Source organism: Vicia villosa, linkage group LG5 (genome assembly GCF_029867415.1).
Source record: "Vicia villosa cultivar HV-30 ecotype Madison, WI linkage group LG5, Vvil1.0, whole genome shotgun sequence".
Taxonomy (NCBI): Eukaryota; Viridiplantae; Streptophyta; class Magnoliopsida; order Fabales; family Fabaceae; genus Vicia; species Vicia villosa.
Genome location: NC_081184.1, coordinates 150,954,222 through 151,026,310, shown reverse-complemented (window position 1 = coordinate 151,026,310; position 72,089 = coordinate 150,954,222). Strand labels below are relative to the sequence as shown.

The window sequence follows — 72,089 nt, the reverse complement described above, 5'->3', positions numbered from 1 at the left end:
ACGAAAGCAACGACACAATCAGCGCCAAACAACAAACCACTCTAGCTAAAAGCAAAACAACCAAAACACAACAACGACAACGAGATGCAATGCCCATACAATGCACTCATCGACTAACACCAAAACACAAGAAATAACCAAGACACAGACAACAACCCGGTCGCACAACATCCAAATAACCATGCCAAGACATAGCAGTCAAACATGTAACCAAAACATCTGGTGGTCTTATAATTCCTACCACATCCACTGTCCACAAATTGAACTTTAACAATTCATACACACACATACGAACCGCGCCATTTCACGCTTCCGATGCGCACTCTGATTTCCCACAACAAACAGATTTACCAATTCCATAACCAACTTCCAACTCCTTCTAGTATTCACCAGAAACTCATTGTTCTCTCTTAACATACTCAACCTCTTAATCTGTTGTGTCAGCTTGCACACCAGACAAAAGTCTTTGTATTATCCAATCAAAGGCAAAAAGCTAATCCAAACACATCCTTGTTTCACAACACAAGCCCTCATAGATCCTTAAGTGACCAAATCGTCCTCTCAGTCTGACCAATATACAACTTGCAAGTACTTCCATCGGTTAATCCATTCTTATCGAAATAACGTGAGCAGATTTCGTCAATATATCCACAATGACCCCAATCGCCTCACAATTACTCGACGTCCTTGGCAAACCAGAAACAAAATCCATAGAAATGCTATTCCACTTCTACTCAGGAATGGATAACAGTTACATGAAACCAGACGACTCCTGACAAGTCAAACACAAATAAACAAATCCCTTCATATCCTTCTTCATTACCTTGCCACTAAAAATGACCTTCTCAAATCTTGATACATCTTAGTACGTCAGGATGAATACTCAAATCACTATGACGCACTTCATCCAAAGTCCTCTTTTCAAATCCGAACATTAGGAATACAAACTTGATCATGACATCCCATGACATTGCTCTTATCAATCCGAAGATCACCATCTTTACCTTTGACTAATAAATGTCATCTTATCAACCCATTCAAATCCGATTTCTGACCTTTTCTAATCTCATCAAGAATACCATAAGTAAGCTTTCACATAAAAGCTCAATACCTGAAGAAGTCTCTTTACACACCCAACTCAAATCTCACAACTGTTTCAACAATCACAATACTCGAATCATCCACATAGACGTATGCAATGGTTTCTCATATTCAACTCGTTCTGTTCAAACGAATACTTCAAACTCTTGTAGCCACGTACACACACACAAATCTCGATCCGAAAAAATTAGTGCCTTTAAATTTCCCAAACAGAAATAACAACTTCCCACTCTAAATCTTGTGACAGGTAAATCCTTTCAAAAATCTTAACTTGCATAAAAGCATAAACCTCCACTTACCCCTTGAACATTCACTTCACTCAACCAAAAACTCACATAAGGAAACTCAGCAAACAACTTCTTCTTCCCAACACGGACAAAACAATTCTCAAATACTTAGCATGATCATCTTCACACTGATGATACCCATACCTCAAATCAAACTTGCAAAACAAACAAGCTCCAACCAACTTGATCTGTTAAAATATCAATCCTCGAAAGTGGATACTTTTCCTTAATTGTCACTTTTCTCCATTGTCTAAAATTGACACAAAGCCTCATAGAACCTTCCTTCTTAACCAACAAAACACGTGTACTCTACGATGACACACTCGAACGAACAAACCCCTTCTCAAGAAAATCCTTAAGTTGACTCCTCAACTCTTTCAACTCAAAAGATGGCATCCGATACGGAACCCTCGACACAACAATAGTTCTAGGAACTAAATCCATCAAAACAGAACTCCAAGACAGAATTCCTCTTTCCAAAGATGAATCACTTAAACCTTCAAGAAACACTTATACAAATGCACAACTATCCGCAATCCCCACAATTGCTCTTTCTCAAGGACATCCAAAGTCGTTGACAACATAAACCACGTCGTACCACCTTGCGCCGACTCATTCACCTCCAATATTATCAAACTAGCCAGATAAGCCTATCACGTCCAATACGATCCCGTCTACTATCAACAAGAGATTAAGGGTGATCAAGTCCTCAATTTGTCAATAGGTAGCCGACAATCATAATAGAGTATAAACTATCAGTACCAACATTAATAATATTCTTTTCCAACTTTTGCTCATAGCACAGAAGCACTATGATTCCATAATTCACAAATCTCTCAAGATCATCTGAACCAGCCAACCCGACATCTTGTAGCTACGTACCAAAACACTTCTAACAAATCTTAAGAATAAAATTCCCGAGATCCTACTCAACTCTTCATACTCTTAATTCTCACTCGAGTTCCAAAATGTTTCTAACAACGTCAACTCACACAAGGCTACTCAAACAACAACTTCATAGTCCATCAGTAGCGTTAGAGCATCACAACTCTCTAAATTCCATTCCTTAGAATTAACCAACATCTACTCCGTGACACTCCAACTTGATTAACAACCAAAGTCTTAAGTCCAAGTCGCCTTCACTTCAGAAAACAACAAAGTCCAACAACACTAGTACTGCTGCCCTCAATAGCATACTAACATCTTGCAACTGAAACATATCCGAGAAGCATATGTTCTCCCCCACTTAGCTTCAAACCATTCCTGCACACAACTGACTAGAGGCACAACAAGTACTGACAGTGCTCCACACACTTATCACATACTGAGGAATTAAACAACGTTAGACAACACTGGCCGGACAGACCGACCTGCTCTGATACCACTAATGTAACACCCCAATTCTACCCAAAGCATTTAGGCAAGAAAATATCAGAGTATTTAAAATTTCATACAACACAATTAGGATGTTACACTAAGTAACCAAACCAACACCTAGAAAACAAACGGACATCAACGATGCCAAAAGCATACACACCTGCCAATAACATGATACATAACACACGGAAGATATGAACATATATATACATATATCTCTCACTCTCAAAGAGGAGTTTTCCAAAATAAAGTGTTTACAATACACATCAACACATTATCACATATACATGTTCAAAGAGTCATATATAAATAAATAACAACAGACTCCCGACTCCCCGGTGTTACGTATCAGAGCAACCGACAAGACCAACTGGAGAACTACCTCTTCCAAAAGACTCCCAAAGCGGCTAATCTGCAGGATGCCACTCAAGCATCAAATCAGCAGAAGGGTGAGAATATAATTCATAATGAAAGCATGACAATTATAGTAATGCCAGCAAGTATCATCAAGAATCATACAACAAAGTGATCCACTCATTCAACCATAATCAATATATAAGTAATGTGACACATGAATGATAACATAATTATAAAGACAGACAATGATGAATGAGACTCAACTATGCATATGCATGTGGTACCAAATCCGGAGTAAAACTCCCCTTGTCATTATGACAAATACACCTTTGCCGAGCATTATGCTGGGACTTCTTTCCCTCAGGAAAATACACCTTTGTCGAGCATCAAGCTACGACTAAACGTCATCGAGCATTTAGCCCCCACTGATGACCTCTTGCCACTAGGGCAAATACACCTTTTTACCGAGCATTAAGCCCCCACTGGTAATAATTGCCAATACAGGCCACCTGCTAATAGCATTCCGCCATTAACGTAATGAAATGTTATGCTGTGCAAATACATGACTCTATTACACGACAACAACAACATCAATAATATAACACGGTCACATACCCACGTTACACCGTTTATATTCTATCCAAAAGGATACATCACCAATTAATAACATCGTTATCAATTACATCACACCATAATTACCACACAGGCATTAATAAGCACACAGCACACATTCACCGTCAAAACATACTAGCCACATCGGCATAAATGATCGCATAATTGCATCACATCAAATTAATATTGGCCATTGGCCCACAACTCCATCAATACATCATCAACAAGTTGTAATAACAACAATTCAACAATGATAATACATCATTCTCATAACAACATTTACTTGCCATAAGGCCACACATCATGTTAACAACAAACAACCAAACATCGTCATATATCAAGAATGAACATTCATTAATACATAACACATATGAACATGATCTCATGTTATCGGCAACTAATCACATACCTCGTACCAATACGATAACATTCACACAACACATCATCATTATTTATCATGCACTAGTTAACAAAACCATTTATGCAAATCAACCAACCACTACTACATCCTACATCATTAAGAATTACAACCAAGCACTATGATTATTTACCAATCATATCGCGCATATAAACAATTATGTGTTTTCATCAACAACACCTCATAACTAAATAATAACAAACTAACCAAGCCTATACTATCATATAGAACATCCAACTAGCTTCCTAACACTTCGAACGGCGTACGAAACGGAGCTAAGGATCAAAAGTTACAAGGTTTCAAAGTTTGGATAATTGAACATATTACACAACTCATCACTTGATCCTAATAAAAATAATGGGATACTACATCCTATGAATCATTTAATTAGATAATAATATAGGTTATTGCGTTAGCTTTCCAACGCTTCGAACGGCGACAAAATCGGAGTTACGGTTCAAGAGTTATGAAGTTTCAAAGTTTTGGAAAAACAGAAAAAGCTGTCATCCGCTTCAGCTCCGCTCAGCGGACCTTCGCAGAGAATTTTCTGCAACAGAACCTCCGCTCAGCGGACCCACCTCCGCTCAGCGGACCTGCGTAAACCCAGAAAAAACCAGAACGCACCAGAACTGTTCCAGCCCCCTTATACCCACCAAAACCACTCCAAAACATCATTACAACACCAATACAACACATACAAACCATAGAAACAACCTAACATCAAGCTTTTCACGGTTAATTCATCAATCTAACTCAAAACCTAACTTTTACCCAAACTCAATCAAGCCATAGAAATGGAAAAGAAAGCATGATCAATCACCATAACACAACAAGGATATCATTTAATCATCATACAATCATTCTCAAACAAACTTAAATCAAACAAAGATCACACAAGAAAATTGTGGAAATTGGAACAAGGAGAACAAGAACACAAACAAGAACAAGACTATAAGAATCATACATCCAAGATAAATTAGATTCACCCCCTTACCTTGCTATAGCAACGATCGGAACTCGATTCGGTCGAGAATCCACAAATCTACACTTTTTCCTTCTTCTCCTCTTCTTCTTCCTCTCTTCTCTTTCTTTCTTTCCTTTCTTTCTCTTTTTCTTTCTATCTTTGTTTTCTTTATAAAGAAAATATCTTCCTCGCGGAAATGACCAAAATGCCCCTACGCTAAAATATCGTTCAAACGCCCCAAAACGCGGAATATTACCTTAATAATATTTCTAGTACCAAAAATATGAAAACCTTCAATTAAATATTAGTCCGCCATCCCGAACTAATACCGACTGAAACGACTCCAAAAACGGTAAAATTCCAATAAACGTCACAAACGTCCAAATCAAGTATATACTTATTTTCCGGGCGTTACAATTTACATCAACAGAGGAAATTATTATGTGATATTTCATTGTAATCAAAATGCTTGTATCAAACTTATGAAATAGTGGAAGATTGTGATTATTTCTCGATAGTTTTAACACCATTGAATAGTCGAGTTGGCAAAGCGAGGACGGACACTGAACCACTATATATCTCAGTGTATCTTTTTTATCTTCCCTTATCTCGTTTAGTTTTCTACATTAATTACTATAGTTATCGCATTATTGCATCGTTTGTATGTTAATTAGGTTAGATCTTGCTTATAGTGATTTGATGTGTAAGCTTAGGTCTGCGATGCATCAAACCTATAGGATCATCATAAATCCATTTATTTTTTGAATGGATTGTTATGTTATGAGTTTTTTAATTTGCTCTGTTTAAAGCGGATTTGGTGATCTTGTAATTGATTTGCATTATAAAGAAGCATGCCTTTGGTGATATCATGTAATACTCGTATTGAATTAATTCATTGACATGCTTTCAAGCTCCTATTGTGTTGTGTTTTGCTTTCGCGTATCTTATAATATTTGATTTTGTTTATGTGACCTAAAATATTTTTGAAATTATGTTTTAAGGGATATGTTTATTCAACCCCTCCCCCCCTTCTATACCTTTTTGTGTCCATATTCTCACCCAACTCTTAGAGTATCGCAGGAAGGATCCAGCCTAAGGTCTCGCCTAAAGGACTCGACCAAAGTTTGGCTCGAGAGACTTAACTTAAAAGTGTTGCCTGAGGGAAAGAAAAACTCAGAACATAAACGAAATACCCTGAGAATACATAGCCTTTCACCTCACGTGAACTTGCTCTCTATGGCCAAAAACACCACTGTGAGCAAACCCTAAACCACAGAAGATCTCTAAAGTCTCTGAACACCTCTACCAGCATAGGGTACAACACATCTATATTTTTCGACAGGTATAAGGAGTAAAATGGATTTAATTGTCTCTAGCACAGATATCAAGTGAATTCTTACTCTAGAGAAATACTTGGGCTTCCCTTTGTTACATGATCTGCTTCAACACAAAGACTTTGAGTTCCTAGAGGAGAAAACCAGTCAATGGTTAGCATTTTGACTTTGAGTTCCTAGAGCCTAGAGGAGAAAACCAGTCAATGGTTAGCATTTTGGGCTTCCCTTTGTTACATGACCCGCTTCAACACAAAGACTTTGAGTTCCTAGAGGAGAAAACCAGTCAATGGTTAGCATTTTGGCAATATAAATTGTTAAATAAGGTTGTTCATTTGACTCCGGTTAGGTATGTACTGAACTTCATCCTAAATTATTATATGCAAGTAGCTTTGTTTCCTCAGCCAACTTATGATTTTATTCATAGCATGGCTAGAAATTTTTATGAAAAGGTAATTCAAACACTAGTGTGCATCTCATTGGCAGGAATAAAATCAGTAAGCCCAAAAAGTTGAATGGTCTTGGAATCCATAAAGCAAGAGAGGTCAATACTTTTATGTTGGGTAAGCTGGTTTGGGGTCTCCACCGAGAAGTTCCTATGGGTCCAAGTTTTGAAGCATAAGTACATAAGTGAGAAAATATTCCTTAATATGAAAAAGAAATCTGGATCAATTATTTGAAATGCAATTATGAAAGCCCTCTCCGCTATTAAAGATGACTTTGAATTTAGATTGGGGGATGGGAACTTCTCTTTTTGGTTTTCCAATTGGATTGTTTGTGACCTTCTGAAAGCTCTTCCCATTTGTTTGAATTCTCAGGTGCCTTATCGTTTAACTGACTCATCAGACTTAAATTTGTTCAAAATACAACATACAATAACTTTTGGAAGTGGGTGTGGCATATTTCTGCTCCTATGAAGGTGAAATTCTCCCTTTGGACGACTTTACATAAGTTCCTTCCTACGAGATCGATGTTGTGTCATCGTGGTAATGATCTAGACGAATTTGTGCCCTAGATGCAATCAGAATGCTGAGACGACTCTACACTGTCTAAGTGATTGTGAAATTGCTACTCGCTATCTTCCAATGGAATAATTTATATGATTGGATTAAACATAACATCGATGGTGGCTCTATCTTTTTGGTTGCTTGCTAGTAGTTGTGGAACGCTATGAACAAATTGTGCCTTGTGAATGAAGCAGTATCTTCCTATACTTTGAACTCATCACAATGAATTGTGCTAATCTAATAACTAAATGTATTCTCAAGCATAAACTTTCTCATTTAACGTGAACGATCACATGAAATGGACATAAAGGTAGTAATGTGATTTTGAATGTTGATGGCGGTAGTTTCGCTAATCCCGACGTCTCAGATTTTAATGGATTAATTCAAAATGTTGATGATGCTTGGATTCACGACTTTGCGGGTAATATTGGTTATTCCAATATCCTTCATGTTAAACTAATGACATTATATCATGATTTACGAATGTCTTGAGAACTTGACATCAAAGATCTAATATGTTATTCTGACTCCAACTCTGTTATCAAGCTTATATTATAGTCTATTATTGTTTGACACCATTATATCGCGATTCTTCACAACATTAAAGAATTTCTTTCTTAAAAATGACAATTTTAAATATTTTATATTTTTAAAGAGGGGGATATTTATGCTGACTATTTAGCAAAATATGAGACGGATAATGATGTTGAGTCGCTGATTATCAGCTAGTAAAACTTTATTTTGTTAATAATTTCTTAACTTTTTTTTATTTTATACCAAAAAAAAAATTCCTTTTTTATTTTTTTTTCAAACTCTAGCATGAGTTCATTTGCTCCCTAATGAGTGAAAAAAGGAAAGAAAGAAAAAAACCATTCGCGGGAGTTTCTCAATGGACGTCCCCTCCACTTCGTCTTCTTCCCACTGCAACTCCAACGATTCCCTTCCTCTCTACACCAATCCTTACATCAATCGTCTCACAAAACTACGTAAGAACAAGCCTATGATAGCCTCACACGAAACAACGTCGTCTCATACATCACCCAAAATCAAGCGGTTGGCATGCAAACGAAAAGTCGTTAGAGTCCCCATTCGCCGTAAAAGGACCGATTTAGCTTCCATCGGATTCCATCTCGGAATGTCATTTGCCGCTGTTATGGCTGAGGTTCCATTTTTTTCCCTTTCTCTTTTTTCAATTTTCCTTTGTAAATTATATTGCGGTTGAAGAAATTGTTTAATTTGTATATGTGATTATTGTTAAGGTTTTGTATAAGAGGAATGCAGCATTTGACACTGATAGGGTTTCTCCAACTCATATATCATTGTTATGCTACTTCTATTTCTCAATAGTTTTAGTAATTTCATCTGCAACACCGGATACCTCTGAAAAAATGCGTGTTAGAAACAAATACCATCATCATAACCCAAATACTTGTTTAATTTATTGATTTATTTAAATTATTACCGGTGTCGACGTATCAGTGTTGGTGTCGTGTCTGGTGTCCGTGTTTGTGTCAGTACTTCATAGGTACTAACTTGAATAATGAAATATTGAAATCTTACTCTGAATGTACTAATTGAGGATATGCTCATTTTCAATGTAGATTTGCAATGCAGCTATCAAAGAATCTCTTGCCAATGTAAGCAAGACTTGAATTGCTGCTTCGTCCCTTGATTGCAGTTTTACTGCATTTTTTTTTCTATCTAGCAGTTCATGTGAACATGTAGGTTGTAGGAAAATTCAATTGGCGATTCAGTTGTTTTTTTTACTGCCTATCCGGTCTGGTCGCAGGTTTTTGGAGACGGGCTAGATGATTTGGCTAGGAACTTTGGACAATCTTTTGCTTGTACGTTGAGTACTCTCGGATCAATTTATGAGTCATCTATGGGCGACGAAGAAAATAGTTTGAATACTATGAAGATGGAATTTCCAACTTGTAAATTGACTCGTGACAAAGGTGATTGCTCGAATGATTCTGTCGTTGGTGATGATAAAACAGAGGGAGTGTTGACTGGGGAAATCAAAGATCAAACGAATAACTGCAAAGAGGTTGAGGAGAGCTTTCAAATGGATTCAATCCGTCATCATGGCATTACTTTGCACAGGCAATCAAACCAGTTGGCTTGTTTTCCTACAATCTCTTATGGATCTGGAATTAGTAACAACTCTATGGTTAGTGCTGCTGAGAAATCTGTTATGGAAGAAAGTCGATCAAATGACCTTAAGGCGTTGGAACTTGCCCTTACAATGAAAAAACTGAAATTGAAAGAGACGCAGTTGACTCTCAACTCTGATTTGAATCAACTAGAGAGATCAAAGTTGACCATGGGAATGTCAAAGGCATCCTTTAGAGTTGAAAAGTTTAAGAATCAGTTAGAAGATTTGAGACACGGTGAACTGATTAAGACCTGCGTAGACTGTCTTATTGCTGGTCTTCTTGTCATGTCCTCCTCACTTATGTATGGTGCTTACGTTTATTCCTATGAACGAATCACTGAATCTACTGCATCATGCACTCGTTCAAATAAGGCAAGTATATAGTATTTTTCCGCTGATTATGTTGTTATTTTAGTGATTTCTAATGTCATGTTTAACTTTAGATATCTTTGATGATTTGGTTTAGTTATATGACAAGTTATTCTGTTTATTTTTAGTAGTACTAGTACTTATCTTGAGTTTTGATTTCCATTACTCTAACATTGCAAGGTAAGAAACATTTAAATGAAATAAGACTAGATTTTCTTATCTAATTTTTATATCATGAATGTATCACAGTTAACAATACATTTGATAGCCTGCCCCCATTTTGATATTTTGACATTAATTCCAGCTGCATATTGATCCAACACTGCCTTAATTGAAAAATGTTAGTGATGCCTTTTTCTATTTTAGGAATCCAAGTCGTGGTGGACTCCGAAATCAATGTTCACTTTCAATTCAAAGTTACACGTTTTATGGTGTCAAGTTCAAGTTATGAGCCGAATGGCATTTGGCGTCTTAATGATTTTTGCAATTGCATATTTGCTAATCATGAGATCAACAACCGTATCAGAGACAATGCCAGTTACTTTCATTCTTTTACTATTAGGAGTTGCTTGTGGCTACTTTGGCAAAGTTTGTATAGATACTTTGGGAGGGAGTGGTTCTCAGTGGCTCTTATATTGGGAGATTCTGTGCATACTGCACTTCTTATCAATTGTATTCACTCCCACTTTGTTCAAGATCCTTCATGGACCGGTCACTGCATCAGAAAAAACGAAGCAGAATATAATTCTTCCATATTGGTTTCGCCGATTTTGGTTCTACGCAACTTTGCTTGTGTTTCTACCATTATTTTGTGGTCTTACGCCCTTTGCGAGTGTTAGTCAATGGAAAGACCATTTTTTGTTGAAGGTGTCAATATTTGACAAATTGGAATGAAAGGCTGTTGTTTGGTCTTGGAAAACCTTTCTTTGCATATGCTGCTCTTACTTTGAACTACTTTGCATGTGATGAGTTAAGGCATTAATGAAGCAAAAATCATATGAATTGTATTCAGTTCCCATTTAGTTTAGTTTTATAGATGGCCTATTTTGAAAATCAGACAGCATCAAGTGATCTTTAACTGATTAATTGGATAGTGATGATATTTGTAAATTTGAACTGTATAATGTTTCTCAACTCAAATGGCGTGATATATGAATTTGTCAAACAGTTGCTTTGTTTGTGCCAAATCCTAAAAGATGTGTGAAATTTACCGTTGCCATAGACGCTACAATTTGTTATGAATGAAAGCATGGCAAGGACTCCTTATGTTGTCATTGACCCGCCAAAACATAACAGTCAATTTTACTACAAAACACAGTTCATATCGTAGTTCAATTAAATAGTGGTGCACATTTGTTAGAAGTAAACTCAAAGATCCAAAGATCTTCAAATTAGAGTAATCCACCAAATTTCCACTCCAAATGTTTATAGATTATTTGAAATCTTTGTGTGAATACATTTATTGATCAAATAAGTTGCATTAACAACAACTTCGCAATAAAAACTCTACAGTGAATCGGTTTCAAACAAGATGTACTTTATTCACTCTCAAATGATCTTATTTATATATTCAATTAAATCATTTTGTTTCGGTGTGAATCTGTTCCAAACAAGATGCACTTTATCCACTCTCAAATGGTCTTATTTATATATTCAATTAAATCATTTCGTTTCGGTGTTCCACATCCAGTTTTATGCATCTTTATATTTATAACATGTTTTTGAAAGAAAAAAAAAACTCATTAAACTGCTTTGAAACAAATTTTAGAATATTATCAGTTTTTAAAACATTCAATTTAGTTCTCAATAAAATTCCCAAAAAAAAATGCTATTTCTTAAACATCATCTTTATAACATGTTTTTGGAAAAACGCATTAAACTACTCTAAAACAAAACAAACTTTAAAATATTGTCGGTTCTTCAATTCAGTTCTCAATTAATTTCCCACAAAAGTGTATTATTTCTTGAACTTTTTAAAGGTGTCACTTATATATTTCAAAATATAAACTCATACTTTTTTACAAAAATCAACACAGTACAAAAAATATAATACCTCCCTTCTTAGCCCCAAAGATCCAAATCAATGTATTAAAAAAGCTTACAGAATTATGCATACCACTTCTAAATTTTTCATTAAGTTGTTTTCTTAGAATGCAAAGATCACAAAATTCTAACTGATTTAATTTTCTTCTAAACTTTTCATTATGTTGTTTTCTTAGAATGCAAATCTAACTTATTTAATTTTCTTCTAAACTTTTCATTATGTTGTTTTCTTAGAATGCAAAGATCACAAAATTCTAACTTATTTAATTTCTCACTACCTAGTAAACCTTTCTTAGTCCAAACAAACTTGGTTGTTTTCTTAGTCCAAACAAACTTCTTTAGCTAACAAAATTCTAACTTAGTAAACCTTTCTTTAGTCCAAACAAACTTCTTTAGCTAACATTCCTTAATCACAAATGTAAACCTTATTTTCACTAACATACCTTAATTTCAAATGTCATAATTAAATCTTACCTAGTAAACCTTGCCTAGTTCAAACAAACTTGATTCGCAGACATACCTTAATTTCAAAAGTCATAATTAGTAAACCTTAGTTACTTCAAGCAAACATCTTTCACCCTTAATTTCAAATGTCATAATTAAATCTTTACTAGCTAACGATACATTTTTAGTTCAGTGGCCTCCGAGCTCATGTGCAAGGTATTGGAAATATGATTATTTTTGTGAAAATTACATCACGGTGATACTTCTTGTTGTTTTAGTTGATGTTCAGTAGCTTAAGATTTCTATTTCAAAACAATAAAAATGAAACCGTAACTTACAGCAGATAATTCAGTGAGAAAAATGAAAATAAGCTAGAATTTATTTTACCAGAGATCCAAGTCAAAACTGTCATACATTTAATTCGAAGGAAAAAATTAATACTACTCATAAGAGAATACCAAGACAAGCTAAGAGCAATGTGAATTGGAGCTCAAGCTGCTAAGAAATTCTCTACAAAATGGAGCCAGAAACATGTCTCAATTACCCTCACCACCTAGTTCACTTTTCTAGGATTTCTGAGCTTACAATTTACCATTCTATGAACCTTTTGGATAGTTACTTTGGTAAAGAAAATTTTAAGGGGCACCAAGGTGCTGCCTTGTAATCGTCATATAAAATACAGGCAAAACAGGCCAGGAAAAGACCAAGGTGGAACCAATCAGAGAACCTCGTGAGCCTTTCCGTAATACCTGTTTATAAATGGAGACTGCAAAAACAGAATTATATTATCAGTAAAATTTAGGGGCAAGAAAAACTCAAACAGGACACAATCAACATAAATTTTAAGCCCATATCCTACCTTAACACTAGACACATCAGGTGCATCTGGAGATTGAACAGGGTAGAACTTATAAAATCTCATAGCATCAAATGCGGCTTTGGCTTCCTCACTCATTTCTGCAATGGCCTTCTTCCGTGCTTCCCTAGCCTACAAGAGAAAAGGAAGGTTAAACAGAGCAGAAAAAGGCCTAATATGTGCAGTGCCCCCCAACAGCACAAACCACCAAAAGTACCTCTCTATTGGCTCTCTTTGCTTCCCGAACCTTTTCCTTGACAAATTCCTAAAAAGAAAGAAAGGGATAAGGGATCAAACTAACTTGTTACATAAACGACGTGACAATATGAATAATGAACCAACAAAATATCTTCTTTTCTCTACCTTGAAGGCATCCTTTTGGTCTGCTGATAACTCTTCCGCCTCGATAAGCTTATCGGTGAATTCCTGCAGAATATTGAACATCCGAGTGTAAGAGGCATATAGCCATCTTTAATACAAGGGCAAGAAGGTGGAGAAACAATGAAACACATCAATGATAAATAAGAGAACTACTTTAATCATGTCCCAACAATCCCATTTAAACACCACAGTAAAGTTAAAATTTCCTAGAACTCAATGACATAGTAGCATGCAGCCATTTAGAATAAACAACAATGATTATAAAAACAGCCAGTATTATCTTCCTGCAGAATAATACCAATACTAAGAAATAGAACAAAGGGTAATCCATTACCTCAAGTTCGTCTAATTCCCAATCAAACTCACAGAAGACCTGTAACAAGCAATATATACATAAGTTGCATTTAGAACAAAGGGTAATTTAGATATTTACAAAAAACATTTACATAGCCATACTGTAAGGAAAAAAATATCCCAAACAACCCAAAGACTGTCAAACCTATAGGATAAAACTGAAATCATAATTACCGGTTTTGGCTCAACTGGATAGATTATTGGAACCTCGGTGCTCTGTTCAAACTCATCTTCCTTAAATGGCTGATAGAAATCTGTGGAAAAAATAGCACTCATAAGTAACTATCTTAACAAAAACATTAACCAATAACGAACTAGTATGCCTCATACAAAAGAAGCACTAATAATTGATCAAGTAAATATTACTTGGGTTAACAACAGTTCGTCATTCTCACTTTATTTGAACTATTTATTCAAATTTTAGAAACTTTATTCACTAGTGGGTAGAACTAGTGTACATATGCATAAAGTCAGAAAACTTACAAGGCAAGCAGTACTCGTATTTCTTTAATCTATCCAGCTTCAGGTGTTTTAAAGCAGACCTGTACAACGAATTATGACATGGTTAGAATGAAATCATGTTCATGAATTTGCTATATTGAGGACAACAGGTCAAGAGTGTGTGGCTAAACTAATCGAAAGGATAAACTAATTGGCTATCTTTACATGTAAACATTAAAAAAACTAATCAAAGGACCAATTCATCAAGCTGCATGTATGAAAATAAGTGGCTAAATACTTCTTACAATCATTGAAATATTAAGGTGGTAAACTAATTTTTTCCAACATTCAACTTAAGCATTTGTGTAGTTCATCAAGTCGCGTTATATGAAAACAAGTGGCTAAATACTTCTTACAATCGTTGAAATATTAAGATGGTAAACTAATTTTTCCCAACATTCAACTTAAGCTTCCGAGTATCCATTCTTGTTTATTATATAATATAAAGGACCAATGGTTCCAATTCCAGAGGTTACTCTGAAGGAAACAAATTACAATCATATAAATATTATAGATCTTTATAGATTGAGTCAATTTTCATACCATGAGTAGAAACCATGGTAAATGGAAGCTATTACTAAAATTTATGCAAGACAAAGTACAATTACAATTTAACAAGTGTCAAATACTGGAGACTATAAACAGGGAGTCATGCGTGGTTTGAAAAGAGAAAGTGACTTTTAGTAAGAAAGACTTTTCATTAATACATATGAAAATAATTGGTTAAATATAAGTAATGATATGCGGTTACTTTATTAAAACATTATGAAAAGCCAAAACATGTATTGTTATGCATTTATTTCCGTGCTCGCCTTGAGAAGAAATGAAATGCATAAAATTTTAAAATGCAGCTCAAACATAGGATAACAAAACAATCTATTTATTACAAGGATTAAGGGAACAAAATTCCACGCAGTCAAAGAAACCTATCAAGATTCAACAGAAGAGATTGTTCTCTTAGAAAAGATATTCTTCAACAGAATTATCTGAAATCGATAATAATAATAATGAGTCTTCATATTTTAATGTAAAGACTGAGTAATGATATTGAAGGGAAAGGGCAAAGAAGAAAGAATAAAACTATACCTTCTTTGGGTGCAACGTAGTATAAATATTTCAGTCTTCAGTCTTTCCACTTGGCTATCTCTGTTAAGGACAAAAATAAAATAAAAAAGTTGAAAGGTGACCAAGGAGCAATGTTTCATATAATTATACCAAAAGAACCACTGAAAGTAAACAAATAAAAAAGCTGGGATAAGTACCGGTCCTCCAGAGGAATGTACGGAACCCAGTCCATTTTCATTTGCTTCATGGGAATTATCTCTTCAGCCTCTCTCTGAACAGAGTTAATCCCAATTTTATCAGATGGTGGAAAAGGTGATACAACCTGTTAACAGAAAGAAGTCAAAATATATTTAGAATCAAAATCAGAATGAAAAAATATTCAGCGCATCAAAATATCGAATCACTAGTAAAACTTATATTTTCAAATAACAACTAAAACACTAAGGATACGATTCCAGGTATAAACCAAAGAAACCAGATCCCACAAGGAGAGACATCAAATTAAACACTGAAGAAATGTATAACTAGTTACAACAATAAATCAAAGCTTTTCGCGGTTGGGTAGGACCAGCTCGGTTGGTCAAACAATGCTATGGCCAGAAGATAGATATCACTATTGTTATTATTGCATTGTGCATAATTGGCAGTTCAAATTGTCAATGTTTATGTTTAATGAAAAACAAATGTACGCATAAGAAGAAGAACTTACAGCTACAACAACTGGAATGCAGATAACTTTGTTTTCCCCTTTGTGCATGACCAGTTGTGCTGCAACAACAGGATGCATAAGAACAACGTAAGCTAAATGTGACCGAATAAGAGGGTTGGCTACCAAGCAAATTAGCAGCCTAACCAACTATACAAGAAAGTTCACAGACTACTTACGCTCAGTGCAGCCAAAGAGGTAAACCTTCTTCCCAGACAACAAGCCACCTTCTTCAAATGCATTCTAAAGACAAAAAAAATACACACAAACCACAAATGTCATTAGCAATCTCATCAAATAAAGCACCTGACTTCACTCAAACACAGACTATCAGCAGAAATCCAAGCAGACCAAATACTCGACCGAATACTCACCTCTAGATTAGAGAAATTCCACTTGATATCATATAATGAATCCAATTGATCCCACTGTCATTATAACAAACAGAAGGTATTCAGAAAAACTAAAAACAAAAATAAGTATCATCTTATAAAACAATTTAAAAAAATACAAATAAAATCAACAAACCTCAGTTCCAACAGGAAATGTCTCAACCCACAAGTCCTCCTACAAAATCAAATTCAACAAAAAAAAAATCCCAGTTAGGTCTAATTTATTCAAATAACCTAAATTATTATTCAATAATAACTAAAAACTCAATTTTCAAATAAACACAAATTATAACACAATAAAACATTAACAACGTAGATGAAAGTTGAAGAACAAACCAAGTTGCGTTTATCTTCAAAATACTCCGGCTCAGATTGGGGTTTAGTGGTTTTGACGCGTTTAGGTTTAGGAGGTGCTTTGATAATTTGATTTCCGTTTTCTTGCGATGATCCTGTAGCTGTAGGTTCGGAATCAGGTTTGGAATCTTCGGTGTGCTTGGTCTTTCTCTTAGCTCCTTTGGCCATTGTGGTGAATCGAATCGATAAGAGAGAAGAAAATAGTGAGAGGAAGAAGAAGATGAAAAATAGGGTTTTGAAGAGGTGAATGGAAGGCGCTAGATCCGGATTCAAAAACACCGTCTTATATTTATATATTGATATATTGATATAGATTTTATATAAGCGTTAAAATAACGCTTGATGTTTTGAAGATATCGTCGTTAAAACAAAGCTATCTTTTTTTTCGATTCCTGTTTTAAAAAACAATGCGCTGTCTCTGTTATTTTCTTCCCTTATCTTATTTAAAAAAACAAACTTTATTTAATAGAATTTTCATGAATTTAGTGTCGTTTGAATTTTATGGATGTACTTAAATCTTGTGATATTTGAAATCTGTACTTCCTAATCCTAGTGAATAAGTGACTTTACGGTTTTATTGTGTAATGCAGTTTAGGGAGTATTTGTTTTGGCTTAATAATTTTTAAAAAAATTATTAAATAAATGTTTGGGTTTTTTTTATAATTTTTATTAATTTTTTATGATGTAAGGTTCTCGTTTATAAATAAATTTGACTTTTTACATTTATTTAATAAATAATTTATTTAAATTATATATAAGTTAGATATATCATTTATTTAAAAAATTTGCTTAGAGTGAGTAGTGTTTAGATGACATGCACTACATTGAATAGTTTTATCTGTTTTTTTTTATTATTGTTATTAATATTACTCACATTATAATATATTAATTAAAATACATGTAAATAAATTAAATAAAAATAAAAATTAATTTAATGGTTTGAAAAAATCAATTTTGTAATAATTCATTGTAATAGGAATTTATTGGAATAGGTAATTCATATAATAAAAATCAATTTTGTAAAGGTTGTCAGAGACACAAATGATTAGGTTAATAATTTACTGGAATAGGTAATTTATAAATGCAATTTTTTTAGAATAACTAAGTATTTCAATAAAAATCAAAGTAATCAGGTTTTAAACAAAAAAAATCGCTTACAAGAGGAGGCGCCACTGCATGTGGCGCGTGTACATAAAAATACACTAAGGCGCCACTTTGACTAGCGTATGCAATACATATGTGTCACTTTGACTCGCGCATGCATTGTTGCCCTAAGTGGACGTGTCATTTCCTTTGGCGCATGCGTTGTAGTCATTTTTCATAAATAAGTAAATCATTTTTCACCATTTGTCACTTATATTCTTATTTCACTCTTAAAAATTTCTTCAAAAATGTCTTACATTATCAAAAAAAAACCAGCTTTTTTATTCGCCAACAAAGCCTCTAATTAAGATCCATTTGGAATACAGAGACTTTCGAGCATCTTGAGAGGAGCTTGATTTGTTGGTTAGACAGAGACATTCTTAACGGTGAAAAGATTAGAAGAATTGATAGGCTTGTTACGGTGTTTAACCAGAATGGAGAAATTTGTATGTGGACGTCAGTTAAAAACTCACAGTCATTGTCGTATTATGATGCATGGATCAGCTGATATTGTCCTGATGGTTGTAATCTTTTAGATATGTTGTGTTTAGTCGTTTTATTTGTTTTTTTCCTGTTGTTGTTTTATACGCGCTTGTCTTTATTTTGTTGTACATGAATGTTATCTGGAATATGAAATGTCATGGTTACAAAAAATAAATTACACATCAACATGTCATACAATAATTATGTTGCAGAGCTTGCTTCAACCTTTGGACAATTTTTTCGATTGTGACCGGGTTGACGAAATGAACTGCATAATTTTATCATTTTGTTTGTCGTATCCATCTCGGTTCGAATACACATGTTGTTAGGGCGTCCCTTTTTCTTCATTCGCATATTTTCGTTGTGCCAAACAATGTCCCCGTGATAAGTAGGCCAATAATCCTCCCTTTCTACCACTTAGAAGCTATTGTTATACACATTATATAGGTTTATGACTTTGTAAATGGGGGATAAATGTGTGGAAGGGACTCTGTGAGCATATGAACATGCCACTGTGACATGGATTCAAGGCATATAAAAGGCTTGAAACTTTTCGCAATCGCACCAACCTCTATCTAGTTTGACAAAATAGTATCCCCTAGTCCTTCCCTCATTATGGTCCATTGTCTCTTGTACATTGAGCAACCTTTATAACGGTCAAACATTGTGACTGTAACACCCTTCTAAACCCCCGCGGAAATTAAATAAAATAATTCAGAGTAAAACATGAAAACAAGGGTGCCACAATTCAATTTAAACAATTTATCATAAATCAATTGTCATGCTTCACTTAGGAACGAATCATCAATTTAACAAAATCATGTTTCTACACAGCGGAACATTAACCAACAGATAAGCATAACATCATCTATGCAATATCTCACAAAATTACTCCAATAACAACAAAATAGAGTATCATCATAAACTCTAAACTAGCGTTCCCCAGTGTTACAATATCAGAGCATGACACCGACACTATACTTAAACAAACTGGCCTATGAGCTATCCTCACCAAAGTCCAAAGCCGCTACTCGCCAATCTGAAAATGTCAACAGTAAGGGTGAGTCTCATTCAAATTAACAAATGTTATTGAATCATAAATAATAACACATCATAGTTACATCATTCACCCAATGGTTTCATAAACAGACATTCAGACAAGTTTCATCATCACAAAACAATCAACCAACACATCATCAATATTTATAACACTGGAATACATCCAATCATGTTATAAAAGTCATGCATATGAATGCAACTGACACTATGCATGTGGTACCAACATCATCAAATGGGAATAACCCATGACCGATCCAACATCATCAAGATACGGCCCTGCCAGCACCGATTCCACACAATGGGAATCATGCCCTTTATTGATCCAACACATCATCATGGATACAGCATCATCAATGAATATGAATGAATGCAAACATACATGAACATACTTATACCATCATCAAGTCTATGAGTAACATCATCAAATACTCATTTCATCATCATCATCAACATCATCATCATCATCAAAGTATGTTTATATACATTAGCATCATTCAAATACAATCAATCAATCATCATCATCATTAAAGAACATACATGTGTCCACATCAATCATCATCATTAATAAGAAAGAACATACATGTGTCCACATCATTCCAAACAAAGCAATCATCATCATACAATTCTCAACAAATCATACATCATAATGTTTTTCAAACGACATCTTATATTGTCACATTTCATCATATATGTCAATAATACATCATCCATCCAACAGACAATATATTCACATCATCACGAAACTATCTCATAAGCTTCACCATACCAACAAACAAATCATCACATAATAATGTCTTAAACATAGCTTGTGTCGTTACATCTCATCATATATGTCCACAACACAACATTCATCAAAACAAGCAAAGTCGTAAAATAATCTCAAGCTACTAATCATTTCATCATCCTAACATAAAGAATACCTCATAAGCTTCATCCTGCTCGAAACGGCACACAAAACGGACCAACGGTTCAAAAGTTATGAGTTTTCTAAAATGATTCATTTTTTTCAAAAACCTTCAGCCGTAACGGGTTACAGAAAAAGCGTAATGCGTTACGAAAATAATTTTCAAAAACAGTTTCAGCCGTAACGGGTTACGAAAAAGCGTAACGGGTTACGAAAATAATTTTCAAAAACAGTTTCAGCCGTAACCGGTTACGAACTCGTAATCAGCCCAAAAACCCCATTTTTCACAGCCGTAACCGGTTACAAGCCCGACCGTGACCGGTTATATCACCTGTAACAGCAAAAAAGCACTTTTGACAGCAACTTATTTCCATCCAACACAACCCAAATCGAATCGTTTCGACCATACACAAAAACATAATCAATTCACAATTATTCCATGTCATTTCATGCCTCAACAACACATTCGAACACAATCAAACATCACAAGCAAGCATTTACACATACTTTATCAATTTGAACCACAACAACACAAACATCATGGATTCTAGCCAAATGATCAATCATCATCCAAATTGACTCAAATCCCTAACTCTATCATATGACTCAATCGATACGAAATAATATATCTATATCAGTCCTACTATCCATAACCCGATAGTAGATGTTAATCGGAAGAGTCCCCCCTTACCTTAGCCAAGAATCTGGACTTTTCCCCTTCTTCTCCATCAAACCCGTAAGCTTCTTTTCTTCATTTTCAGCAAGAATTCCCAATCTTCAAACTCGCTTATCTCCCTCATCGAGAACCTCCCTGACACGAATTAATATATCAAATCAAAGGAAATTTCGTGTAGAATCCGTATCTTCGAGAATTACCTGATTTGGAGTTACGAGCAGGAAGTTATGACCCATTTTGTGAAGGCTGCCAAAGGGTTGCGAAAATAGCTTTTGCCCATGAGTTCTTCTTCTCTCCCTCTTAGGTTTACCTCCTCTATTTCTCAATTTCCTCTTATTTTCTTGTTTTATGAAAACTTAACATAATTTAGTAATGGGCTTCTTCACACTAACACCCCCACATTACTAACTCCACCAATGGCCCAACACTACATTTTATTATTTCTTCCCACATAATTCCAATAAAATGTTAATTCAAATTAATTAATTTAAAACTTAATTAAATTAATTAAATAAGAAATTTTGGGATGTTACAGTGACCACATGTGTGTTAGCTTCGGCAGTTTCCTCTTCAATAAATTTCATACAATTTTCATTAAACAACTGCCCCGATTGTAACACTAACTCCATATTGAACCTCTGGTCTCAAACAGTGAACCTAACCTAAAATAGGATGCTCGCACCAACGCGATTATAAGTTTGTTTTTTATACCTTTGAAGACAGTTCATTGATTCCATAAGATTTTTTGTCATGTTGCCCCAACGTTGACCATTGTCAAGTGCCCTGGTCCACTTCTCAATTAGAATATCATAAATCCACCTTAATGTATCTGCATTTGTCAACTTGATCTCTTCGCAGTAGGGCTCAAATGATGGATATATTAACGGATAACCTGCGTTCACAACTTTTTTCCTAAGCATTTTGTCTTTAATCTCCCGCATGAAGTTTTATGCAATATATCTAATATGGTAGACATGCGTAAAATGAAGATCTTGTCAACCGTTATCAGGGTTATTGTATGCACTATTAATATATGGATGTCAGTCTAAAATCAAACATAGGATGGATTGCTGAGCAACGTGTAATCAAAGATGCTTGAAAAATAAACTCCAACCACTGGTAGGACAAGACTATTTGGATTATCTGGATGAGCTGATAAACCAGCCAAAAAGTTCCATCGATAGTTCTTAGGTTTTCCTTGTCTTCATTATGTAATAGCCTTAAGATCATCCTTATACTAACTTCTTTTAATGAACGAAAGTCTTTATGTTACTATGCTTTTCTCAGTTTAACACATCCATTAAATTAGTAGAGTATGGTTTAATTATCAATCATTTAAAAAAGATTTAAATAAAATACAGTTTTAATAGGGTTAAATAGTAAATAGAGCAGAAGAAGTAGCAGAGAAAATAAAACTTATTGTTTGGAGGAGAGGCATGTACTATATTTATAATGCATATTTGAATGATACCCCCGTATTTCTTCTATAAATATAGACATTCTATGTGAACATTCTCATCAAACCCCTCTTCAAAGAAAATAATAGAAAAAGCAAAGTTGTTCAAGGCACAAACAAAAAAGACACTTTCAGAAGGAGACAATAAATTTGATTAAGAAGCAAGCAAGATAAGAGAAGCAAAATGAGAAGGAAACTTCAAAAGCACTGGCCTTCTTAGCTATAGGAGCATCCACGTCATCTGAAGTTTTTCCTGTGAAAAGGATTTTAGAGAGGTTGATGAAGAAGCTTAAGAAGAAGAATAAGGACTCATAAGGAGAACGGGACAAATACTAGGCGGCTTATGTAAATTCATTAAGCAGGACAGGGGATAGAATCTAAGAAGGGTATTCTTTTGAACCATTTGTAACAGTCTTTATAATCCCCTCCTTTTTAATTAAGAAAATAAGAATTTTCTTTGTCTTAACTAATATTGCCAAAACCTTAATTTATCATATACATGAATTGTGATAATACTTATCAATTGTCCAACCATAAGTAACAAAAACGATAAAGTAAAGAAGATGAAATTTATTGATAGAAAACAAAATAGTAACAAGGATAAAAAAACATTACAAACAACAAAAAGTTAAACATAAGAACATACCATCTTGATTTTAGCCTTCAATTTTTCACTCCAAGCTTTAGAAGAGTCATCCTCTGAAGTTAATATTATTCCTTGTTTCTGAAAAGTTTAGAAAGAACTCGTCTAAAAGGAATGAAGAAAGACTTTCCCTCGTGGAAAGACATGCGAGTCTTCTTCAAGTAGTTAAACATGAGTTAAGGAAGACAAATTTGAATGTCAGAAGTGGGAAGAAGCAGAAGAGCCTTTTCATCAATATCTAAAGATACTAGATTCTCATTCCTTAGCAAGAAGTTGGTGTTCATAAGTTGATGTCATACAGTTGCTTTGGAACAAAGAATAGAGACATCATAAGTGTTGTATAGATCAACAAATATGCGGTTAAAAGGAAAATAATATTCTCGCAACAATATATCTAGAGGAACCCCATTATCTTTATAGTTTATAGCATTAGCAATAGTGGTTGTGGTGATGATGATAAGAACACCAGATACAATAGAGTGAATGACAGACTCCAAATTTAGTTGTTGGATAGAAGCATTTATCCAAAACTCTTTTACAAGATTTGGGTAAGTGAATTCAAAAAGCATACTGAAATAGCCATCTCATCCTTGTTGAGGGACTACTATACAAAAAATCATAGCCAAAGGCTAAAAGTTCTTCAAAAACAACCAGCCTTTCAGTGATGACAACTAACTGGTTTCTAATATCAAAAGCAGATCCATAAGTCATCTCAGGTGATGAACAAATGAAGAGTTTTAGAAAATAGAGAGAAGAAAATGGATTCTTAAAGACTTAGCTAAAAGTAATGCAAGACAATTGTCTTTGTTTATGGTTCACTCAAGGTCAGTCTTTACGAAGTCCAAACAGTTGAGAAGTAAAAAAGACATAAATATTTTAAAACACTTTTAAAACATTGAAAAAGACAAGACAGAAAAACGACTGAAGATGACAAAGAGAGTATAACAGGGAATATTAAAAAGGAAAACATCATTACCCAGATTTTTTAACCTTATAGAAGCTAAGCAATAAAAATAATTTATCAGAAAGATTGAGTTACAAGTATCCTCACATAGTTTTACACTTGAATGCAGTTAGTATTAAATAATTCACTTTAAGTCTTGGTGTTTGAAGTGATTCACAAGTTATTTTTCATCAGAGTAAGATTATCAGACTCTGACTAAAACTATTCCTTTCAACAACAGACAACAATATTTGGTCCAGAAACAATTTTAAAAAATTGTTCTGCGAATCTTGATTGGATTATTTACACATACAACATAAGTGATAACAACCTGGATTCCACCCAACTAATAATCATCTTGTTGATATGTCTCCACAAAGATATTGATGCGATATTTACTGACTACCATGAGCATCTAGTACCAGAGGATGTACATAGCGTGTCATCCCCTCGTCCAGGGAGATAGTGGCGGAGCCAGAAATTTTTGGGAGCCTGGGCAAAAAATTTACACCTTATTTTTACTAATTTTACATAATGTTTCTACTAATTTTATCCTTAATTTTGTCTAAAAATTTTGTCCTTGATTTTGTCCAAAAATTTCACACCATGTTTTTACTAATTTTGTCTAAAAATTACTAATTTTGTCCCTGTTGTTGTCTAAAAATCAACTATTAGGTGGAGAGTATATAACGAAAGGAGAGGTTGAGCCCAGACGCGTGTCCGGACTCGCTGGGCTGTAGCTCCGCCCATGCATGGAGCACGCTATACAGATACATGCAATGGTTTTATAGAGTGTCCATCCTTTTTTGACACCGAGTCCAAAAGGAGACCCCTTTAGGTCAACTCATTACGAGTTACTATAAGAGAAACATGCAAAGGTAGACCATGTTGTGGATATTGTCTATAAGTCACTATATTGTTGCGCTAGGAAGAGATGTCATAGATATATGAGAGTTTTGGGAAGACACTCCTTAGGAGATCACTTTGGATGTGATATTACCAAAGACACGATTTGCACTATAATATAGGAGGTTGAGAAGGAACATAAGCGTTAAATATACTCAGTAGTTGTATTTTAATTTGTATTTCAATGTAAATATTTTCAATGACTATGTTATGAATCATGTATGGTTTATGCAAATGACTCATGTGTAAAGGACTTATGCAAATAACTTATGTGTGAAATTGAAAATTCACTTCTTTTATTTTGTTAGAAATGACATTTGGTTTATGAAGAACTTGTGATTTATTTTATCCAAAGCTGCCGTGATAAGTTATGCCAACAATAATGTCTTAGGGGTGCATTCAGAGATTGAAATTCGGATTTACCATTTGTTATCAAATATGAGAAAATGTGTTAAACACGTGGTCATATGGGTATATTCGAAGATTGGAATCCAGATGCTTCCATTGCTATAAAATATAATTTATTGTCGTATTTTAGAGGTTCAGATTTCAATCTTTAGACGGTGATTTGAATTTTCATATAATTTAAGAATAATGTATGAAGTGAAGTGAATAATACAAAAATAATAATAATAAATCCTTGTAAAGCCAAATTATGCAGAGGACGCAAGTAAACAACCACCAAAATGAATAACTTTTAATGAAACTATTGAGAATGATATGAAAAAATAATTAATGTACTTTCTCCATTTCATTGTCAACTTTCCTTCTTTTCTCCTCCTATGTTTTTTTGGTTAAAGGAATGTCAAATTAAATTACAGAATCAAGACCAAAACATTTGAGAAAAGCTACTCTAGCTAATTTAAAATAATAACAAGGGTGAAGAAAATACAGTGATGAAGCTTCCCCTTCTGAAATCTCTTCTCTCACTGTCATTATCTCTGTGTTTGTGCTTGTTGGTATCTCCCTTTTAATACTACTTTGGTTCTCAACCTAATAGCACCAGAGGTCAAGAGTTTAGAATATATATATATATATATATATATATATATATATATATATATATATATATATATATATATATATATATATATATATATCATAAAACAAATAGTACTATTTTACAATATAAATAAAAAATAATTGTTTGAGTTTGAAAGCTCTTTTTTCAAAACTTTTTTCTAATTTTTATTAATATGTTTGCCAACAAAAGAGCATGGACCAGCTATTACTATTTAAAGTAGGAGAACATATAATTATGGTGAGAATAAATTCTTAAAGCGGTGATTTGTTTATATAATTTATTTAGCCTTTTCAAAAAACAAAAAAAAAAAAAACCTAAACAAGAGAGGACCACTTCATAGATGCTGTGAATTCATTCTCATCAGATCATATATATCACTTTTAATGATAAAATCTAATTAAATTTTGTAAGTAAATAATGCATATAGTTGTAAATCTAAACCTCAATATCAATAACAAATAAATAAAAGGCATCTAAATTCAAAGAATCAATAGGCCAAGCAATAAATAAAGAAAAAGGAATGTACTCTTGTGATTTGAAGAGGGTAGGTGGTACTAAGAGTGAGAGCATCAGTAGAAGAATGAAGGGTAGAAGGAGAATCAGCAATGGTGTGATCTGAATCAATAATGGTGAAGCAAAAGAGGAAGACAAGAAAAAGAAATAAAACAAAAAGTTGAATCAATATGAGCCATGAACTTCTGAAACTCTCTCCGAAATCCAACATATATGAATAAAAACTCAAACGTGTGTGGAAGAGACAAACAGGACTTGAAATAGTGTATATATTGAGTGGAGGCCACATAGTACCTATAAAACAATATCATCTGACAATGACAGGGATAAAGTCACCCGTGAATAAAAATGACTCATCGGAATGCTGTATGTGATTGGATTAGAGAATTTTATAATAATAAATCTATAATATAAGAAAATTTACTGTTCTGAATTTCACTAAAATACCCTTTGATTATCTTAGTCTAAATTAATATTTTGAAGACAAAAAATGTCTTTTATTTTGTTGGTTTCTTACGACCAAAAGTCTTTTTTCTGATAACCCTATTTACTTTTTACAACCCGTTCTCTCACTACTGATTTTTTTTCTGAACCAAAACTTGCTTTGCAAAACACAAGCAATGTCTCTTCTCTCTCATCCGAACCCTCCTCCTCTCTCTTCACATTCCTCTCTTTTTTTAAGTCGTCTCTTCCTCTTCTTTCTTCATGTTCTTCTTCTGCTATTTTGATTCTTTCTGGTAACATAGTTTACAAATATACTTTATGACGTGCGGTGTGGGGTTTAACGGCGGTAGCATATCTGTGGTGAAGGCAACCTATTTCTGGTGGCGAGGGTGATGGTGGACCAATCATATGAGTTCAAGCATAAACCAGTTTGTGGAACATTTGTTCCAATTTCAAGATAAAAAGTTAATATTTGCTTTTGGGTTGTTGATTTGATTTCAAGCAAAAAAGATGGAGATTTGTTTGTGGTTTGAGGTTTTGTTTCAAGCGGAGTTTATGGCGGCGGATCTGAAGTTTTCGGCGATTTCACAGCGGTGTGCGATTTAGGGTTTTTGTTATGTCATGTTTTGAAATTTCATGTTTTAATTTTAGGGTTTTTTGTTACAAACTTTAGCATCTTCCTTGTGTAACAATTGTGCCATTTCTTAGTGAAAAAGAAATAACAAAAGTTGGTTACATACTGATGTATAAGATTTATATTTATGCAGGTTGGCATTTTTTGCAGAGGTTGGTTATTTACCATGGTTGATGTTCTGAATGTGGTTCATCATATAGTTGGATATGTATAAAACTGGTTTACTTTAATTTCTACTTTGTTTAGATTCAACTTTTGCTCTATTTTATCATGGTTGATGTTCTTAATGAAGCTTCCATAACTTTTATACCTTTGGTTTTATTTCAGGGCACTGATATACAGAGTAGAGTACCAACTTCTTTTAAACAAGAGAGGGTGGTTCATCACAAAGTTGAGCACACTATCTTATATTTGTGTTGTTCTATGTTTTGTTTTTAGTTTTTTGCTGATTTGATTTCAAATAAGTATTTGTTACTTTTATCGTAGAATACTAAATGGCGACTACAGCAGCGCATACAAGGAAGTCTGAGGAAATTGAATAGGCATCCTCTGTCATATCTTAACTTTGTAGAATGATATCAGGATTATTCTTACTAGCTTAGCACATCCAACAGGGCTTTATTCTGATCAGTTGTTTTCCTTGCTATATTGAGAACTGAGAAATAATGATATGCATTTTTATAGGGCTGATAGAAAATTATTGTACTTTTGTGAGATGGTTTTGAATTGGTGTGTTTTGTTTAATATGTAGAGAACATAGGTTTTGGACCTGTCTTTGGCTTCCTTCTCAACTCTGCTACCTTACCTCGGTAAATTTCTCAAGGTAAATTGTTAAGGTGCTCAACCAATGGATCAAACAACTCTACCAGATGGAACACAACAAATATTTGTCATGTCAACCGATATTGCGGATGGTCTGAAGGAAGACCCAGCTTGGACATCATATATTTTGTCGCGTAATACAAATGCCATTGTTGCGGTACGTCATATAGATTATCATTATTTATTTATGAATGTTGTTCTTGATTTTAACAAACCATTTATTCTCTCAATCAACTTAGCACTCTATTTTTCTGCTCTTAACTTTGTATTCATTTACCTTGTATTCTCGAACAATTTCAATGCGTTCAGCTCATTTTGGTTCAAGGAGAAATATGTGCAAGGGGCTACTGGAACGTAATCGACAATTCATCGAAAGAAATTCTTCTTGGACAGTTTAGGAACAAAATTGAAAATGCAGGCCTCAATGAATTGAAGGAGACCCTATAATTTCCACAAGATGCAGGTATCAAAGTGTATGAAGTTTTGTTTCTATTCCCTTGAAAGGTATTTGACAAGTTCTTGAAAGTTATGTTGCATTCTTTATCGTATTAGACGAATCCACTCCTTATTAACATGACTTGTGCTTCACTTCAAACATTGTTTTGTACCTTTTTTTCTATTAGAATTGTCTTGTACCTTAGTTCAAATAATTTGAATTTTGATGAATGTTTCAAATTCTGAATTTCAGGATCTTGTACCTAAAGGGGCTCGCTCTCTTCTGGTGCAGCCAATATTACAAGTTTCTAGGGACAGTGCTACCGATTTAAGTCAGTTGCAAATCAGTAGTTTTCCATGAAAGCACCATCACTAACACAATTCTTAAAACATTCACTATGGACATAGTGCTGCAGCGGTTACATCAGTACATCATGTTGGAATTCACTCACCTGGTAATCATCAAGTGATACTGTAAGTGTTGTTCCCATACTCCCATACTTTTAGTTAAGGGGTGTTATTATTGTTTTAATTCGGGCTACAAAAGCTGCAAAAAACACAAATTCCGTCAAAGTTTAAGTTGTAGGAGGATTCGTGGACACTTGAATCTGGATTAGTTACTACTGCTCTCAAGTTAAAGAGAGAATAGCTGAAGGACAAATTCAATGACGATCTTTAGAAGTTGTATGCATGAAGTATCCAACCTCATGTTAATGTGCTATATGTTGCAGGTGTATGTAATTTTTGAATATCTATTTTTTAACTTCATTCTTCATTTGTTGTCTTACCATACTCATTGAATTCACTTGCAATATAGTTTCTAATGTTGTCAAGTTTCGATGCAATCACAACACTATTCATCTCTAATATCAAGCATGTGGAGGAATGATACCTTCCCGCAATAGTCTTCGTCATAATTTTAAGTCATCACGTGCAAGTTAACTTGTGTTTCATCATCAGAATATTTCTGCATAATGTGGACATTATAATTTTAATATACACTGTACCAATTTCCTACTGATTAGCATCTTACATATGGATACGGGTTGACATTTTGGCTGTCAAATTCTATTCTTTTGAGAACTATTATAAGTAAAACCATCTGAAAAGAATGAAAGCAATAACAACATGAATCTGCCAGAAGAAAATGTTGTTCAAGAGAAGAAAGCTCCACAGGATAAAAATAATGGTGGTGATGATGGTGAGTCTTCTTATCAAGTGGGGCCTGCATGCTGGTAGTTTCACTATATGTAGCAGGCTCATCATGGAGGTGAGAAATTTTTATGCATGTACCTTCTTTGGAGGCTGCAATTTTGAATTGGATTAAAGGTGTGTAGTCTGTGGATTCAGTTTATCTATAAGCTAAGGATAAGAGGTGTTGGTGGAGGGGAATTACATATCAGTAAGCATTTTTAAGCATTTATAAGTTTGTTGATTCAGGTGTAACATTGGCAGCTATGCAGTATAATTTTCTGGTGCAGTGTTTTGTTCTCTGCTTGGTTGTGGTGTAAAATTTGTAACAATCTAGCATTCTTGTGCATTTAATAATATATTCTTTTGCTTTGTTAAAAAAAAAATCAGTTTTCATTTTCATTGATGTGTAAATTTTCAATGACATATAATAAGCACAACTTTTTTTTATTTCTTCAGCATTAGTTGTTTTTTTAACAAAGCAAAAGAATTTTAAAGGTTTTCTTATATCACATATTTATAGTACAAACATAAGAGCAATAGTGCTATAATTTAATATAAGAGCAAAAATGCTATTCATTATAAATAAAAGGGTTAAATATGATGTTGGTCCCTCTCAAAAGTGTAATTTTATAGGAACTAAAAATATTCATTAGGCTATTCATTCCAGTGTAATGACGAGTTTTCAATTTGTATTATTGATTTTAAATTTTAAGGCAAACAATTGAATTTCACCAATAGCTATATTAAAACAATTTGAAATTTAAGTTTTACAAAATAATTTTATATTTCAACCATTCAATTCATCTATATGAATTGGAAAATTTTAAAACACCGTTGAATGTTGACTAAATATTTTAATAAACGGTATTATCTTTATTTACGGGAAAATGTGTTACTGATTCAAATATTTTTATAAATTATATTAAAATACGAGAAAATAATCTATGGTTAATCCAAATTTTTTTATAAATAATATTATTTTTATATACGAGAAAAAATATACTAATTCAAATATTTTTATAAATGATGTCAAAATAAAATATTTTTGTTTTATTAATTTCTTAATTTGTGTACAAATGCGCATAATAAATCAGTACTCGTGTATTGACTCTCTTTTAGTTTCTCTTTCTAATCCTACATTTTAGTCGTTAAACAATTATTAAAAATTATATAATTTTATTTTTAAAAACCGCTTATAATTTACTTTGAATAAAAATATTTCTGTACTTCAAATATTAATTTTGTTCTCATTAATATATTTTTTATAAACAATAATTATTATTTGGAAAAACAATACGCGTGACCGACCAGAACCCGTGCGTATGCACGGGTTTGTTACTAGTTGATAATAATAGTTTATACTAGTACTAGTACTTCTCAATTGGTTAGATTTCACATAACTTTAAATAGTTCTACACTTTTTTCTATCTTGAACCAAAACCTACCTTCAATATTTACACCATATATATTCCATATACATTGTATTTATATGATGAATAATATTTTTATAATAAAATAATAATATTTTTAAATTTTTTTATAACATAAACATAAGATTGTTTTATTAATTAACTTCACAATTAAAATAAAATATGTATTTTACTATTAGAGTGAGTGAGAGTATTAGAGTGAGAGGCATCAAATATAGGATCGCGGGATGGAACTCACAACATCTCAATTATTCATCTTTAAAGGGTGAACTCCAATCACTAGACTACATGATTGAGAAAAGATGGTTATATGAAGTTGTAAGAATCATATATTTTTCTTATATTTTTAATTTTTTTTTGTCAAATAGACAAATAACTAAAATTTAATTTTTAAAAATGAATAAGTGGAGTATTTTAACAGATGTCCCTCCTTTTGAAGTCCATACACAACCACTAAGTGAGTAGCTTAATAAAACTATTTTTGATTTTTAAACAATTAATAAACAATATATTAACACGAGATATGGTGTATGAGCTCACTATAGGATAATAATCCATTTAGGGCCAGTTTGTTTCAGCTTTAAAAAAATGAATTTTTTCTTTGTATTTTTGAAAATAGATTTTCTAAAACCCTTTTTCAAAATATTACAAGTTTTTTTATATTCGTTTTTTCTAAAATGAAACAGTTAATTTGACATCCTATGACATAAACATACATAATTGAAGACCAAAACTTAGTCAAAATCATAATTTTTTCAAAAAGTTGTATTTCAAAAATGATTTTTATGAAAATCTATTTGAAATAGCTTCAAAATTAAGTGATTTTTTAAAATTTTGATATCCAAATTTTTTCTCCATAAATAGATAAAATACCTAAAATCACATTTTAAGAATAACTATTCAAACAGATTTTTCATTTGAAACTTTTATAAAAAGTTTCTTTGTAAAAAAAATTTTCGCAAAATTTGGTAACACTATAAAAATCATTTTTAAAAAAAGCCAAAACAAACGGGCCCTTAAACATAATATAAAGGTAAAGAGGTGATAGAGTTTTAGAGAAAGGGGGGAATTTTTAAGGAAGGAAAGAAATTTTAATAGAGGAAATGCATGAAATTAATTTCTTTTATTCTTTATGTATTTATGATCATATTAACTATAAATCATTTAAATTTAAATTTGATGAATTCTTTTCTCCACCCCCGTGTCCTTTTATTTTGGAGAGGAAATAAAGCTAACCTTGAGTGGTTTTTATTTATTCCCTTAAAAAAATTGAATCAAATAATTAATCTTTAATAATTAAAATTTTAATCTTTCTATAAATTTGATTCACAAAATTAATATAATTATTTATAATTGAAACAGTTTTAATTTCAATTTGCTTCTTATATTAAAAATGGATGAAGCGCCCCTTCTTATATTAAAGATTTAAGTCCAGACTAAGTCCTAGTTTAGCCATAGCATCTTCACAATTGTTGGCATCTCGGTAGATATGGTTAATACAAATCTCCCAATCTTGATTGAGTCTAACTCAACCTAATGGAGGAGGATGCCATCTTCATCGTTGAGTGATCCTCTGAGTTATATAGTTCCTTTTTTTGTCTGCATAGACCATCTTGATATGTGATCACTTTTAAGCCTATATTTTATGCTAAATTGATGGGCATGATAAAGTTATCCACATGAAGCCTTTGGTTCCTACAGTACCACAAAGTATGACATGTGGTAACACATGTAGCTTTCCAATTGTCTTGTCCTCCCAACCCAAGGTATCCTTGCAAATTTAAATCAATCAAGCAAAACTGGTTAGAATTAAAATAGGACTCCAGTCTTCATGAGCCACTTGAGGAATCCACATACTCTTTACAGCTTCACAACCTTGAATGGCATGAAGATTGGTTTCAATGAGTCCTTAGTAGGGGTGAAAAATGGACATACCCACCCCGTTAAGGCTCGCCTCGCAAAAGCCTGCAAAAAACTAGGCAGGGCGGACATAGTTAAGGATGCGGGCATAAAACCTTGGCCCGCCCCATAAAAAAATGAGGGCGCGACGGGGAATGTCCACGAGCTTTGTACCTTTTATGCCTAAAAACGTAAAATTTTATGAATATGCTCGTGTCCGCAAAAAAATGGACGGGAAAGTATGAATTATATCATGCATGATATTCACTTTTTTGATCTTTATTATGTAGATGTTTAACGACGAACATTATTCCCCGTTGAGGACTTTGTAGACCTTCGTAAATATGGGACGTATATCCACAATGTGCTTAAGGGTCTTGCTGCTTGATTTATTGAAATATGCTAATGACTTATTTTCCGTATTGATGTGAATATTACTTTTGACTTAAACATATTTTGGGTTTGATGTAAATATTAATTTTGTCTTTTAATGCACAACGTTACCTGTTTTTTATGTAGTCCTTCATATTCAACTTTATAGTGCATGCCTTTAATGGAGAATATTGCTAACAACGATTTTGTCAAATTCATTTGAGTACACATCCTAACATATTTGCTTATTTCCCTTATCAATGTATTCCTGTCAACCTTGATTGTCGCTCTGATACAATATTTTATAAAAGATAACACTCTTGCATTATAGTATTCTATGGGAAGTTTGAAGATTCTGACCAAAACTGCTACTTGTTCAATGGCATCACTTGATGGCCAGAAATTTGCCATCCATTCTCTAACAGAAAGATATTGATCATATATGAGTCATGATCATTCCATTAGAGATACATATTGATCTTCTTCACCTGTAAACGTTACAAGAAAGTATTCTTGTCCTAAACTCACGATGTTCAAGACTCCTCTTCTTGCCCCAGAACTGTTGAAGCCTATTTTCTAGAGCTTTGTATTCAATCCTTCTACCAAGCATTTTCACAATAACTCATTTCTTCCATGGTTTTGCAATCCTTTTTTCCTTCCTTTTCAAATAGGATAATTTTAGGGCATTCATACTCACCAACCAAGTTCTCCTCTATTCTCTATCCTCAATCTTCATTAATCCCTTCAATGTTTCCATCAAAAACCTCATATCCTTCTGGTTCATCTTCCATACCAAAGGATGTTTCTCCCGTTACCGCATTCCTATAGAGATAATCTCCTTCGTTGCTCCCATCATATGAGCCTGGATCACCATGCACTAAGGACACCATTGTATTATTAGTCACATTTTCTTTTACTCTTTTAATACTCGTGACATTCAGGTCATCTTCCTCCACTTGATTTGCACGATTGACATTCTCCGCTTCCTCGAACCCTAGCACAACAATTCATTCTCTCCAAACATCTAATATTTTTATTTGGATAATAATAAATTTAAGGCATGTCAATAATAATAGAATAGTTATATATATATATATATATATATATATATATATATATATATATATATATATATATATATATATATATATATATATATATATATATATATATATATATATATATATATATATAAGTTGTTAAGTCACATAATAACTTTGACGGTAAAACAAAGAATAATTTTGTAATCTGTTATTCATATATTTATTTATTTATTTCTCTTATATTTATTTCTTTTACAATTAATATTTCACTATATTAAAAATTTTGGATGGTGATTTCTTATATGCTATTATGAGTTAAATTAACATGTATATACATAATATAATATTATTATGAAGTGATATTAAAATTAAAAATATATACAAAATTTAAAAGATTTTAAAGGTAGTGAGTGCACTGAGAGTGTAAATTAACTTTACACATACAATCAATCAAAATCTTTTCACTTGCCATGTCATATTAGTTTTTTTAAATTAAAATTGTGTTTTAATTAGATATATGGTTGTGATTTGTTGATAGTGTACAAATATTTTCCACTGTCGGTGCATATCCCTTTTTCTCATTTAAAAAGAGGTCTTATTGTGTTAAATCATGTATAACCTTTGCTAATACCTTTATTCAATTTTTTCTTCAAATTTTCTATTTGTATTCAAAATTTTAATTGTCTTATTAAATATTTTATTTGAAGTAGTTAATTTATTTTATACATACTACTTGAATCTATTTTTTTTACGGTTAATCCAAAGAGGTTAAAGGTAATGCACTGACAGTGTAAAAAAGTTTTACACTGTCATCCAATAGAAACAAATCGTTTTGCCATGTCATATAAATTTTTTTAAAATTGCAGTCTGACTTATCCTGATTCATGGTCGTGATTGGTTGACAGTGTAAAACTTTTTTACACTGTCAGTGCATCACCTATTTTCTCTAATCCAAAATAACAGAAACATTTACAGATTTATTAATTCTATATTTTTTTAATCAAAATTATTAATTTATTTATTTATCTTTAACAACTTCTTTATATTTAAGAATGAGTTGAATATTAGATATAGAATCAAAGACTAAAGACGAATAAAACATTATATGTCAAATGTGAATTTTTATTACTTTTTAACATACTTATGATATTATGTTGTACCATCTATAATTTCTACCTTTACATTTAAATTAATATCTAATATTTTTTACTTTACACTTTATATATAAATTTATATAATGTTTAATCATTAGTATTTTGAATTCTATTATTTATGTATAAAATCATCTCATTTTTAAAAGATACGTTTTTTTTTTTGGTCTAAACCAATTATGTTAATAAGGGGACCACTATTTTAGTTTTTTTAGTTTTTAAATTTTACTATGTTTAAACCTTTTATTTTCTATTTTTTAACATTATATGAAAATACAAATTATTAAATTATTGATAATTTTATAACAAATACAATCAATATAAAAAATAAGAAAATAAATTATAAATGATCTTTTAAAATTTTAATACTTATCATAATAATTAAATAAATATAGGACATGGATCTTTATTATGCTGCAACGGGTGTGGAATCGAAGAATCGGTCTTCTACTTATTTTTTGAATGTCTGTTTTTTTTTAGGTATTTGGTACTATGTCTCCAATTGGTTTGGCATCTCAACAACATTGTGGAATGGAGGATTAGACCATCTTCTTCAATTCGATGGTATTATAGGAAGCAGAAGAACGTCTGCCGAGATAGTTAGGATGATATGATTCGCTTGCATCTGGTGCATATGGAAGGCAAGGAATAATTAAAATATTCGCTTCCAATAGCATAGACTAAAATTTCACTTCCTGGTATTTATATCCCAGAGCTGTTTTGGGATGTGTCGATTAACTTGACAGTTCGTGCGTGGATCCTCTGTTAGGTGAAGATCTTTCAAGCCTCGAGTTGGGCGTTATTTCTTGTCTAAGATGTTTGAGCTTGAGATCACTTCAATATTACGCCGTTATATTTTCTGAGTTCTCTTAAATCTTTGAGTTATTAATTCCTATCCTTCATCTGGTGAATATTTGCAATTCATTTCGCATCAAGCTTTATGTTTTACCAGAGAAAAGTTTCGCTGCAGGAGCGGTTTAGGATCAGGTTTTTACACTAGGATTTATTCCCAGGTGTATCAAAGTAATGCTGCCTTTTGTGTTGTGTTTGCTCGGCAATTCTGGAGTGGTTTGGTTTGAGTTTTCAAGATTGTTTTGTCGGCTATATCAGAACAACTTTTTACTCAATTTGGAATCTTAGAGAAATGGTCTAGTGCTGTCCAGCTCAAGGTTGCTCAATCAGGCTTTGTATGAGACTTAAACTACACTCATTCGAATAATTGGAACATCAGATTGTGAGTCACTAGTTTTAGTTAATTTCTTTTGGCAAGCTATTTGTTTATCAGAATGTGGTGGTGTTCCTGTTATGCTTGTAGTTAGTGCCTTTCAGGTGTGTAGCTTGTGTTTAGGAGCTCTCTTCATGTTTATGCTTTTGGTAGCTCCTTGTTTCTTGGGGAATAGTTTTTTTTTGTATCTTGGAAAATCTTGTAATCATTTGGTTTGGCATATCTTATGCTCTGACCAACTTTTATTTATATTATTTTGGACTTTCCAAAAAAAAATTAAATAAAACTTACCACGCGCATATGTAAGGGTGGAAATAGGCTGCGCCGAGTTAGACTTTGTCAAGCTTAAGTCTGGTATGTCAAAAATACCGAAGCCTAAGTCTGGCTTGTAGCCTGTCGTAGACTTATTTTTAAGCCTGAGTTTGGCCTTTTCGAAAGCCTGATTATCCTGTTAGACTACATATATAAAAGCATATTTGTTTTAGACATGTCCAAATAAACAATTAAAATAATATTTAAATAGACTAAGTAACTAAAAGACCAAAAAAACAGAAAATTTGTTTGCATTTACTTATTTTAATTTATCTATTAGCATAAGTTCTATGAGACTATTTGTATTAGCATAAGTTCTATGAGACTAGTATTTATTTAAGAAAACTTATCAAAACAATGTTCATGATGTGTTTTCATCTTATTTTCACATGTTCTTCAAGATAACCAAATTTTATTTATGTATTTTAATTCAAAGTACAAAATATAACATAATAATAATAAAAATTATTCATATTTATTTAAATAGGCGGACATAATAAATTTAAGGCTTAAATGCAGTTTTGGCCCCCCTATTTACATTATTTTGAACTTTTGAACCCCCTATTACAAAACTCAGCCTTTTAGTCCCCAGACTTACTAACTTCTGGCAATTTTTGAGTCCCCCACCAAAATTGCTTATGTGACATGTTTTAATGGTGACATGAAACAATGACCTTTGTGCCACATAATATAGATATTTTATGTTCTTATTTTTAATTAAAGTTTATTTTCTGAAAATTCATTATTTCAAAATAATTATTGAAAACGTGATTCCCATTTCAAAATAATTTCATTATCTCTAATCTCTCAAACCCTAGTTCCTCTCTTATCTCTCAAAACCTAATTCCTCTCTTATCTCTCAATACCTAATTTCTCTGTTATCTCTCAAGCCAGCTTCATTCTCAACCTTCGAAGCTGCAAAGGAAAGACAGCTGCTGATAGAGCCATCCCAAAAGGTGGAAACAAGAAGAAATCAAATGGTGGACAAAAGAAGATTGCAAAGGGTGGACAAAAGAAGAAAACAAAGCCAAATGAAGTTGAGATTAGAAACTCATCCCAAGCACCAATGGCTACACAACCATCTCAGCAGTAGTGTTTAAAAGTTCTTTTTGTTTAGGTTTTCATTTTGGTATTAGCTAATGAACAATTATTAAGTTGGTTTTTGGTTAAGTTGTAATGAACAATCTTAAGTTGGTATTTGGTTAATTCTGTTATGCAAATTAAGTTGTAATGAACAACCTTAATGTTCTGTTTATGAAATATGAATTATGAATTATGTAATTCTGTTATGAATTATGTATATACTGATGTGTTTCCAATTCTGCAAATTCTGTTTATATTGATGTGTTTATGTTGAATGTTGTGATGTGTTTATGCAAATGTTGTGTTGTGATGTGTTTATGTTGGATGCATTTATATTGGTCAATATTGATGTGCAACTATATTGAATGGTGTGATGTGTTTCTGCAAATTCGGTTATGCGCAATTGAGAATCAATATTTGGCAAATTTGAATCACATCAAGTCAACCTGTAAATTTACACTATGGTAAATTGTACACAATTCGGCTGCACTAAAAATGACCTATAAATTGACCTATATTTACACAATTCCAATTCTGTCATTACACAAATTTACACAATTCTGTTGTAATGAGGTATAAATTGGCACAAATTCATGCCCTGTAATATAGCATACGAGAAGAACAGATTTTCCAAAACTACTTAACATTGAATTTGCAAAAACATTACAACTTACAAGTCTAGCACCCATAAATTAGCACAATTCTGTCATTACAAAGCATGATAATGCATTACCCATTAACCCCAATTTATAAAACACCTTATGGAAATATCACCCCTGCAAATTACAACAGATACACTAAGACTAGTACAACCACCAACACAACAACAATAGCGATCGAAATCTTCAAGTGCTTGATCTTCATATTCAAAATCTTAATCTTCATCTTCAATTCATCTTCTAGTTTCTTCCCTTCGTCAATTCTGACCTTTGCATTATTCAGTCTCTGACTCAATGTAGAAATCATGTCCTTTGCTCTTGGTCCCATCTCTTCGTCATACCAAACAAAATGGTTGCATCGTTTGTACCCTTGGATCTACATATGATAGGATATGAATTCTCAACGTTTAGAAGAAAAGAAGGAAAAGTTGTTTTTCAATCACAACTGATGAAATTTTTATAAACTAACCTTGTACATCCCACAACCGTAAAAACGGCGTCATGGGTTAGCATCAGTCCATGAAGTCATCAAGGGTGCATCCAAACCACATCTGCATTCGCCATGGGCGAAGGAAGATTTGGTACGACTAATTGCTTCTGAACAACGAGACATGGTCGATTCACAAAGGTAAAAGTTTGACTGAAGATTAGAGGTTGACTGAAGAAGAAGGGGATTAGAGGTTCATTGAAGAAGAAGGAGACAAGGAATGTATCGTATGAAATTAGGGTTCTTAGAGGGAGAACTAAAAAGATGGGGCCAATCTAATTTAACAAATATCAATAATTAATAAAATTGGATAATATAATTAAAAATATTGGGTTGACTGAGTTAATGACGTGGCAACGTGTTGACTATTCCATGTCACCATTAAAACATGCCACATATGCAATTTTGGTGGGGGTTCAAAAATTGACAGAAGTTAGTAAGCCTGAGGACTAAAAGGCTGGGTTTTGTAATAGGGGTTCAAAAGTTCAAAATAATGTAAATAGGGGAGCCAAAACTGTATTGATGCCTAAATTTAAAATACTTTTTTGAAGGCTGAGACTTAACTTTTTAACTAAAAAGACTTATAATGAAAACTTAAATCTTGTCTATTTAAAAATGTATGGTCTAGCATGAGCCTTTCTACTTCTAGGCTATGCTATTTCCACCCTACCTAATGCATGGACGTGTCTAGTTAGAGTAATAATAAGAAAGTCAAAGAGTAATAAGAGAGTCAATAAGATAAGAAAGTCAAAGAGTAATAAGAGAGTCAATAAGAGTGGGAAATTAAACGTAGGGGAAGAAGAAAGGGGACCTCAAAATTTTGTCTGATAGTCGTGTGTGTTACGTGTATCCATCTTCTTCCCCGCATTCACTTACACGTTTTCATTACGACTTATACTCACTTCACTTAACACCTTAACATTCATCTTCCTCTTCCCAACTTCTCTAACTCCCAAACAATCTCATTCTTTCATGGCATCTACCACGCGCATCACTCACTGCCAGCTCCGCCCGCCCACACCATCCTCACGTCCTCTCCCCGAAAAACCCGGTCCGGTTCAATTCTCCATCCCAAAACCCAAACCAACCGAACCAGAAGGCGTCAACACAAACATCCTTCTGCAGCCGCGGCTCTGCACTCTCAGATCGTACGGTTCCGATCCAATCGGCGCCATAATCAAAACTCGCAAAGAAAATACACAAGTTAGCGATGACGTGTCCTCCTTCTTCGCCACACTTTCAGAATATATTGAGAGTTCCAAGAAAAGCCAAGATTTCGAAATTATCTCCGGTCGTCTCGCCATGGTAACAAAACCTAACACAATCTAACACTAACTAACACTAACTAACACTCACAGTTACTATTACTAATAATAATGATTACTAATTTCTATTATTGATGTGGCGGTGCAGATGGTGTTTGCGGCGACGGTTACGGTGGAGCTGGTGACCGGAAACTCGGTGTTCAGGAAAATGGACATTGCAGGAATAACGGAGGCCGGTGGAGTTTGTTTAGGCGCGGTTACTTTCGCGGCTTTGTTTGCTTGGTTTTCAAGTGCGCGTTCCAAAGTGGATCGAATCTTTACCGTCAGCTACAATTCGTTCATTGATTCGCTAATTGATCAAATCGTCGACGGTTTATTCTATGATGAAGAAATCTGATATACGCTGCACAACAATCATATAGTATAAGGAAGATACATCGCATGTATTAGTATAGAGTGTATATGTATATTGTATATTGTATATTGTATATTTATACTAAATTTTGGATAAATAGAAGATGTAATGTTGTTGCTATGATAAGTTGAATGATACACTAATACTAATTTAATATTGAATCACGTTTGTGTTGTGATTTCAATCACCAATTTAATAATATTACAAAGAATGAAATACAAAATGCCTAAACAAAGTTACATGTTTTGCTTGAATGATATGCATTTTTATATATAATGTAAAAGGAAAATAAGTTGTAAACTTTGTTTATACAGGAGACTGTAATTTGTATGTAACAGTTTATAATAGTTTGATGTAGAACTATGTCGCACTTTCGATTGTTTGAATACACTCTAATACACTCGCCTTCTTTGCCATTGACGCCATTAATGCTTCATGGATTCCCTTGTTGTTTTTCAAGAGAGAAGCAGCAAACAAAACCTGCAAAATTTTGAGTTTTTGAGGATTAAAAAGCATAAATATGAGCTTTTGAAATATATCGACAATGCTATTTTGTGTCTAAATCTTAGTGTTAGAAGAACTTACAGCCCATCTGGTGAGATTTTGTTGCTGGTCTTTGCTGAGTTGTGGCTTTGTTCTGTTGATAAACCTCTATAGGGAAACCAAAATTTTAATTATTATTTACCTAATAATATTGAGTAGTTTAATATTAACATATTTTGGAAATAGAGGTTCTCAAACCTGGAGTGTGAAAAGATCAGCAGATTGACCAATGACCTTGTCATATGTTAAACCTTCTGCTGCTAGTCCAGCCATTGATACAACAGCCAATCTGAAACAACAAGAAATAAGTATCAGTTTAATTTCAAATCATATTTATCTTGGTACTTTGTTCTTAACAAATTATTATAAGTTGGGATGGTTTCTTTCTTCATTTTATTATAATCACATATTCCATGTTCATGCCATATCATAGCTTCTTAGTAAATACCTATCTAACTCCTTAGTATCAAGCTGGCCACTATACAGAAGCTTTTCAAGCCTCTCATCAATGAGATTGACATGCTCTTTCCCAATATCCAGCGAATATCCAAAAATCGGTAAGCCAAGAAGATAAGCAACTAGAATGAACAAAAGAACAAAAAGAAGCTGAGTTATAGAGTGCATGATGAAATTGAAAAAACAGTATATCGCATACTTTGTGTATGTATGTATGTATGTATGTATATAAGCCAAAACATGGGAAAAGGGCAGTACTCAAAAAGTGGGCTGCTTCATGTCTAGCAATCCTTTCTTGATAATCAGGAAAAACTGCTGAAAAGCTGCTAATAGCTGCTTGGAGAAGCCTACACTAGCATATTAATTACAGCATTAATGTTATGGCAAACACTGAATCCACACTGAAGAGAGCATTCGCTGCTACTTGGTAAGCCTAATTCTTACCCAGGAGATGTGCTACCTATGCCCAAAACCACTAAGGAAATACTCCCGATCAAGTATGGTACAAAGAAACCCCAATCCTGCATTAATCAACAAACATTAATCAGTGACTGTAAAAGAGAGAGTAGATGGAAAATAGAAAGTTAAAAAAGACACTCTTCTACCATAAAGCATTTCCTCAATAAATGAATTTTTCCGGAATAAATTACAACTCTACAAGCCATATGACCGCAAGTTATAACTTCAAGTTGAAGACGGCATCGCGCGATATGTCTTCAATATCACATCGCATTTGAAATACTTTTGAAAATCATGAAAAAATATGCAATGTGATGTCCCAATGAAGCGGACGCGCCTTGATACAGGCTTTAAAGTCAGCACAAAAAATTTGCAACGGATTATAAACGCCACAAACATAAAATAAGTACAAAAAGCACAATAATCACATATTTTATCATCTGCAATGCCCTTGATTGTAGTGGCCTGTACATTTTGCTCGAGTGCAACCACAATTTGAAACCATGTTATATCTACATTTACGAATAACACTCCGAGACTTCATTTTGCTTCTAAAAACAAGTCATCACACACAAGATCGTCGAACCGACATACATAGCAAAAAAGAAGAGTGAAGGGGATACATACCCCGGGAAGCTGTCCAGCCAGAATACCCAAGAATCCAGTTGTTCCAACCACAGTAAAGAGAAAAGCTGCCTGCACTACAAAGATCTATGTTACAAATTGGACCTGGAACAAACTCAATTCTCAAGAAACTCATATATCATGTATAATTCCATTTGATACTACAAAAGTAAAAAATATAAAACAATTCAGAAAACTTACATCGTTTCTAACACTAGGAATTGCAAGGTTCTCCGCGTTTTTAATCCCTAAAGTTGTCAGCTCTCGAATTGATGTCTGGTGTACAAATTTGGAAGCATTAGACAAAATTTACATGACTATGAAAGACTAATAAGACACGACAACATTGATAATAATTTTAAAAAATTCGACAACATCTGACATGACATATGTAAGACACCTGATACACAAGTGTTAGTGCTACATATATGAATTGCTTATTGCTATGTCTATTGGAATATATCAAGAACTTCAACATAAGTAATGTAGACTAACCGTGCGACGTGAAACATAAGGTTGAGAACTCCATTTCTTGGCCCAACCAACTTCACTGAGTTGATCAAGTGCCTCTTTAACAGCATTGCTATCTTTCTACACACAAATATTTTATTTACATACCTATTAATTCAGTTTCATATGATCATAAATATAAAACAAAAGAATATAATCTGAACATGAATTTAAGGAACTCTTCATATTCCCTATTGTCAAGTATTAACATCATGTATTGTTGATAAATATTACATTATACAGCTTTTAATTGCGATAGAAATTTGGTGGTAAGACCTTTGCAATTGCAGAATCAAGGGTGTTGAGATCAACACCAGGTGCAGCAGAGGAAGCTCTTGTTGTGAATTTAGGGAGGTTGAAGTTGAGGCATCTTTGATGGTGATGATAATGGAAATTATGGTAATAATAATATGGTTTGTGAAGTGAAGATGAGTAAGACATGGTTGACACCCACATTTTTGTTATCTGTTTCGGCTCTAAGTATTAGAACCTTATTGGAGGGTGGAGGTTGCAGTAGATAAGGAATAAGGAAGGATTTGAGAGGCTTTGTGGGACCAATGAAGGAGCTTTTATTTTTCATTGTTACTAGTTTCATTTATCTCTTAAAATAACAATTAAAATTAACAAAATTGTATTGTGCTATTAGCAAATAAAATTTGTTTTAAAATGAGTTTATTTACACTTTTCAATGTAAAAGTGATTATTATTTTTTCAATTGTGTTTTTTAATTATTATTGTGTATATTATTTTCAACGCATTATTAATAAGGTTAATTTAGTAAAAATGTAATGTATTAGAACAATATTATTACATTTTTTAATATGTGTGCAAAAACCTTAAATGATCAAATAACCAATTTATTTAGACCTGCAAATCGGCTTGCAAAAGAATCAAAATTTAAATCGAAAAATTGATTGAAAACTATAAAACTAGAGATTTATACGACTTCTAAGGTCAAACCGAATTTAGCTTTTGATTTATAAAACATGATAAAAGATTCCAAAAATGTTACTCGATTTTTTAATTTCATTTTGGCTTCTCCAATCATTCTAGTACAAAAGCATATAGAAATCAAATAGAAAACTCAAAGTAACAACTATACTTGCTAAATAGTACATATGTATGACACCCCATATGCTGGTAGGGGTGGCCAAATGCTTTTAGAGTTTGCGGTGGTTTAGGGCAAACTCGCGAGGGTGAGAAACTTTGTATTTTTTAGGGTGTCTCGTGGTGAATTCATAATCCACTCCTCATCGTAGGAATGAGATATTTATAGAGGCATATTGACCTGGATTTAGGGTTTCTAGGAAAAAAACCATTCTTCTAGTAATGGTAGTGGATCGTTGAGTCTCTGTTTACTAGGAAGATATGGATTTACCCCTTGACTCTTTTTATAGATTATCTCTGACCAAGACATGTCATTTATCATGTTTCCCTCTATTAAGCGAGTGGGGAGTGTCGCGGGAAAAGTTATCTCCCTCGTAGGTGGTAGGATTCCATTGCCTTAATTGGCAGCATGGTCTCCTTAAGGGGTCATTTGCAAATATATCCTTCAAGCACAAAGGCTTGGTAAAGGACAAAGTGCTTAATTAGCTAAGCGACAGGGTGTCTATCTGATGAGACTCTAAGTCAAGGCCCCTTGACGAGGTTTTAAGTGAAGGTAAAGGAAACACAAGAAGGGGGTTTGAACTGAGTTTCAAGATTTAAGACTTTTGGTAAGACAAACAAACAAGGAGTAAGGAATAAAAATAAAGTCATAATAGTTTTCTTGGTTCGCTGTTAACAAATCTACTTTCAGGTCACCCGTCAAGGTGATTTTGCCTTATCAACAAGGATTTAATCCACTATAACCAAACTTGATTACAACCACGAAGAACTATTGTCAATGTCTTCTTGAGACTTCTGACTATATCCTAGTTTCTCAAGGAACAAAATCAACTTACAAGTTGAAATACAATGATGTGTTTATAAAGATGCTTCTTGATAAGCATATTACACAAAATGAAATACAATCAAATAACACAACAGTGTTAAGAGCAAGATATGAACAACAGTACTTTGCTTTACAACTTTTCAATTAAATAGAGTTTTAGCGTATTCAAAATTTCTTGTTAAAAAGTCTTATTTTTCATTCTTTCAAGTCTTCTTTATATAGGCATGAAAAGATTCGTTGAAGGATGAAGATGGAATTGCACATTTCTTAGTTGTATTCTTGTATAATGGTTACTACGAATGGTAGATAATATTGTGCCATAGTACTATCCTTGAGCCCCCAAATTAGCGTAGTGGAAGACATATTTGATTTGTACCATGTATTACTCACTAACGTAAAAAAACCTTTTTGATATTATCTTATAATCTTAGAGGCTTTAGAAAGTAGGTTGATGAAGCATGTTTAGAAGGATCAAACGCATTATTACAGTCTTCAGATTCTTGTCTTCAAAGTCTTCAGAACTTGTTCTCTAGAACCTTGTCTTCAGAATCTTTAGAACCTGGTCTTCATAACTTGTGCCAAAATGTCAGATCTTAAGAATCTTCAGAAGCCCTTTATCAGAGTCAGAGTCAAAAGTCATTTAATGAGCATTCTATTAGAAGTGTTGTCAAATAGCATTCCAGATATTGACTTTTCTTTGTAAACCATACTTTGTTGTCTCTTCAGAGTCAGAGTGTGTTGATTTCAGAAACTGATGACATCACACGCGATTCTATCAGAGTAAGAACCTATAAGCAAAAGCCACACACTAGATAAGAGCCATTAAGGTACACAATTGTTCTCTAAGAAACAATGTATTATTATCATCAAAACTAAATATTAGATGCCGAACCAAATCTTGTTCTTAGAATCTCCGCCTTTTTTATGATGACAAAACCATGTATTTTGATGAACAAGTTTTACTTGGTTTAACCATATAAAACATATCAGAGGCTCCCCTGTAGTTTTTATACTACCAAAAATTATCCCAGCTTGTTTAGAGGCTCCCACTGAGTTCAAGACTTATAAAATAATTTTTTACAAAATAAAACACTTTAATCAGCATGAAAGAAACACTTCCCTAATTAAGATGTTTATCAACTTCTTAGAGACTGAAAGAAATTGCCTGGTTCGTCATCTTAGAGTATGGCTATACTATCTCATAGTCTGATTGGACATGCTCGGTCCTTATATCATTTCTATCTCTCTTTATCTCAGAGTCTAGCTTCCAATTAGAGAAAATGAGGTATCATAGTCTAGTTGATATCAGGGTCTAGTTGAATTTCCTTTTGTCAAAGGTTTGGTTCATGACTCAAATCAGTCTGGTTATAAAAGTAACTTAAAACACGAGTTTTCTTCAAAAGTGTCTGTCTAGAAATATCCAGTGAACTTTTTCAAAGTTCCTGATCAATCAAACATTGTTAGAGCATAGGCATAATACCTTAGAACACATGTATGGGATAAGCAATTGGAAACTAGATATATCAAAATCATCCATACTTTTCCCCCTTTGTCATCAATAAAAAGGAAAGCAAACGAATAAAAGTGAAACTAAGCAAATTTTTCATTGATCTTCAAAAAGATAGAGATACAAAAATAAAATGATGACGAAAAAGTAAACTAAAAAGGTAAAATTTAAATCTAGGTTGGGGTGGAAGTCTTGACTTAATCTGTTCCAATAGCACAATAATCTTGGAATTGGTAATAACTTGTTCCTTGAACAACTTATCCGGTTTATCCAAGTACGTTCAATGATACTTAAGGATTACCCTGGCATTTTATGGCTCGAAAAAGCCTTGGTGGCAAATGTTTTGGACCCACCCAATGCCCAAGTGACTTATGTCCAATCTATCTCATGCTTACTTTAATCGACCCAACATATAAAATAGTTCGCATGCTATGACATTATGTGTAGAAAGAAATTGAATCATCATATCTTTAAATGCTCTTTATGTAACAAGCTTGGCCACTTAGAGTCGTTATGTTATGATAAACTAAGAAGGTCTAAAAGTAATAACATTATATCTCTTATAGCTACTAACGCACCATGATCCAAAAAGGATTTAGGTACCAAAGGTGAAAACTGGATTTATTTTTTGCAGGAATGCTTTGTAGATTTAATGGAGCCTTAGTGAATATTAAATTATTAAATGAAATTGTGTAAAGCAATTGTATACCTTGAGTATGCAAGAGAAGGTCTTGCGTGATGGAGTTTGATGATCCTGATGCTTGCGATCAAAGTATGTTCGTTGATGTGTATTTGGCAATTGATTCTCTTGCGCCAAACATTAGAACCTTCTCGCTTTTTTTATTTAGTAAAGTATTTGTCTTCTTTGATGATGTTGATGGTAGTTTTGCTTTACTCTCTTTGGCATCGTAAAAACCTATTATACTTGTTAACCACATAGAGCCACACATTACTCGTGGTTCGACGGTTCCCAATGCTCTCAAAAAAAAATTGTACCTTTTTTATAAAGTGGACATGGAGGCTAATAGAACTAATTAGATTAGTTGGTCGTCGACGTAGGCAAGAACTAATTAAAATATTATATTTAATTCTAAAATTAATTTTCTATACAACGATTTTAATTTGTAGAGTGAATTAAATTAATGTATAGGTTTAGTATATATTAGTTTGATGTGAATGATTTATTTTTTGTTTGTATTAGACAAGTCCTTCATTTTAATTATGGAACTTTTTTGAGTTATTTTTAAATTATTTGACAAGAATTTTATTTATGTTTTTAAATATTTGTACATGAAAAATTAAAAATAATTAAAGTAATTAAATATGTTAATAAAATTTAATATACTAGACATAAGTTCAATCTCTAGTAAATGTGTAGTAAGAAATACTAGTAATTTAAAAATATAGTCTTAGAAATGATTTTTATTTGGGTTCACGTGCAGAGTGAAGTGCAGAAGTGAGAGGTAGTATGAATTAATTACAGCTATTGAAAAACATACTCTCAGTGATCAACGTTTCAATAACTTTATTTTGATAAAAAAAAAATAAGTTGATATGGCCGAGTTGGTCTAAGGCGCCAGATTAAGGTTCTGGTCCGAAAGGGCGTGGGTTTGAATCCCACTGTCAACAATTTAATTTTTGTTGTTGATCTAAACACCCTTATTTAATTTTTTTATAATTTTTGTTGTTGATCTAAACACCCTTATTTAATTTTTTTATTTTTTTTCTCTTCAATTTTTTTGAAACATGTGGATTGTTCATCTAAACTCACAACAAGAGCTTCCTCTACTGCACCTTGTGTTGTTGATCTAAACACCCTTATTTAATTTTTTTATTTTTTTTCTCTTCAATTTTTTTGAAACATGTGGATTGTTCATCTAAACTCACAACAAGAGCTTCCTCTACTGCACCTTGTGTTGTTGATCTAAACACCCTTATTTAATTTTTTTATTTTTTTTCTCTTCAATTTTTTTGAAACATGTGGATTGTTCATCTAAACTCACAACAAGAGCTTCCTCTACTGCACCTTGTGTTGTTGATCTAAGTCTAAACACCCTTATTTTTGCAATTGTCAGCCAAATTTCTATCTCAACTAAAACTTATATAATGATATAATAATAGACCTTCTTTTTTTCGTTGAATATACATATATATCAACAATTCATGATGGCAATGGGAAATATGAAGATTTCATTAAATTCAAGTTCAAATTAATCTTTTCCGTTGAATATATTTATGGTCATATTTTTAATAAAACATCAAATGATTTTTTTACGATGTTTTGAATATTATCTATTATCATATGTTGATTAACTAAATATTTACATTTTTTTAGCTGGTGGAGTAGTTCAATTGATTCTGTATTTTTTATAATGTAATAAAAAATTATATTTACAATTTTTTTTTCATATTTTCTATTGGTCTAAAAATATAAATAAGACTACATAAATCTCAACTAATTAGAGAGAAGTCAATATGTCACTCTCTAAGAAGAAATTTATTCTATTTTCTATTGGTAAAATTGTTTTTAAATAACTTTTACTATTAGAATTATTGTACAAAGTGATTCAAATATTATATTTTCTTTTAGAGATTATCATTCTCTAAGAAGAAACTTATAATTTTCTTTTTAGAGTTTATCATTCTCTAAGAAGAAACTTATAATTTTCTTTTAGAGAGAAGTCAATATATCATTCTCTAAGAAAAAACTTATAATTTTTTTTTAGAGAGAAGTCAATATATCATTCTCTAAGAAAAAATTTATGATTTTTTTTTTTTAGTAATAACCATGTCTTAAAATGATTTTTACATTTAGAATTATTGCACAACGTGATTCAGAATTTACACAATAATGCCTATGGGAGTAGCTTCTAGGATATAAGACTACCTCGATTCAAATGGAAAATTTTGAATTTCTTTAGATAAAATTATTTAAAAAATCTAATATTATAAATTACTAGGATTGGGGTGGTCGTCTTTTGGAGTGTCATAATTAAAATTGCATGTCTTTTCTACCTTAACGGTTAAGGTTTTGTTGCTTGTCTTTAAAGATTTTGATTTTAGTTTTGTGTCATTGAGTCCCCTCTTCATTTGCGCATCTCTCGATTAAGTTTTAGATCCATTTTTTGGCATGCATAATTCAAATTGTTTGATTATAGAATAAACAATATGCTTTAAGTCATTTGGTCTAGTTTTTGGATCAAGAACTATATTTGAGATTTGTTCAAGTCATACATTGGTAGAATCTCAAAATCTCTTCAAAATTGAAAAAAGTTAATATTCTAGAAGTGTGATTTAAATCACACATCCCCTGGCTCGAATAAAATGAAATAGAAACTTTTAGGAAATGTTTATGCTATCATGAATCGAATCAAAACATGTACTTGATTCGAATAACAACTTGCACTTAATTCGAATCATGCAAGAATTCTTTTATATGGTTTACCACTGTCTCATTTGATTGGAATTAATGTTTCACGAATCGAATCATGTGGCTTTAATCACACATCTTGTGACTCGAATTACGTGGATGGGTTCCTCATATGTTTTAAATCTTGATTCAAATCACTTTTTCATCTGACTTCGAATCAAACATATATAACATGGTGATATTCTCCGTCATCTAAGGACTCCATGTCATTATCCTCACAGGCTATGTGAGCCTTCTTTCCCTTTTATGAGGTCTCTTAGATTTCTTGTGGTTTTTATTTTCCTTTTTGCCAAAGGTAGTTTGGTATGATATGCCCGTCCTTTCCATATAGGAAGCATGTGGGGATGAATGAAGTTTTTTCCTCACTTTTATCTTGCTCTTCTTTTTGTTGTTTTTCATGCCTTGGGAATTTTTTTGAAGTTTTGTACTAAGACAGACATGTCACCATTGGAATCGAAATCCTCGACTTTAAGATCTATACTTTAGTTTTTCTTTTCTCCTTCCTCGTCAATGGAAATCCTTTTTAAGCTTTGTCTCATGTTCATGTAATTTACCAGAGAGAGGGAGAGATAGAGATAGATAGATAGATAAATAGATAGAAACGGAGTGTTTGTGTGTGTGTGTCCACGGTTTCCAGATTGCAAGATTCATAAATCGCAATGATTTTAGGTTGTGAACTACGGTTTGCGCATCTAAGAACTTTCACAACCAATTCCTCGTTTTAAAGAGTTTTTCCTAGAGTTCTCATATGGCTCGCGATATGGGTAAAAAGTGTTTGCATTTGATTTATGTTCTCTTCAGATTTCATCTTGAAAATTTCATACTCGTGAGTTAATGTGTCTGACCTTCCCGTCCTTTTAGGGAATGTTCGTTGGACTTCATGATAAAGATTTTTGCTGCCCCTCGAGGAAATACAGATAATCTATCCAATGAATAAGTTTTCCAATTCTTATGACCGTGTGTAAATCGGAGTTACAGTTCTCAAGTTATGGCAAAAACAACAAAATGGTGCATCAGGTTCCGCGCTAAGCGCCCTTTGTACAGGCTAAGTGCGGTGTGCGACTTTGAAACTTGTATAAATAGATTTAGACAAGATTTTTAGGTTATGGTTTGGGTATTTTTTTGCTCCCAACTCCATCAACTTCATTCTTTGATGTTAAAGCCTTGAAAACATAATTTGGAGTTGCATCTTGATGATCGGAGGTGGATTTGCTTTAAATAAAACAATTGACATACATGTTGATGATCGGAGGTGAGTTGCATCTTGATGATCGGAGGTGAGTTGCATCTTGATGATCTAGAAACGGGATTGCTAAAAAATAAAACAATTGACATACATTCTCAAGAACGAATAAATAGAGATATAGGACATTGGAGAAATGTTTTATTTAGAATAATTGCAGTTGTTAAAACTCTTGGAAGAATCAACTTAGCCTATCGTGGAACAAATGAAAAGATTTATCAAGAACATAATGGAAAATTTTTAAGTCTTATTGAAATGATTGCTGAATTTGATCCTATAATGCAAGAACACATTCGTCGAATTAAAGATAAAGAAATTCATAATCATTACCTTAGGCATATGATACAAAATGAATTAATAAATTTGATAGAAAATTAAATTAAAACAAAAATTATTCAAAAAATTAAAAATGCAAAGTATTTTTCAATTATACTTGACTGCACCTTTGATATAAGTCATCAAGAGCAAATGACTTTTGTTTTACGATGTGTTGATATTTCTTCTACTCCAATACAAATTTTTGAACATTTTATAGAATTTTTAATAGTAAATGATACAATCGGAAAAGGTCTTTTTGATACAATTATAAATGAGATAAATATTATTGGACTTGATATTAGTAACCTAAGAGGACAAGGTTATGATAATGGGTCTAATATGAAAGGAAAACATCAAAGAGTGCAAAAAAGATTTGTAGGCATTAATTCTAGATCATTTTATACTCCATGTGGTTGTCAGAGTTTAAATTTATTACTTTGTGATATGGCTAATTGTTGTCCTAAAGCTACATTTTTTTTTGGAGTGTTACAACGTATATATACACTATTTTCTTTGTCTCATGTTCATGTAATTTACCAGAGAGAGGGAGAGATAGAGATAGATAGATAGATAAATAGATATAAAGGGAGTGTTTGTGTGTATGTCCACGGTTTCCAGATTGCAAGATTCATAAATCGCAATGATTTTAGGTTGTGAACTACAGTTTGCGCATCTAAGAACTTTCACAACCAATTCCTCGTTTTAAAGAGTTTTTCCTAGAGTTCTCATATGGCTCGCGATATGGGTAAAACGTGTTTGCATTTGATTTATGTTCTCTTCAGATTTCATCTTGAAAATTTCATACTCGTGAGTTAATGTGTCTGACCTTCCCGTCCTTTTAGGGAATGTTCGTTGGACTTCATGATAAAGATTTTTGCTGCCCCTCGAGGAAATACAGATAATCTATCCAATGAATAAGTTTTCCAATTCTTATGACCGTGTGTAAATCGGAGTTACAGTTCTCAAGTTATGGCAAAAACAACAAAATGGTGCATCAGGTTCCACGCTAAGCGCCCTTTGTACAGGCTAAGTGCGGTGTGCGACTTTGAAACTTGTATAAATAGATTTAGACAAGATTTTTAGGTTATGGTTTGGGTATTTTTTGGCTCCCAACTCCATCAACTTCATTCTTTGATGTTAAAGCCTTGAAAACATAATTTGGAGTTGCATCTTGATGATCGGAGGTGGATTTGCTTTAAATAAAACAATTGACATACATGTTGATGATCGGAGGTGAGTTGCATCTTGATGATCGGAGGTGAGTTGCATCTTGATGATCTAGAAACGAGATTGCTAAAAAATAAAACAATTGACATACATTCTCAAGAACAAATAAATAGAGATATAGGACATTGGAGAAATGTTTTATTTAGAATAATTGCAGTTGTTAAAACTCTTGGAAGAATCAACTTAGCCTATCGTGGAACAAATGAAAAGATTTATCAAGAACATAATGGAAAATTTTTAAGTCTTATTGAAATGATTGCTGAATTTGATCCTATAATGCAAGAACACATTCGTCGAATTAAAGATAAAGAAATTCATAATCATTACCTTAGGCATATGATACAAAATGAATTAATAAATTTGATAGAAAATTAAATTAAAACAAAAATTATTCAAAAAATTAAAAATGCAAAGTATTTTTCAATTATACTTGACTGCACCTTTGATATAAGTCATCAAGAGCAAATGACTTTTGTTTTACGATGTGTTGATATTTCTTCTACTCCAATACAAATTTTTGAACATTTTGTAGAATTTTTAATAGTAAATGATACAATTGGAAAAGGTCTTTTTGATACAATTATAAATGAGATAAATATTAATGGACTTGATATTAGTAACCTAAGAGGACAAGGTTATGATAATGGGTCTAATATGAAAGGAAAACATCAAAGAGTGCAAAAAAGATTTGTAGGCATTAATTCTAGATCATTTTATACTCCATGTGGTTGTCAGAGTTTAAATTTATTACTTTGTGATATGGCTAATTGTTGTCCTAAAGCTACATCTTTTTTTGGAGTGTTACAACGTATATATACACTATTTTCTTTGTCTCATGTTCATGTAATTTACCAGAGAGAGGGAGAGATAGAGATAGATAGATAGATAAATAGATATAAAGGGAGTGTTTGTGTGTATGTCCACGGTTTCCAGATTGCAAGATTCATAAATCGCAATGATTTTAGGTTGTGAACTACGGTTTGCGCATCTAAGAACTTTCACAACCAATTCCTCGTTTTATTTTTTAGCAATCTCGTTTCTAGATCATCAAGATGCAACTCACCTCCGATCATCAAGATGCAACTCACCTCCGATCATCAACATGTATGTCAATTGTTTTATTTAAAGCAAATTCACCTCCGATCATCAAGATGCAACTCCAAATTATGTTTTCAAGGCTTTAACATCAAAGAATGAAGTTGATGGAGTTGGGAGCAAAAAAAATACCCAAACCATAACCTAAAAATCTTGTCTAAATCTATTTATACAAGTTTCAAAGTCGCACATTGCACTTAGCCTGTACAAAGGGCGCTTAGCGCGGAACCTGATGCACCATTTTGTTGTTTTTGCCATAACTTGAGAACTGTAACTCCGATTTACACACGGTCATAAGAATTGGAAAACTTATTCATTGGATAGATTATCTGTATTTCCTCGAGGGGCAGCAAAAAACTTTATCATGAAGTCCAACGAACATTCCCTAAAAGGAAGGGAAGGTCAGACACATTAACTCACGAGTATGAAATTTTCAAGATGAAATCTGAAGAGAACATAAATCAAATGCAAACACTTTTTACCCATATCGCGAGCCATATGAGAACTCTAGGAAAAACTCTTTAAAACGAGGAATTGGTTGTGAAAGTTCTTAGATGCGCAAACCGTAGTTCACAACCTAAAATCATTGCGATTTATGAATCTTGCAATCTGGAAACCGTGGACACACACACACAAACACTCCGTCTCTATCTATTTATCTATCTATCTATCTCTATCTCTCCCTCTCTCTGGTAAATTACATGAACATGAGACAAAGCTTAAAAAGGATTTCCATTGACGAGGAAGGAGAAAAGAAAAACTAAAGTATAGATCTTAAAGTCGAGGATTTCGATTCCAATGGTGACATGTCTGTCTTAGTACAAAACTTCAAAAAAATTCCCAAGGCATGAAAAACAACAAAAAGAAGAGCAAGATAAAAGTGAGGAAAAAACTTCATTCATCCCCACATGCTTCCTATATGGAAAGGACGGGCATATCATACCAAACTACCTTTGGCAAAAAGGAAAATAAAAACCACAAGAAATCTAAGAGACCTCATAAAAGGGAAAGAAGGCTCACATAGCCTGTGAGGATAATGACATGGAGTCCTTAGATGACGGAGAATATCACCATGTTATATATGTTTGATTCGAAGTCAGATGAAAAAGTGATTTGAATCAAGATTTAAAACATATGAGGAACCCATCCACGTAATTCGAGTCACAAGATGTGTGATTAAAGCCACATGATTCGATTCGTGAAACATTAATTCCAATCAAATGAGACAGTGGTAAACCATATAAAAGAATTCTTGCATGATTCGAATTAAGTGCAAGTTGTTATTCGAATCAAGTACATGTTTTGATTCGATTCATGATAGCATAAACATTTCCTAAAAGTTTCTATTTCATTTTATTCGAGCCAGGGGATGTGTGATTTAAATCACACTTCTAGAATATTAACTTTTTTCAATTTTGAAGAGATTTTGAGATTCTACCAATGTATGACTTGAACAAATCTCAAATATAGTTCTTGATCCAAAAACTAGACCAAATGACTTAAAGCATATTGTTTATTCTATAATCAAACAATTTGAATTATGCATGCCAAAAAATGGATCTAAAACTTAATCGAGAGATGCGCAAATGAAGAGGGGACTCAATGACACAAAACTAAAATCAAAATCTTTAAAGACAAGCAACAAAACCTTAACCGTTAAGGTAGAAAAGACATGCAATTTTAATTATGACACTCCAAAAGACGACCACCCCAATCCTAGTAATTTATAATATTAGATTTTTTAAATAATTTTATCTAAAGAAATTCAAAATTTTCCATTTGAATCGAGGTAGTCTTATATCCTAGAAGCTACTCCCATAGGCATTATTGTGTAAATTCTGAATCACGTTGTGCAATAATTCTAAATGTAAAAATCATTTTAAGACATGGTTATTACTAAAAAAAAAAAATCATAAATTTTTTCTTAGAGAATGATATATTGACTTCTCTCTAAAAAAAAATTATAAGTTTTTTCTTAGAGAATGATATATTGACTTCTCTCTAAAAGAAAATTATAAGTTTCTTCTTAGAGAATGATAAACTCTAAAAAGAAAATTATAAGTTTCTTCTTAGAGAATGATAATCTCTAAAAGAAAATATAATATTTGAATCACTTTGTACAATAATTCTAATAGTAAAAGTTATTTAAAAACAATTTTACCAATAGAAAATAGAATAAATTTCTTCTTAGAGAGTGACATATTGACTTCTCTCTAATTAGTTGAGATTTATGTAGTCTTATTTATATTTTTAGACCAATAGAAAATATGAAAAAAAAATTGTAAATATAATTTTTTATTACATTATAAAAAATACAGAATCAATTGAACTACTCCACCAGCTAAAAAAATGTAAATATTTAGTTAATCAACATATGATAATAGATAATATTCAAAACATCGTAAAAAAATCATTTGATGTTTTATTAAAAATATGACCATAAATATATTCAACGGAAAAGATTAATTTGAACTTGAATTTAATGAAATCTTCATATTTCCCATTGCCATCATGAATTGTTGATATATATGTATATTCAACGAAAAAAAGAAGGTCTATTATTATATCATTATATAAGTTTTAGTTGAGATAGAAATTTGGCTGACAATTGCAAAAATAAGGGTGTTTAGACTTAGATCAACAACACAAGGTGCAGTAGAGGAAGCTCTTGTTGTGAGTTTAGATGAACAATCCACATGTTTCAAAAAAATTGAAGAGAAAAAAAATAAAAAAATTAAATAAGGGTGTTTAGATCAACAACACAAGGTGCAGTAGAGGAAGCTCTTGTTGTGAGTTTAGATGAACAATCCACATGTTTCAAAAAAATTGAAGAGAAAAAAAATAAAAAAATTAAATAAGGGTGTTTAGATCAACAACACAAGGTGCAGTAGAGGAAGCTCTTGTTGTGAGTTTAGATGAACAATCCACATGTTTCAAAAAAATTGAAGAGAAAAAAAATAAAAAAATTAAATAAGGGTGTTTAGATCAACAACAAAAATTATAAAAAAATTAAATAAGGTCAAAAAAATTGAAGAGAAAAAAAATAAAAAAATTAAATAAGGGTGTTTAGATCAACAACAAAAATTATACAGTGGGATTCGAACCCACGCCCTTTCGGACCAGAACCTTAATCTGGCGCCTTAGACCAACTCGGCCATATCAACTTATTTTTTTTTTATCAAAATAAAGTTATTGAAACGTTGATCACTGAGAGTATGTTTTTCAATAGCTGTAATTAATTCATACTACCTCTCACTTCTGCACTTCACTCTGCACGTGAACCCAAATAAAAATCATTTCTAAGACTATATTTTTAAATTACTAGTATTTCTTACTACACATTTACTAGAGATTGAACTTATGTCTAGTATATTAAATTTTATTAACATATTTAATTACTTTAATTATTTTTAATTTTTCATGTACAAATATTTAAAAACATAAATAAAATTCTTGTCAAATAATTTAAAAATAACTCAAAAAAGTTCCATAATTAAAATGAAGGACTTGTCTAATACAAACAAAAAATAAATCATTCACATCAAACTAATATATACTAAACCTATACATTAATTTAATTCACTCTACAAATTAAAATCGTTGTATAGAAAATTAATTTTAGAATTAAATATAATATTTTAATTAGTTCTTGCCTACGTCGACGACCAACTAATCTAATTAGTTCTATTAGCCTCCATGTCCACTTTATAAAAAAGGTACAATTTTTTTTTGAGAGCATTGGGAACCGTCGAACCACGAGTAATGTGTGGCTCTATGTGGTTAACAAGTATAATAGGTTTTTACGATGCCAAAGAGAGTAAAGCAAAACTACCATCAACATCATCAAAGAAGACAAATACTTTACTAAATAAAAAAAGCGAGAAGGTTCTAATGTTTGGCGCAAGAGAATCAATTGCCAAATACACATCAACGAACATACTTTGATCGCAAGCATCAGGATCATCAAACTCCATCACGCAAGACCTTCTCTTGCATACTCAAGGTATACAATTGCTTTACACAATTTCATTTAATAATTTAGTATTCATTAAGGCTCCATTAAATCTACAAAGCATTCCTGCAAAAAATAAATCTAGTTTTCACCTTTGGTACCTAAATCCTTTTTGGATCATGGTGCGTTAGTAGCTATAAGAGATATAATGTTATTACCTTTAGACCTTCTTAGTTTATCATAACAAAATGGCTCTAAGTGGCCAAACTTGTTACAGAAAGAGCATTTAAAGATGTGATGATTCAATTTCTTTCTAAACATAATGTCAATAACCACGTCTAAAATTGGCTAAGTATCAAAAAGTTCAGCCTTAACACACTTGTTACGTCGACCAAGATGGTTGGAAGAGTCTCATGAACATATCCACAAGATTAGGATCACTCTCTCTACAAAACATCTCCAGAATCTCAAAAAGGCGTGCACCAATTGGTGTTTCGACGTGAAGATATATGGTTTAAAGGTGACTAGTTTGACACACTTATCAGAGGTTGTGGACTTAGGATATTTTTAAGTCCAAAGTTTGCATAGCTTGAAGGGTGACCAAGGCATATCCCTCTACAAAAGCAGTTAAGAGGTTTCTTAAAAAAGTTATCAAAGAAATAATGGATTTGCAGTTGTTAAACATTGGATCATGCTGCGTTAGTAGCTTTAAGCGATTTAGGGTTATTACCTTTAGACCTTCTTGGTTTATCATAACAAAATGGGTCTAAATGGCCAAGCTTATTACACAAAGAGAATTTAAAGATACAAAAGTTCAATTTCTTCCTATTAAAGTCTTTACTAAAAGATTGGACACATAATGTCAATAGATCAAACATATCACCATTAAACGGTGGAGGCATGTTTAGGAAGGTCATCTTGTTAAGTTTGAAGTCATCTTTAAATATGAGTTAGGCTCTGATGCCACTTGTTGGACATGTGAATCCAACCACAATATGGGGTTAAGTGTGTGGGTTTGAAAAATATTGATTGAAAACAAAATCATTGCTAAAATCAGTGATTAAAAGAATTTTAAAACAAACAAGTGAATAGGCAGCAAAAAAAATAAAATAGATGGAAACCCCGCGGAAAGAAAATAAAGTGAAAGAGATGAGAGAGAGAGAGATACCAGAGATTTATACAGGATCAACCTAACTTGCTATACTTCTATGCCCTGTCATTATTCTTGAGAACATCCACTATCTTAAGAGATTTTAAAAGGATGTGACAACGAACCTCCTTTTACAAGGATATGAAGTTTAATGACTAACTTCCAACCAAACAACGGACAAATTTTATCCTCTAAAGTAAACATTGATTTTGCACGGGTTGATCTCGAACCAAGAAGGAGTTTTACATTAGTTATCCTCTGAGTTCAGATATAATTTTATATTACCTCTCCGCCAAACCAAACTGAGGTTTTGCACGAGCTGACCTTCGATCTGAGATCACATTTTACACAGGTTAATCTTAAACCAAAATAGCTTTTCTCACCATACTGAGCTCAGAAACCAAGATGAGGTGGTACATGGGATAATCTCAAACCAACAAGTTTTTTACATCGGACATAGTTCAGGAGCCCGTTATAGAGATTTTGATGGTTGATCTTCACAAACCAAAAAGAGCTTTTGATGCATGAAAAACTCACAAACCAAACGGAGACTTCCTAAGACAATCCTTAAACCAAACAATAGTTTTCAGTGTTTAGCTCACAACCAAAAAACTTCTTATAGAAGAATATTTTACTCAATAGATAATACAGTCTTGGTTAATTACAATTATGCTCTCTCCCAGAACAAAGATCCTTACTAAGCACAAGAACACTCTCAAAGAACTAAGACAAAATATATGTAAGAAAAATGAGAGATTTTTTTTAAAAAAATGAAAGTGTGAGAAATTAGGATTAAAGATAGTTTTCTATATTATTTAAAATGATAGAGAGACACTTTTTTTATATGATAAAATGTGGTTTAAATTTAGAAACAATTCAGGGGTGAATTAACAACCATAATCGTTTAGGCTAATTAATTGTTACACATGAATAATCAATTGTTTGAGCCACAGATGAAAGGTATTGATATTTAGTAGCTCTTAATCATTAAATATTATCTCAATCAATTGTAGATGTTACAAACTAAAAATAATTGATTAGGGCCAATTGATTATCCAGTTTCAAAAAGGCCGCTAATTGATTAAATAGTTCCCTGACTAATTAATTAGACCTTAAAAACACTTTCAGATGATTTTACCAAATAAAGAATGTCTTCTCAAAAGTTTTTATTGTGTGTGTTTGATTTTGTCTAAGTAATTCCAAAATTGGTCTTGTGCCTTTATGAGACACTAGTCACTCAGACGGACACAACCAGACGAGCTTTTACGCTTCCTCACTTTCACAAATTTGAAGCTTCAAGTCTTAGCATCATTATCTTTAGAATCACACAAGAGCTTTGAATCTTATAGCTTGATGAGACTCGACATATCTTCAAGTTGATACCTAGAGAAGCTTTATAAACAGCTGCTGCTTAATAAAGTGCAATCTGCTCTGATGTTGGCCAAGTTGTGCACCATTGAGTATGCGCTCTTAGAGCATACCTGTTGTATTTGGTTGATATTGTTAGAACAAGAATTGTTCTGATCAATATTCTTAGTTTTGATGATAACATTATATATGAATTTTGTATAAGACAATGTGGTACTCTAATCCTATGCATTTTCCATTTCAAGAAATATATAAAGAGTATGCACAATTCAGCGCAAGAAGCACTGACTCAGAAGGTTCAAGTATGCAACATCAGAACATGCTCTCGCAAGACATCAGAAGATGGTCAAGCAGAATCAAAACATGGTCTATGAAGCATCAGAAAAACTTGAGTTCAGAAGCAGAAGCACTGAAGTTCTTATGGTATCACGCTAGAAGCACTTCAAAGTCAGAAGACAAGAAGATGTTTTGCACCAAGCTGAATGACTCTGATATTCAAATGTTGTATCTACAAAGATCAGATCAGAAGCAAGTACAAGATGACAGGCTACGCTGACTGACAAAAGGAACGTTAGAAGCTATTAAAGGCAAAGTCAGTTAAAGCAGGAAAAGCAAGGCTCGAGGTAGTTGACAAAAGAGTGAAACATTAAATGCAAATCTGTACGGATCACGCAATGCATTAAATGCTCCCAACGGTCATCTTCTCATAACGCCTATAAATAGAAGTTCTGATGAGAAGCTGAACACACAACTCTTGCGCAAAATACAGAAACGCTGTCAAATTCAAAAGCTCTCAAACTTCATCTTCAACCTCACTACTCTTGTAATATAGTGAGATTTAAGCTTAGAACTTAAGAGAAATATCACAGTTGTGATTATAGCTTTTTAAGAAGCATTTGTATACTCTTGTAAACATTTATTTTACATTGATTTGTAAAAGGTTCCTAGAGTGATCAAGTTGTGATCAGTAGACTCTAGAAGACTTAGAAGTTTCTAAGTAGTGTATTTCCTAGAGTGATCAAGGTGTGATCAGAATACTCTAGAAGACTTAGAAGGTATCTAAGTGGAAAACCATTGTAATCAAGGTTGATTAGTGGATTAAATCCTCAGGTGAGGTAAATCACTCTAAGGGGGTGGACTGGAGTAGTTTCGTTAACAACGAACCAGGATAAAAATCATTGTGCAATTGTTTTTATCTTAAGAGTTTTTAAAGTCACACTTATTCAAACCCCCCATTTCTAAGTGTTTTTCTATCCTTCAGATACAACCATCTTCGCGGACAAGAGTGCCACATATGTTGATGTGGTATACCTGCAATACTTTGATGACTTGGATTCGGTCCATGAGTACAATCGGAGTGGCGCTTGTTTCGTATACATGTACTTCAAATTAGGCGAATGTGGTATGTGGAAGACGAAACATGTTACAAACAACATCACAACTTTTGAAGGTAATATTTGTGTATTACTTTATGTCATTTTCATAATACTTAAAATGTACATCCACTTTTGCATCTTTTACTAATTATTTAAACGTATCATTTCCTTGCTTAGATTCTCTCACACTTTTCACACATATTTGAATGGTCATATTTTCTGACCTACACCGAGGATATGCCACATGTTATGGCATTCAACCACTCCGAGGGAACCAGGCGAAGCATCCATACAGAGTGTATCTTGATTGCATTGTAGTAGAGGATATGCAATTCAACGCGTATGTCCTTCACTGTGAGACCCTCCCATTGGATGACTTGCCTTCTACTTTGGTTGGTTGGCTCGCGGTTCACGTTTGACGTATCTTCATATGCCAGAGCGTGTCATGAGGCATTTCGATTATATGCAGCTTATTCCCAGAGACCCTTAACAGTCTGCTCCTTCGGCTATGAAACGCCGAGACATGAATACAATGTTTCATGGTTATATTTTTCATATGGTACCATATGAGACACAAAGTATCTTAGCTCCTAACAATTGGAGTGTTATACAAGGCTACATTCGGTGGTACTTCAGGGTGTCACATCTCTATATGATACAAGATGCCCTGAGAGATCCACCTATACAAGCTCATCTGGATATACTTAAGGAGGAGCATACTATAGTTGGTCATGTCGTTGATGTGCTGCCTAAATGTCAGTGTATCGTGGAGATTGGCCAGACGGTATTGATAGGAGACTATTTCTGGATGGGTTTGTAGTGAAGGACATTATGGATGCCATGAGGGGGGAGGCACTGATGTCTGCAGTAAAGGAAGCAGCGTAGGAACAGGAGGCGCAATCCGTCATACGCAGTAATTTATATTTTTTGTATTATTTTAACACTATTTTCTATTATATTTTATTTTGTACTCTAGATTTGGCTTTATTATGTACTATGAATTTATTAACTTATATATGCCATTTTGATATTATTCTAGAAGTGTGTAGTTTAAATTATACAGAAAAATCTTGTATCGTCAAATTCATCAGAACATCTCTAAGTAAAATGTAGAAATTCATCAGAACCACTCATGCAATGGTGATTAAATTGAGAAATTGTTTTCAGAAATTAAAAATAATACATGTTCCATAGATTGATCTTTCGTACAGGAACGGATAAATTGTCACTTTTACAACAGAAATCAGATAGACGATAAAGTGACACTTTTACAACATACGATCTCTTACAGCAATTAACTCACACATTAACTGATCAACCGAGCTTAATTTACAGCAACAACCTCATCAACCAGAATATTTAGTATATACATTAACAACAAACAAAACCTAAAATTCAAACTGTTGCTATTGGCTGTCAGATGAAGCTTAGTTGCCAACAGAAATTATGCATAAACATGTGCCATGCGCCATGATACATTAACTTTTATTTTTATTTTCCACACTTCAAAAAAACAATGCACAACAGCATGGCCTTAATTGCAAACTGAAAATCGAAGAGAGAGAAAATATAAACAATCAAAACATGATTGTGCAAATTCCATACTATCTTGCATAACCACCATCTTCTGCTTTTAAAAAGTTGCCAACTTGATCTAGTGCCTGCGAGATACAGAACAATATACTAGTTATACATCAGATATAAAGAATTTAGATTGAGCTTTAGCACCCAGGAACGTTTCAGGTAGCCCAAAACTAACAAACTGAAATGGAGTTACAAGAGCATGGAGCAGAAACTGTTCAAGACCTCAATTGCAATAGCGGTTGGAGACAAATCAGATGCATCTCTTCGGCCCAGTTTTGCTGCTATATCTGCGCACGACAACAACACAGCATTAAAAATTGCATTTTGATTGTTATATCAAGGAAGCTTGAGCTACAACTTGAAGAAATAATATGTTTGAGCTTCACCAGAGATTATAAAGAAACAAGATCAGTCTTTTTAAGTGGAGGAGTTATACAGTAACATATGTTTTAAACTTTTAATTTTAGGCAATCTTGAAATACTAAGTAATTTAAAAAACAAATAAAAAAAAAAAGTTAAACTACGGACATCACACGAGGTTGTAAATGCATACAAAAGTGTCTTCCCGTTCTTCCTACAGAATCTGGACAACTTTACAATTTTAATTTCAAAACAGAAAAGAGACATACTTTCTAACGAGACTCTGGCATTTGCATTGGCATAGAATTCACCTCTTTCTTCAAAAAGAGAAGACAAGCGCATCAAAGCCTGCATATGAATTACAATTAGTCAAATTATTGTGGCAAAATATTTTTTATGCACCTTCAGTGACCTAAGTTATAGATACTTAATATATTATGCTTTGCCACACACACAAAAAATAAAAAATTCTATGGATGTGAAACAATTTACCGCAGTGTAAGCATCCCCTGCTTCATCATGTAGAAGAGGGCGAGAGTTAGTTCCCACGGCTGCAATTCTTTTTGCCAATGCATCCACCGGTACATCCAACCAAACACTAACGCCCTTGTGCATATATTTCCTGGTAATTCATTCACGTACAAATACATATAAAGATGAGGAAAGATTTCATAATAGAAAGTGAGTCATAAACTTAGCTCATTATAATTAGTATGTTAATTCTTATACCAATTGATGGGTCTCAAAACAGCACCTCCACCAGTAGAAATGACAAATTTACGCATCAGGGACATCTTATGCAATGCCTCAGTCTGAAAGGAAAAATAAGAAAATGAATGACGAAAGTGTGATAGAACCAGAGGAAAGCCAGAACATTTTACAATATCTTAATGTCAGCAAAGTCATATAGAATAATATCAATTGGGAGATATGAAGGGTTACTTCTCCCCACATGTCATCATCAAACACTATGCTATCTACTTTAATTAATATTGCATTCCAGAATCTTATAACAAGCGTTAACTGAAGGACCAGAGTTTCAACTTTGGTTAATATCAAACTACCTATTACATCAAGTGATTCAGCTTGTTGCTTGCGACTAAATAATTGTAGAGATTAAAAATAACATGTCTTTAAACAGGGAGTTCATGGCATAGCCACTGTCCCTTATACATAAGAAAGTGCATAGCAACATGTTGGGGCCGCAAGTTTGAAGTAGAAGAAAAATTAGGCCCAAATTAGAGAAGCCTGGCTCTGTTGTGTGGCTACGTCACGAGAATGAGTGAAAATAGAAAATTAGTTTGGGTAGTTAAGGGGAGAATAAATAGGAAGTTGGAGGATAATGAGTTGGTTTTAGGAAATCACTACAGGTAGAGGCATGACTCTCAAGTTACCTGTGGGTGTTTCCCTGTAACTCTTTTCTTCTTGAGGACATGTTCCAAGAGAGTTCAGTGGATAGAGACACGTTATTTTCTTTCTATCGCTACCATACCACTCCTAACTGGTTGGGGAAATGTTCTTCTATTTCAACAAAAGATTCTAAGTTATGGGACAGAATTTCAACTGATCCAGTAAAAGGAAACACTGAAGCCAGTCAGTAAAAGGAAATACTGAAGCAAATCATACAAACTACAGGAAAATATTTTGTTTATCTGGATTCTCTTTGTTTTGGTGTTCTATACTATCCAGATTGTGACACTTCTAAGTACCACCATCGATTGGTATTACAGCACGCAGGTTGATCTCCCATCTCCTTGGAGCAACTTATAATATATACAAGCAGAAAATAAGGGTACTAAGATGTAATTAAAGATAAGAAAATCTAAAAGTTCAGAAAAGTTAAGAAGAAATCGAAACACTGAAGAATATAAAAACTTGAAACCGCCCTTTCCAACTGACCTCCCTATCACGAAAGAAAGATTCTCCATAGAGCTTGAATATATCAGCTACAGAGTTTCCGTCAACCTCTTCCTCAATCAATGTATCACTATAACATACACATAAAAATGATAGAGTTCCTTTATAACCAAAGACTATTGAATATTCAAATGCTACACAATTTATGTTTTTCAGAAACACATTTTTTCCCTATGAACAAAGATAAGAAATTAACATACTAACCAATCACAAAAAGAATAGCTAAGCGCTTGCGACATAATCTTCCCCACAGTTGTCTTCCCAGAGCCCATCATTCCTGCAAGTCAATTAGTAAGTATTTTGAATGTTAAACTAATCATACTTGCAATTCGTACCGTGTAATCACAAGACATCAAACAACGAAACTGACCAACAACATATATACAGCGTCCATTTAAATACGGCCGGATCTGTTGCGATTTTTTCTGCAAATTTATCGGTTCAAGTAAGAAAATGGTATGGTATATAAGATTACTATTTGTTGATCCCACTGTTTACTAGAACGGAAGTATATAATATAACATCAACTAAAATGAATTGGCTTAAATTAATTAAAAATTATGAAAGCACATGCTATTACCTTCAGAATCAACTCTTCCTCAAGGGGAAACTTATGGCCTCCTGATTCCAATATCGAAGCTACAATAGTAATAAAAGAAACAAAATATAAGCATTCGAAATGGGGCAGCACCAATGTTAGTCAGCAACAAATTAAACCTAGTGTGAGCATATACAAGTACTACATCTACTCAAAACAACACACTTTTCACTGATAGAAAGTACACTCAACTCAAATGTCCAGCTGGTGTGACTATTAGAGGGAACTTTGGTAACCGCTTTAATTTAAGTATTTTTAATCCATATAAGAGCTCGCTGTATGACAAAGTTTGACAAAAAAGCTTAAATTCCATAAGCTACTTGTGTTTGAATATATAACAACGACAACAACCAAGTCTTTTCCCACTAAGTGGAGTCGGTTACATGGATCAACTTGTGCCATAATATTCTATCCAGTACCATACTTCCATCCAAATCGCTAATCTAGAGATATTTCTTAATAATTTATCTTATGATCTTTCTAGATCTTCCTCCCTCTCTAATTATTTGACTTCTCTCCATCCGATTTACTCTCCTTACAACCGAATCTACAGGTTTTCTCTCTAGATGCCCAAACCATCTAAGTCTATTTTCCACCATTTTCTCTACTATAGGTGCTACCCCAACACTCTAATATTTTCATTTATAATCTTATTCTGTCGAGTCTTACCACACATCCAACGCAACATCCTCATCTCTGCTACATTTACTTTATTCTCATGTTGATTCTAATCCACCCAACATTTTGTTCCTTACAACATCGCAGGTCTTCCCGTAGTCTGATAAATTTTCCTTTCGGCTTTAGCTACCTTTGCATCAAATTGAACCCCCGAAGCCCTCCATTTCAGCCACCTAGTTGAATTCGATGATTTACATTCATTCTATTTCTCCATCATTTTATATTACGGAACCAAGCTATTTAAACCATATGACTTGAGGAATGATGTGGTTTCCCACTTTCACCTCTAGGTTAGAAACGTTTCTTCTTTTGTTGGACCTACATTCCATATACTCCATCTTACTTCTACTTAAGCGAAAACTATATATTTCTAAAACTCGTCTCCAACCTCTCATTTATATCCTCCTTCGACTCTTCAAAATTATTTGCATTCTCAACATTTGTTTTCACTGTTTTCTATCCTAAAGAGCTTATTGAATAAAGCCAAAAACATACTACTTACATATAATTAAAGAGCTTATTGAATTAAATTAAAAAGAGATTACTGCAGATAATTAAGGAGCTTATTGAATTAAGCCAAAAACAGATTACTGCAGATAATTAAAGAGATTACTGAATTAGGCCAAAAACAGATTACTGCAGATAATTAAAGAGCTCATTTCAAAAGCTTTTCATATTAATGTTTCTAGATGAAGATATTCATAGACTGCAGAATTTGGAAGGATATTAAGTTATTAATGACACAAGCAAGTAAAACTTTATTTGACTTGAATGATTTTGGTATCATGCAACAACCTAGCATCTATCAATTGCTGAAAAGCCAAAAATTAAGATTAAAATTATAAATAAATAAAAAAACTCACTTTCAATAATGACAATAAAGAGTAGAAATCAAAAACTACACTTTCAAAAAACAAAAGGAAAAATTAACAAAACAAAAAAAGCAATGTCAATTTATTAGCAAAACCTGGAATGTTGTTATAAGAACAAGCAATCTCCATATGAACATTCTTGCGGCGACTCATCCGAACCATTTCCGGTTTACCGGTTCGACTCAAAGATAATCCGGTTCTTCCCACCAACTTTTCGGGTCGGGTAAAACCCGATAAATTCAACGTTTGAACAGCTTTAGCATCCATTACACCAACACTACGAAGATTTTTCCCCAATTAACGATTCTGAATAAACAAAGAAATTGAAAAAAAAAATAACAGAAACTGAATCGAAACAAATAATAATCGATATTATTAAAAATAAAATAAACTTACCTGAAGAATGAAGTGGAAGGGATGAATTGAAGTTGATAATGAGAATGTTAGTTGGAGTTGAAAAATGGATACGAGAGTGGAATTCTTTTTATTTTTATTTTTATTTTAATGTTTCTTATGCGCGCACATGAACAAGATCCAATATTCCAACTTTTTAAGGTAAATTCAACTTTTTCTTTTATTGATAAAGCAAGGTTCATTGTTTTATTTTATTTTTTATTCAAAGGTTCATTGTTTTTCCTCCGTACAACTTGCTAATATAAATATGAATATACTAAATATTGAATTTTACAAATATTTAAAATATATTTTCCCTCAAGTGATACTATATTGACGCGGTGATGTTGACGTGGCATCATAGATAACCTTAAAAATAAAATCAAATTTATATGAATTAAAAATTTATTTATTTATTTAACAAAATTTAAATTTTATTGGGTCACACGTTTATAATTGGGTATCACACGTTTATTTTTACCAACAATGTAAAAAGTTTTAAAAAAATTATGATAAGAAAAATATGATGTAACGATCATATATATTCTATTAAGTCAAATTATAAATTTTTAATTAATTATACAATATACTATAAAATATTTTTATATTATTAGTACATCTCTATTAAAATCAATTATAATTTATAAGATACACATTTTTTATTGATTTTTTTTGTTGTTGTTATGGACAATGTTGAACCAAATCTTTTATTTAGAGGTTGTTTTCATTTTGAGTGAGTGGTAATTGACTAATAATATGAAGATTGACACTTACCAACCACAGCAAACATGCTGGATGCAGGATTGGTGGCAGTTGTGGTAGGTGTGATCCAAGAGTTGTGTTAAACGTACTATTTTTTCTAAATTATAATTTTAAATATGAACTAATGTTAATATAGTCTTATAGTGATGTTGACTTAGGAATTTAATTATATAGATTAAAATGATCTATTAATAATTGTTTTTTATTGTTATGCTAGTACTTTTTAGTGTATGGTTGATTTTGCAGGAAAAAAAATATTTTTTGATTAATTATATAAAATTTATTTTAATTAAAAATAAATTAAAAACAAAGTAATTTATATTTAAATAAATTTATGTAGAAGTAAATATTTTTAAAACATATATAAAAATGAGTAAACAATAAATTTCAATGTAAAAATTATATTTAAAATCTAAAAGCTAAAATTATAAATTATAACTTTGTATATATTTATTTCAATTGTAAAACTAATTCTATTTTAAAATAATCAAACACATTTAAATTGTTCCAATATCAAATATACACATATAAAATTTATCTAATATAATAAAACTATATTAATATATTTCAAATCATCATACCTAGTCTTATTTTCTTTTTTAAACAAATCTTATCCCACTTTATATGTCTACATTTTTCTCTTTTCTTAAACAAATCTTATCTTACTTTACAAATATACATTTTGTCTTTTCTTAAGCAATCTTATCCTACTTTATATAGATAAAAAAAAAAACTCAACTTTATAAATTTTAATTCAAGCATCGATGAAGAAAATTCATTTTGTATATGTGATCAGAAAATTTAAGTCACCCAAGCATTATTTGAAGTGGTTGACACACAACATATTTCAAAATTCATTCTCAATTTATATTGACCTTAATTTATATTGACCTTAATTAAATTCAAATAATACCATTCCGCTTAATAACACACTTACTTAAAACCAGTCTTAAAAAATAGGCTTAATTGTAATTTTGGTTCCTCTATTATCCATATTTTTGAGTTTTGGTCTCCCTATTTTAAAATTCGGAATTTTAGTCCCTTTATTTTAGTTTTTTGAGGATTTTGGCCCCTTGCAAATCCAAAGGTAATTTTTAATAAAATGAAACTCAAATTGATGACATATTCAACATAAATCTTAAATAAAATTAATTTTTTTTGAACAGTTCATTGTTAAACTGACACTAATACATCATTAATGTGAGCGTCATTTCATTTAAAATTGTTTTCGAATTTGCAGGGGGACCAAAATCCTCAAAAAAACTAAAATATAGGGACTAAAATTTTGGATTTTAAAATAGAGAGACCAAAACACAAGAAAAACGGATAATAGAGGGACTAAAATTGTAATTAAGCCTAAAAAATATTATCTTGTTTTTTTAATGTGTATCATCCACCACTTCATTAGTGTTAAATCCATTAGGGTCATTTATTTTGTTTTTAGTTATTTAGGTTTATTAACCACTTTCCTAATTTTCTAATGGGTTGGTTGGGAAAGTTTTATATTTTCTTTTTAGAGTTGTTTTCAATTTATTGATATAAAGGTCACAAGACTATGGATGGACCCAATCCTGCGGGATTTAACTGCACTTGATATTTCGGGTGCGAGTTTCGGTAGTGTATATATATATATATACACAAGTATAATAAATTTGATGGAAAATTTTACTTTAATTTAAATTTCAATGTTGATGGGAAATTCTAATGTTGTTGTTGGAGAGTTGTAGGAAAATTGATGGAAAATTTTAATGTTGTTGTATTTTATGTGTTTTGTTGCGGGTTCGGGTGAAAAAACTCGAACCCAACGGATGTGAACGTGAGTGTTATTTTACCATCCGAATAGCCTTCGGGTTTGGGTGGTGATTTCGGATGCATGTTTGAGTAGTGTGAAACCCGCACCCGACCCTACAAATTGTCATCCTTATACAAGACTCACCACTCTATTTTGTACTCCTTCCATATTTTTTTATAAGTAAATTTTGACTTTTTAAGTTTATTGAATAAATGGTGTATTTACACTATATATAAATTAGATAAATC

At 32.6% G+C, this 72,089-nt stretch overlaps 5 protein-coding genes and 1 non-coding gene across 7 annotated transcripts; 3 read left to right on the top strand and 3 right to left on the bottom strand.

Annotated features, from left to right (window-relative positions):
* Positions 1-8,311: 8,311 nt before the first annotated feature.
* LOC131607787 (protein CPR-5-like) lies at positions 8,312-11,071 on the top strand. The gene is made up of 4 exons (XM_058879748.1): positions 8,312-8,616; positions 9,056-9,091; positions 9,244-9,981; positions 10,345-11,071. Exons 1-4 carry the CDS (start codon positions 8,344-8,346, stop codon positions 10,870-10,872), a joined length of 1,575 nt encoding a protein of 524 aa, XP_058735731.1. The 5' UTR covers positions 8,312-8,343; the 3' UTR covers positions 10,873-11,071.
* Positions 11,072-12,826: 1,755 nt separating this feature from the next.
* On the bottom strand, positions 12,827-17,390 carry LOC131603190 (protein HEAT INTOLERANT 4). The gene is made up of 14 exons (XM_058875467.1): positions 17,057-17,390; positions 16,857-16,895; positions 16,703-16,756; positions 16,508-16,571; positions 16,332-16,390; positions 15,820-15,944; positions 15,644-15,703; positions 14,540-14,598; positions 14,231-14,310; positions 14,037-14,075; positions 13,685-13,747; positions 13,539-13,586; positions 13,325-13,453; positions 12,827-13,231 (listed from the first exon to the last, which is right to left on the bottom strand). The coding sequence occupies exons 1-14, from the start codon at positions 17,240-17,242 to the stop codon at positions 13,184-13,186; spliced, it is 1,053 nt and encodes a 350-aa protein (XP_058731450.1). The 5' UTR covers positions 17,243-17,390; the 3' UTR covers positions 12,827-13,183.
* Positions 17,391-40,867: 23,477 nt separating this feature from the next.
* Positions 40,868-41,828, top strand: LOC131603189 (stress enhanced protein 2, chloroplastic). The gene is made up of 2 exons (XM_058875465.1): positions 40,868-41,319; positions 41,428-41,828. The coding sequence occupies exons 1-2, from the start codon at positions 40,987-40,989 to the stop codon at positions 41,674-41,676; spliced, it is 582 nt and encodes a 193-aa protein (XP_058731448.1). The 5' UTR covers positions 40,868-40,986; the 3' UTR covers positions 41,677-41,828.
* Positions 41,829-41,937: 109 nt separating this feature from the next.
* LOC131603187 (uncharacterized) lies at positions 41,938-44,807 on the bottom strand. Its single transcript, XM_058875464.1, has 10 exons — positions 44,563-44,807; positions 44,272-44,367; positions 43,978-44,052; positions 43,780-43,848; positions 43,138-43,214; positions 42,952-43,040; positions 42,686-42,815; positions 42,436-42,526; positions 42,280-42,345; positions 41,938-42,174 (listed from the first exon to the last, which is right to left on the bottom strand). The coding sequence occupies exons 1-10, from the start codon at positions 44,740-44,742 to the stop codon at positions 42,055-42,057; spliced, it is 993 nt and encodes a 330-aa protein (XP_058731447.1). The 5' UTR covers positions 44,743-44,807; the 3' UTR covers positions 41,938-42,054.
* Positions 44,808-49,274: 4,467 nt separating this feature from the next.
* TRNAL-AAG (transfer RNA leucine (anticodon AAG)) lies at positions 49,275-49,355 on the top strand. Its single transcript has one exon. It is a non-coding gene; the product is annotated as a tRNA-Leu (tRNA).
* A 14,700-nt stretch (positions 49,356-64,055) lies between these two features.
* LOC131603186 (shikimate kinase 1, chloroplastic) lies at positions 64,056-69,469 on the bottom strand. Of its 2 annotated transcripts, none has more exons than XM_058875462.1 (11): positions 69,291-69,469; positions 68,990-69,200; positions 67,327-67,385; positions 67,117-67,171; positions 66,951-67,023; positions 66,729-66,816; positions 65,559-65,641; positions 65,322-65,451; positions 65,099-65,177; positions 64,692-64,756; positions 64,056-64,546 (listed from the first exon to the last, which is right to left on the bottom strand). In XM_058875462.1, the coding sequence occupies exons 2-11, from the start codon at positions 69,159-69,161 to the stop codon at positions 64,490-64,492; spliced, it is 861 nt and encodes a 286-aa protein (XP_058731445.1). In that variant the 5' UTR covers positions 69,162-69,200; positions 69,291-69,469; the 3' UTR covers positions 64,056-64,489. The 2 variants fall into 2 exon arrangements, with proteins under 2 accessions (XP_058731445.1, XP_058731446.1); XM_058875463.1 differs by having other exon boundaries at positions 68,990-69,171.
* Between the last annotated feature and the right edge of the window lie 2,620 nt (positions 69,470-72,089).

Bases quoted from the DNA above. Each gene is read 5' to 3' on its own strand.
- LOC131603187 (XM_058875464.1), bottom strand. From the start codon at position 44,742: ATGTGGGTGTCAACCATGTCTTACTCATCTTCACTTCACAAACCATAT. The intron at 43,215-43,779 runs GTATGTATCCCC...TGATTAATGCAG, and splicing joins TGGCTGGACAGCTTCCCGGG to GATTGGGGTTTCTTTGTACC. The intron at 42,816-42,951 runs GTACTGCCCTTT...TGTTCATTCTAG, and splicing joins TGAAGCAGCCCACTTTTTGA to TTGCTTATCTTCTTGGCTTA.
- LOC131603190 (XM_058875467.1), bottom strand. From the start codon at position 17,242: ATGGCCAAAGGAGCTAAGAGAAAGACCAAGCACACCGAAGATTCCAAA. The intron at 14,311-14,539 runs GTAAGTTTTCTG...TTTTTTCCACAG, and splicing joins ATACGAGTACTGCTTGCCTT to ATTTCTATCAGCCATTTAAG. The intron at 13,454-13,538 runs GTACTTTTGGTG...TTTCTCTTGTAG, and splicing joins CAAAGAGAGCCAATAGAGAG to GCTAGGGAAGCACGGAAGAA.
- LOC131603189 (XM_058875465.1), top strand. From the start codon at position 40,987: ATGGCATCTACCACGCGCATCACTCACTGCCAGCTCCGCCCGCCCACA. The intron at 41,320-41,427 runs GTAACAAAACCT...GTGGCGGTGCAG, and splicing joins TCTCCGGTCGTCTCGCCATG to ATGGTGTTTGCGGCGACGGT.
- LOC131603186 (XM_058875462.1), bottom strand. From the start codon at position 69,161: ATGGATGCTAAAGCTGTTCAAACGTTGAATTTATCGGGTTTTACCCGA. The intron at 65,452-65,558 runs GTATAAGAATTA...ATGAATTACCAG, and splicing joins GTTTTGAGACCCATCAATTG to GAAATATATGCACAAGGGCG. The intron at 65,178-65,321 runs GTAAATTGTTTC...ATTCATATGCAG, and splicing joins CAGGGGATGCTTACACTGCG to GCTTTGATGCGCTTGTCTTC.
- LOC131607787 (XM_058879748.1), top strand. From the start codon at position 8,344: ATGGACGTCCCCTCCACTTCGTCTTCTTCCCACTGCAACTCCAACGAT. The intron at 8,617-9,055 runs GTTCCATTTTTT...TTTTCAATGTAG, and splicing joins TTGCCGCTGTTATGGCTGAG to ATTTGCAATGCAGCTATCAA. The intron at 9,092-9,243 runs GTAAGCAAGACT...GTCTGGTCGCAG, and splicing joins TCAAAGAATCTCTTGCCAAT to GTTTTTGGAGACGGGCTAGA.